This window comes from Cynocephalus volans, chromosome X (genome assembly GCF_027409185.1).
Source record: "Cynocephalus volans isolate mCynVol1 chromosome X, mCynVol1.pri, whole genome shotgun sequence".
Lineage (NCBI taxonomy): Eukaryota > Metazoa > Chordata > Mammalia > Dermoptera > Cynocephalidae > Cynocephalus > Cynocephalus volans.
This window is the reverse complement of record NC_084478.1, coordinates 56,021,202-56,093,290: the sequence shown is the minus strand read 5'-3', so window position 1 is coordinate 56,093,290 and position 72,089 is coordinate 56,021,202. Positions and strand designations below refer to the sequence as shown.

The following is a 72,089-nucleotide window of genomic DNA, read 5'->3' as shown; positions in this document are numbered from 1 at the left end:
TTCTTGTAACCACTGCGATAATCAGGATAGAGAACAGTTCCATCATCTCCAAAGCTCCTTTGTGCTACCCCTTTTGAAGTCAAACCCTCCCCGACCCTTAATATCTGGCCACCGCTGATCCATTCTCCATGGCTCTACTGCTGTCTTTTCCAGCATGTCACGTAAGTAAAATCATGCAGCATAGGAGCTATTGAAGACTGGCTTCTTCCTCTCAACATCATGCCTTTGAGATTTATCCAAGTTGTGTGTATCAGTAGTTGGTTTCTTTTTAAGGCTGAGTAGTTTTCCACTGTATGGATATACAATGTATACATTGTATGGATATGCCATTTGTTTAACTATTCATCCACTGAAGGATATCTGGGTTGTTTCCAGTTTGGGAAGATTACTAATAGAGCTGCTATGCACGTTTGTGGACAGATCTTTGTTTGAACATACATTTTCATTTCCCTTGGATAAACAACCTAGGTGTGAGATTTCTGGGTCATGTGAAAATTGCATGTTTAACTTCATGAAAAATTGGCCAACTGTTTTTCAGAGTGGCGGTGCCATTTTACATTCCCACTAGCAACATATGAGAGTTCCAGTAGCTTCACATCCCTGTCAGCACTTGATATGGTCAGTGTTTATTTTGGCTATTCTGACAGGTGTGCGGTGTATATCTTATCATTGCTTCAATTTGTAGTTCCCTAATGCCTAATGATGCTGAACATCTTTTTCTGTTTATTTACTATCTGTCATCCTCCTGGGTGAGGTGTCCAAGTCTTTTGACTATTTTAAATAGGGCTGTTAGTTTTCTTACTGAGTTTTGAGCATTTTTATATATACAAGTCTTTTGTTGGATATCTGATTTGAAAATATCTTCTCCAGTCTATCGGTTGCTTTCTTGTTCTCTTAATGGTATCTTTCACAGAAAAAACGTTTTTAATTTTGATGAAGTCCAGTTTATCATTTTTTCTTTTATGCATCACAACTTTTGGTCTCATATCTAAGAACTATTTGACTAATCCTAGGTCATGAAAATTTTCTCCTATGTTTTCTAGTTTTACATTTTACATTTAGACCTGTGATCCATTTTCAGTTAATTTCTGTGTAAGGTGTGAGATTTAGGTTGAGGTTCATTTTTTTGCATATGGATATCTAATTGTTCCAACACCATTTGTTGAATAGACTACCTTTTTCCCATTGAATTGCCTTTGCACCTTTGTCAAAAATCAATTGGCAATATTTTGGTAGGTTTATGTTTTAACTCTCTCTTCTATTCCATTGATCTATGTGTCTATCGCTCCACCCATATCACCCCATCTTGATCACAGTGGCTTCACAGAAAGTCTTAAAATCAGGCAGTGTGATTCCTCCAACCTCATTTTTTTTTTTTCTTTGAAATTGTTTTGGCTATTCTAGTTTCTTTGCTTTTGCACATACATTTAAGAATCAGCTTGTCTATACCTACCAGAAATCCTGCTGGGGTTTTTATTTTATTTTATTTTATTTATTTTACCTATATGCTCATTTATTTTGTGTGTGTGATAATTTTTTTATTATTAGCATATTCATCATTACAAATCATAATCTTTCCCCATGCCCACCACCCGACCTATATCACTCCCAACTCCACTCCCTCCCTCCCCATCTCTAGTATTCTTAGGTTAGTTCTCTCCTTCTGAAAGTTCAACATATTATTGTGGTCTTTCTTTCTTTCTTTCATCTTTCTTTCTATCTATCTTTCTTTCCTTCTTTCTTAGCACCCAGTTATAAGTGAGAACAGGACATATTTCTCTTTCTGTGTCTGACTTATTTCACTTAAGATAATTTTCTCCAGGCTCATCCACGTTGCTGCAAATGATAGAATTGCATTCTTTTTATGGCTGAATAGTATTCCATTGTGAATACATACCACATTTTCCTTATCCAATCTTCTGCCAATGGACATTTAGGTTGGTTCCATATTTTGGCTATTGTAAATAAAGCTGTGATAAACATGGGAGTGCAGTTATCCCTTTGACCTGATGGTTTCCATTCTTTTGGATATATACCCAGTAGTGGGATTGCTGGATCATATGGTAGTTCAATCTATAGTTGTTTGAGAAACTTCCATACTGTTTTCTATAATGGCTATTCTAATTTATAGTCCCACCAACAGTGTAAAGAGTTTCCCTTTCCCCACATCTTTGCCAGCATTTGCTATTCTCAGTCTTTTGCCAAAAAAATAAAATACCTAGGAATCAATTTAATCAAGGAGGTGAAAGATCGCTACAATGAGAATTATGAAACACTATTGAAAGAAATTAAAGAGGACACAAAAAGGTGGACATACCATGTTCTTGGATTAGAAGAATTAACATTGTAAAAACATCCATTCTACCAAAGCAATATACAAGTCCAATGCAATTCCCATCAAAATACCAATGACATTCTTCACAGAAATAGAAAAAGCAATCCTAACACTCATATGGAACAACAAAAGACCCCAAAAAGCCAAAGCAATCCTGAGCAAAAATAGGAGTTCCAGTCAAGATGGTGGAATAGACAGTTCCCAGTGTCACTCTCTCCCACAAATCAACCAATTACAACTATAAAAACATAACAACAGCCAAGCTGGGGCTGCTGGAGCTCAGGGGAAGAGGAGGAGAGACCTATGGAGTTCATGAAGGCAGGAGAAGCCAGGATGAGAGAAAGAAAAAATCTGCTCAGAGCATTTCAGGCCATGGCCACTTTAAGGCTGGAGCTGCTGAGCACATGGAGCAGGAGCCAGCATTAGTCACAGCTGTGCCCTTTGGATGGAGTTGCTTGGAGGTGGCAGGGGAAAAGAGGGCCTTGGTGACCCCCAGGAGAGCAAGACCACTAAAAGGGTTCCCGTGGATCCATGCAGGAGTGAGGAGCCAGAACAGCTGAAAAAGGGGAGCCATTCAGAGGCCAGTGAGTCATTGCAAGGGACCAGCACAGGGCCCATCCCATGGGAAGTATTTAGAGCACAGGTGGTGGGGGAGACAAGCCCACTGGGAGAACACTGGGACACAGCAATGACAGCTGATCTGCCCCCTAATCAGCACAGGACCACTCAGAAGACACTGGTTGGGAATGTAGAATTGCATGGGGTGCAGTTTGATGAAAAAACTCAGGCCCAGACCAGAGTTTCTACACAACCCAGGTGCACCAGGTCTCTGGAGAGCTGGAAGTACCTATAAGGTCAACCATTAAACCCTGAACTTCACAAAAAGCCTTCCCTAGGGAAACAGCAGCAAAGCAGCAGTTTAGCTCAACCACACAGCTCAAGTACTGGTTCCCACAGGAAGTTCTCCCATTTTAGAAGTAAGCAAAGGGCAAAAAAATAGTTCTGGCCCAGGCACACCACCAGCACCTTGGGGCTTGCCCAGGGACCTGGGGTATGGAGCCAGAGACCAGACCCCCTGCCCAGAACCAGGCACACTGCCAGCACTTCAGGGCCCCACCTGGAGCCTGGGGCATGGATCTTGGGACTGGACCCCCTGCCCACAACCAGGCACACCACCAGCACCAAGGAGCATGCCAAAACATCACCTCCATGTGGGTGGCCCACCACAGCCACCACAGTAACCATGGTTGCTGTGAAAGCAGCTAGATGTCACAACTACCACACAGATGGTCCACCAGCCTCTGGAGTGCATTGACACAAGGAGAGTCACCAGCAGAGACCAGAAAGAAGAAGAGGATGTCTTTCTCCACAAAGCCCATTCCAGAGTGACAGAAGAAGAAGCTGCTCTATGCTAATATTGGGGGACCTGAACACACCTCTCAGCATTGGACAGACCATCTAGGCAACAAATCAACAGAGTAACCATTACTCTTTTAGAGGGAGAGAAGAAATCCAGGGTTATCAGTGGTGGGAGGGAGGAGGGAGAGGGGGATAGGGAAAGATTGGACAAGGGGCATAAAGAATAAGTACAATTTGTAACAATACACATACTAGTAATATTGATTTGATAACATATGTCAACATTGAATCCCCAAAATATGTATAATCAATTATGATTCAATTTTTAAAAATCTTGAGCAAAAATAAATAAAGCTGGAGGCATAACACTTCCTTACTTCAAATTATATTACAAAGCTATTATAACCAAAACAGCATGGTACTGGCATAAAAACATACACTGGGATTAATGGAACAGAACAGAAAACCCAGGAAACAACCCACATACTTACAGCCAACTGATCTTTGACAAAGGCAACAGGAACATCCATTGGGGAAAAGACTGCCTCTTCAATAAATGGTGCTGGGAAAATTGGACATCCATATGCAGAAGAATGAAGCTGGACCTGTACCTCCTACTACATACCAAAATCAACTCAAAATAGATTAAAGACTTAAATATAAGATCCGAAACCATAAAATTACTAAAAGAAAACATAGGAGAAACACTCCAGGATGTAGGACTGGGCAAGGACTTTATGAATAAGACCCAAAAGCACAAGCAACAAAAGAAGAAATAAACAAATGGGATTATACCAAACTGAAAAACTTCTGCACAGTGAAGGAAATAATCAACAGAGCTGAAAGACTGCCTATGGAATGGGAGAAACTATTTGCAAACTGTACATCCAACAAGGGATTAATATCCAGCATATATAAGGAACTCAAACAACTACACAGTAAAAAACAATCCAATGAAAAAATGGGCAAAGGAGATGAATAGACTTTTTTCAAAGACATACAAATGGCCAACAAGTACATGAAAAAATGTTGAACATCACTAATCATCAGAGAAATGCAAATCAAAACCACATTGAGATATCATCTCACCCCAGTTAAACTGGCCATTATTAAAAAACGTGCTGGGGCTTTTATTGGAATTGTGTTAAATATATAGATTGATTTGGGGGAGAATCAGCATCCTTGCTGTGTTGAGTCTTCTAGTCCATGAACCTGGTATGTCTCTTCCCCACCTTATTTTGTTTGTTTGTTTGATCTAATAGTTTTCTTCCCCCTCTGAGAAAAGGCTCATCTCAAAATGACTGGCTTCAAAATGAAGAGAGCACAGTCTGGTACAGATTCTTTCTTAGACATGTCTTATTTCCTTCAAGTCCATTAGAGAAGACTTGATGTTCACTGGCAATTTTACTCTTTGGGGCACAACAGGAAGAGGGTTTTATCAGATCCATTTGTGCATTTGCTAGAGAATCACAGTTTGGTGTTGGTGCATACATGGGTGTCAGCATATATACATATGTACACACATATGGGTGTCCATGGGTACACACATGTATACACACCTGGGTCTCCTCATGTACACAGCACACATACATGGGAGTCTGCATGTACAGGCACATATGGCCCCACTGAGGCAGCCTCCACCCTCTTCCTTGCTTTAAGCAGCCATGTGATGCCCAGCTGAGATGAAGGGAGGTCATTTGCTTCACAGGCAGAAAGCTGGAAGAAACAGACTTTCAAAGAATCAGCACAAATGCACATATAGAGAGCTTTTTAGCAGTTGCTTGTTGAGTAAAAGAAAGGAATCAGGGAAAGGAGCCAGGAAACAAGAAAGTGGAGGAGAAAATAGAGACAGAAAGCGAGCCTGACCTTTTAAGAATAGCTGGATCCAATAGTCTTTTCAAGGCTTTCTCAGGTTCCTACGAAGAAAAAGAGAAAGAAATGGAAAACACTTTTAGTCCTCCAGCTGGGGAAATGAGCCATGTTGACATCAATTGTGTCAGGAAGGGAAGGAAACACCACAGATGGTGCCTATGTTACCACCTTTAAATGTCTCAGAAATCCCAGGAGTTGGTATCGTTATCCCCATTTCACAGAAACAGGCTTGGAGAGGTTAAGGAACTTGCCCAAAGTCTCACAGTAAAGGCCAGAGCCTGGATTCAAACCCTGAACTGTCACTTTCCAAGTTCCTTACTCCGTAGTTGGGTACATTTACTGTGAAGCACTCAGATTGTACAATGGCCAAATTGGTTACTTAGGGCTGTTCGATTATCCATCTGAAATGCCACAGCCCTGTTGAGTCACAGAATTAAGGAGCAACAGAGATATTCAAGCCTATGCCTCCCCTTTCACAGCTGACAAAACTGAGGTGCACAGAGATGGCCACACACCAAGTCAGTGGCTAGGTAGAAATAGCAGCTGGTTCTCCCACCTCCTGCTTCCAGCACATCACCTGTCTTCTTAGGGTGACTGAGGTTTTCTAACTCAGGATGTGATGAGCCATCCCTCTGGAATTCTCACTAATCCTTCCATATGGTGGCCAGGACATCTTGATGGGGAAGTTAGTGGCCCAGCCCAGGACCCAGGTTTCTCAGTGCATTCTTCCACACTGAACCTTCTGAGGAATTATTAGAATATGCAGAAGCTAAGGAGCCAGAGGGGGTCACCCTCTCTGGGTGCAAATCCTAACTTCCTAAATCAGACCTTGTGCCTTAGTTTTCCTAGCTGTTAAATGGGGATATGTATTAGTTAAGGTTCTCCAGAGAAACAACCAATAGAATAATATAAGATTTTGACAGTGTACTAGGGTCCTTCCTCAAAGGATCCCTGCCCCCTCTTTATTCAAGGGGTTCTGGGTCTGTAGACTGGCTCAAGTCTGGGAATTGATTGAGGGGCCGTGACTCTCTGTTTTTAAGATTTGGATTAGACTTTTGTTCTCTTGACCTAGAACTTTTCTGCTTATACCGATCAAGTAAGAATTTAGTAGGCTCCCTACCTGTTTCACTTCTAGGAGCACCATGATCATCTAGCCAATGCCATAAGTCTGCAGGAGTCAGACTATTCTGATTGCTGCTTTGACTCTGCTGTCCATTATGATAACAATGCCACCTTGTCCTTGGCAGTTGAGTGTCTACCACTTGTCTTCTTCTACCCTGGAATCCAATTACACCCATTACATTTAGTGTAATTCAGGGGCTGCAGTTCCCGCTGTGAGGTCTGGCTTACAGAGAACGGTGATCACAGCAGAGCTCTTCAAGGATGCCAGAGCTCCCCTCACTAATTTATTTCTTATGGTGTTGGTAAAAGAGTTGTATTCTGTACCCTCCCAGGGTAGGTGAGTAGTCTTAAATGACAATCCCCTCTAATATTCCAATCTCCCTAAGCCTTTGAATCCCTTCCTCTACATTATACCAAGGCAGGTCACCTTGCTCACTGTGGGCCACCTTTTGGTCCATGTTTTAGCCAGTCCAAGAGCAGGAGAAGACCAATGTTCCAGCTCAGTCAGGCAGGTGAAGTCCTGTCTTACACAACGTTTTTCTTCTATTCGGGCCTTCAATTGAATGGATGAGGCCCACCCGCATTAGAGAGGGCACTCTGCTTTACTTAGTCCACCGATTCAGATGTTAATCTCATCCAGAAACACCCTCCCAGATACATCCATAACAGTGTTTGACCAAATGTCTGGGCACCTTGTGGCCCAGTCAAGTTGACATAAAATTAACCATCACAGGATACTAGTAGTACTGCCAAAGAATTGTCTTGGGGGCATAAATGAGGTACATAAAGCATCTGGAATAATAGCTAGCATATACTAGGTGCATAATAAACATGGGGGAAGATGACATTGTGGTGCTGACAGTGACAGTGATGAGGATGGTAAAGGATGTCAGGCCAGGACCCTCAGACTTCAAAGGGGCAACTTGGAAAGGGGCTGGGAAAGGTTGCCATTCTATGGGTGATACCAAAAGTTCATTACAGAAGCTAGAGACCACCTTGGTGGGGAAGACAGATGGATGAAACAACCAGTCCTCCTCATGGTGGCCAGAAAGCATTATGATCCATCTTCAAGGCCTTCAGGAAGATTGCGCTGGGGCTTCCTCACCCCTAAGGACCATCCAGGTGCAGTAGGTACAAATATATCCAAACCCCAGGATGGGCGCAACTGCACATTAGAGCAATTCCACAGAGCAGCTCATCAAAAACATCCATGAGAAAGGCTTGATCGCTGACGTGGAGGCGCATCTTGTGCATGTCCCCAACATACACACATATCCGACGGGTGCCCACAGCTGTCGCCTTAGCACTGGGCTCATTTTCTGGGGCAGCCATCAGAGGAACGAGCTCAGACGTCAGAGGCAAAGCTGCTCAGCCCCCTCACCTCCCACAAAGCAGGCACCTTCTCGTTTGTTCTGCCAGAAGCTCTTAATGCAAAACAGCTTAGAGGACTAAGCCCTAACCCCCTGCCCTCCTTTTCATTCCTCCCTTTTGACGCCTGCAAAAATGATCCTGGAGGGATACCTATAAGTAAATATTTTCGCCTGAGAGAATTTCTCCAGTAGAAACTGTCAGCAACCACAGTGGCTGCGAGAGGCCTGCAGATGCTTTCTCTTGCACACAAGCCCCATCTGGTGCTGTGCATGTGACGTGTAAGTGTGCACACGCGCCTGCACGCGCACACGCGCACGCAGAAGATGGGCCCTGCTCCCGTCGCTCACCCCCATCGGGCCTGCAGAGCTCACTATAAATCACCTCAGCCGAAAGAGAGGCTGGGAATATGCTGAATCATCTAATTGGCCAAGAAAGACAGTGATGGAACGATTACCTTCCCCCCAGACGCAGCAGAAGCCGCCAGCTGTCTGAGGACGCTGAACTGGCTTCCGTTTTCATGTTAATCGGGATCTTCCAGCCCCAGCCAAGGACAGGGCTGAGACCTAGAGGCCTGCCTGCAATCTTGGTGGTGCGAGGGCCCCCAGCCCTCCTTGGGCAAGGCGTTCTTGCTGCTCAACCCCTGTGCCCTGTGAGGTGGTGACTCAGTGGACCCCTTTCTAAAACGAAACCTTGCCCCCACAGGGCACATCGAGAGGCTCCGATGAAAGCCACTCTCCTTATAAACCAGTGAGTAAGTGGAATTACAGCATCGCTGCATTGTTATATATTTGTCCCAGTTTTGCTCCACAGCAGCCTTTGTCCTACCTGAAAGTCACATTTCTAAGCTTTAGACTGGAGCTGAAGAGCCATTTAGAGGCTTGTGCTCTGTACCTGGCGGCTTCTCTCCTGGGCCCTTGGTTTTTGCTTTTCTTGGCAGGTGTGTTCCCCGAGAGTGGGCTAGCAAACCTAGGCAGGAAAGCTGGCCAAGAATCCTATGGAAGAAGGCTGCCTTTCTGTGCCTACAGCCCTTGCCCCTCCCCGACTAATAGAATGGGAAGAAGCTGCCAAGAGCCCCTTCCCACCTTTCTTCACCCGCCTGCCCACTACAGGAAAAGTGCCACAACCTTCAGAAAGTCTGTTTACCTGGGGATGGGGGGATTTCAAGTCATCTGGGGACAAGCTGGGGTTTGTGGATGGAGAGGAAGGTCTTGGCAGGCTTCCTGGAAGCTGTATAAACCCAAGTCACAGAAGAAAAGCCCCTGGCCCCATGCCTGGCCCATGGTCATGCTAATGAAGACATGTAGAAAGGACAGATGGGTGGGCCAGAGGGAAATGAAGAACTGGCACACCAGCAACACCTCCGAGAAGCTTCTCCAATCTGGTCAGGAAAAGCCTTTGTTGACCAGCAGCCTCAGAGTTTTGGTCCCATGCCATGCCTCCACCCCTAGCAGGGGAGCTCTGCTGCAGAAGGATGATATCCCACTGTGGAAAAACTTGCCCTTCATCCTACCCCTCATTTTGTAGGAAAACAGAAAACAACCTGAGCAGAGGTGTCTGGCCTCATAACAATGGAATTAATGCTAAGCTGAAGGTAACAGCTTTCTGCTTTGCTTCAAGCCATCATCTATCCTGTCATTAATCCTCTGGAGTGCTTAAGTGGAGATGAGGAATTGGCTCCTCTGGCCTCACTAAAACCGCCACAAAACTAGGAAGGTGGGCCTCACCTTTTGCCTGTGGAGTCAAGATTTGCCTGGACTCTGGGCCCAGGGACCACTGAAGGCCTGTGTCTGCTGTAAGGTCTGTGGCCTCTGTAGGACTGTGTCCACCTTGAATCCGGGTCGCCTGAGCCTTTGTTATGAGCCCTGTGACTGCTTGGAGCTTATGTCTGCTGTGAGCCTCCATCAGCCGTGGGCTCTGGACCTAGCATGGTGATGCACAGACACCTGCAGGGAGGGAGGTGGAAGGGAGCACTAGGAGGGTGGTATTGCTTTCCTAAAAGCAGAAGTGAGTTTAAAAACCTTTGGGAAGAGTATGAAAACTGTACCATTATAAAATACTTCAGCAAGAAGAGAGGACACATTTTATCCTTTGGAAAATCGGTTCTTTAAGGACCTTTTAAAGGAACTGGGTTGACTAGGTGTTACAGGCTGAATGGCGTCCTCCAAAAATTTATATGTTGAAGCCCTAACCCCCAGTACCTCAGAATGTGGCTGTATTTAGAGATAGGGTCTGTAAAGAGATGATTAACTGAAAATGAGGTCATGGGGTCACCCTAATCCAATATGACCAGTGTCCTTAAAAGGAGAAGAGATTAGGACACAGACATACACAGAGGGAAAAAGATGTGAAGACAGAGAGAAGATGGCCATCTATAAGTCAAGGTGAAAGACCTCAGCAGGACCCAACCCTGCTGACACCTTGATCTTGGACTTCCAGCCTCCAGAACTGTGAGAAAATACATGTCTGCTGTTTAAGCCCCCCAGTCTATGGCCTTTCATTACAGCAGCCCTAGCAGACTGACACACTAGACTATAGTAGATAAGAGTTGGCTTGGTTTGTTTATTGCTTTGTTTCTCCAGCATCTGTTATATAGCTTTGAATGAGAAAAAGTGGACTATAGTTGCATAGCAAAGTATTCCAAAACCTAGCAGGTTAGAAACCCCAGCAATTATTAATTTTGCTCACAACTCTGTAATTAGAGTGGAGCTCAGTGGGGACATCTAGTCTCTCCTCCATGCAGCTTCAGCTGGGCCGTATTGACTGGAGAATAAAAGATTGCCTTACTTATCAATTGCTGCCTAACAAATTGCCCCAACACTAAGTGGCTTAAAATAACAAACATTTACTATCTCACACAGTTTCTCTGAGTCAGAAATCTGTGTGCAGTTTATCTGGGTGCCTCTTTTCAGCTGGGTGCCTCTGGCTCAAGGTGCCTCATGGGGTTGCAGTCGAGCTGTCAGCTGGAGTTGTGTTCCCCTCTGAAGGCCCAACTGATGGAAGAATCTACCTCAGAGCTCACTCACACGGTTGATGGCAGGTCTCAGTTTCTCACCCCATGGGCCTCTCTACAGGGCCGCCTCATAACATGACAGCTGACTTCCCCAGGCAAGCAATGCAAGACAGAGAGAATGTGTGACAGTGTCCAAATTAGAAGCCACAGTCTTCTTTTCCCTCTTTATTGAGATATGACTGATGCCACAGCCCTTTTAAAACCTAACATTGAAAGCATCGTTCTATCACTTCTGCTGTACTCTATTTGTTAGAAGCTAGGTATTCAGTCTCATTTCCATTCAGGGGGAGGGGGTTACACAAGAACATGAATGCCATCACTGAGGGCCACTTAGATGCTGCTTACTACAAGAATTGACTTTCAAGATGTCTCTCTTATATGACTGGCAAGTTGGTACTGGCTGTTGGCTGTAAGCTCAGCTGGGGCTGTGGGTTGGGAGCCTTGGTTCCTCTTCATGGGTTGCTTGGTCTTCTTTACAGTGTGGTAGCTGGATTCCAAGAGCAAGTGTCCCAAGAGAGACATTTATGTAATGCACAAATGTGCATTATATTTTTAATGACCCAGCCTCACAATTCACATAGCATCATTTCCACCACACTCTACTAGTTGAGGCAGTAACAAAGGCCACCCTTTGTTCAAGGGTAAGTGTCATACACTCAACTTATTGATGCAAGAGTGTCAAGATTCTAGAAGAATATGTGAGACAGGAGATATTGTTGGAAAATACTTCCTGCCACAGTGGATCTTGGTGTCAATCAGAGAAGAGGCTGAGTCTATAACCAATGAAACCGGACCCATGCTGGATGTCTAGAAAGAGAAGAGAAGTAAGTTTTCATAATTTAGGTCATGAGGCTCCTGAGACCCCTATCCCTGACTTTGTCTCTCTGGTGTAGGTTATCCTTTATCACTGAACATCCTCTTCAGAATTCATCAGTGTTGCTATTGTTTGGACTCTACAAAGCTGGACACTCCTGCTCTATCAGTTGGGATGCTTGCTTGCAAGCCAATGCCCTAGTCTGAGGGGGACAATATTGAAGGTAAAAAGGTATTTTAAACTTAAACTGGAGGAGTAAATTTCTAATGGTAGAATGTCAGGTACCAGGCCTGGGGAACAATTTGTGGATGAGGACTTCAAAGCCACACCATTAATTTGCAAGGCCCACCCTGCTCATTTTTAATATGTGGATTCTCCAGTGTTCTCAGTTCTTGGGGTCTATTCTGCTAGGGTCTTGCTGCCCAGAAATCAGAAAAGTTATAGGTCCAGTAGACAGAATTCTTTCCTCCCCATAGAAGAGCCAGGTATCTCAGAGGGGATTTCCAGAGGTTGAAGAGTTGGTTACTACCGTGAGAGAGACTGCCACAGTCCCAGACAACTTCACATCAGTGAGAGGAGTAGCAGGTTTCTCATTCATTCACTCAACAAATATTCTTTAAATACTGCATGGCACTGAGCAAATTTCATGAGTTTGATGGACACTCCCTTTACCCTTCTTAACAACACTAAGATTTTCCTCTAAGGATCTTTCCCTTCCCCCTCTCTACCTCCATTATGTAGCAACCATGCAATTTAGGTGGGTATGAATCTATCCGTACCTCCATGGCCAAAGGTAATCAGCAATTCCATTTCATTCATCACAGTGACAGGGGATGATCCAATCAGAGATGCTCAGGACTTTTGAGGGAAGGAACATGCTCTCTTTCTTTTCCTGGATGTGACTGAAGAAGCAAGAAGACTCAATTTCTGTTAGCACGCATCTACAACCACAAGGGAAGTCAACCTGAGCATGGAATAGGTGCAGAAGTACAGAGAAATGGAGCCAGAGTTTTGATAAAACTATGCCTGAAGCCCACTGGATTTTTAAATTATGTGAGCCAATAAATATCCCTATTGTAAAAGTCAGTTTGACTTGGGTCTTTCTATAGTTTGCAAGTTCTTTAATTGATGTGAATTCAGCAAAGTTGCAGGATACAAGATCAACACACAAAAATCAGTTGTATTTCTGTAAACATGCAGTGAACAATCTAAAAGCGAAATTAAGTTAAGAGAATGAGAAGACAATCCACAGGCTGGGAGAAAAAAATTTGTGAAAGACGTATCTGATAAAGGACTGTTATCCAAAATATACAAAGAACTCTTAAAATTCAACAATAAGAAAATGAACAACCTGATTTAAAAATGGGCAAAAGATCTGGACAGATACCTCACCAAAGAAAATATACAGATGGCAAATAATCATACTAAAAGATGCTCAACATCGTATGTCATTAGGGAATTGCAAATTAAAACAATTACAAGATACAATTACACACCTATTAGACTGGCTAAAATCCAAAACACTAACACCAAATGCTGGCAAAGATGTGGAGCAATAGGAATTATCATTCACTGCTGGTGGGAATGTAAAATGGTACAGCAACTTTGGAAGACAGTCTGACACTTTCTTACAAGATTAAATTTACCTTACCATATGACCCAGCAATTGCACTCCTTGATATTTACCCTAATTAGTTGAAAACTTATGTCTACATAGAAACCTGCACATGGATATTTACAGCAGCTTTATTTGTCATTTCCAAAACTTAGATGCAACCAGGATGTCCTTCAGTAGGTGAATGGATAAACTGTGGTACATCTAGACAATGGAATATTATTCAGCACTAAAAAGAAATGAGCAATCAAGCCTTGAAAAGACATGGAGGAAACTTAAATGTACATTACTAAGTGAAAAAAGCCACTTCAAAAAAGCTACATACTATATGATTCCAACTACATGACTTTCTGGAAAAGATGAAACTATGGAGACAGTAGAAAGATCAGTGGTTGCCAAGGGCTAGAGGGGAGGGAGGGATGAATAAGCAGAGCACAGAGGATTTTTAGGGCAGTAAAACTATTCTGTATGATCATAGAATGGTGGATTCATGTCATTATACATTTGTCCAAACCTGTAGAATGTACAACACCAAGAGTGAACCCTAATGTAAGCTATTGGTTGTGGGTGATAATAAGGTGTTAATGTAGGTTCATTGATTGTAAAAATGTAGCAATCTGGTGCCAGATGCTGATGTTGGGGGAGGCTGTGACTGTGTAGGGGCAGTGGGTAAATGGGAACTCTCTGTACTTTCTGCTCAACTTTGCTGTGAAGCTAAAACTGCTCTAAAAAAACCCTCTATTTTTTACAAAATGAAATTAAGAAAACAATTCTATTTACAATAACTTCAAAAATAATAAAATACTTAGGAATAGGTTTAACCAAGGAAGTGCTAGGCTTGTATATTGATAACTACAAAATATGGCTGAAATAAAGTAAAAAAGATCCAAATAAATGGGAAGACATCTGTCTTAGTCTGTTTGTGCTGCTATAACACTGTAGACTGGGTAATTTATAAAGAACAGGAATTTGTTTCTCACAGTTCTGGAGGCTGGGAAGTCTAAGATTAAGGTGCTGGCAGATATGGTGTCTGGTGAGGGCTGCATCCTCCAGAGGGGAAGAACACTGTGTCCTAACATGGCAGAATAATGAAAGAGAATGAACCCAGTCCCACGAGTCCTACCTAATAGGGGTAGGGCTTTTTTTTTTTTTATAGGGGCTCTACCTAATCCATTTATGAGGGAGGAGCCCCCATGACCTAATCGCTTCCCAGAGATCCTACCTTCTGATATCATCACCTTGGTGATTAGGTTGCAACATGAATTTTTGAGAGGCCACTACATTGAAACTGTAGCAAGATCATATGTTCATGAACTGGAAGACTTAACATTATTAAGATGGCAATACTCCCCAAAGTGATCTACATACTCGATACAATCTTTATCAAAATCCCAATGGACTTTTCCTCAGAAATAGAAAAGCTGATCCTAAAATTCATATGGAATTGAAAGAGACCCTTAATAGTCAAAACAATCTTGAAAAAGAACAAAGTTGGAGGGCTCACACTTCCTGATTTCAAAACTTACTACAAAGAAACAGTAATCAAAACTGTGGTACTGGCATAAGAATAGACATATAGATAAATAGAATAGAATTGGGAGTCCAGAAATAAACCTATGCATCTATGTTCAATTGAGTTTTGACAAGGGAGCCAAGACCAATCAATGGGGAAAGAGTAGTCTCTTCAACAAATGGTGCTGGGACAACTGGATATCCTCATGCAAAAGAAAGAAGATGGACTCCTACCTCACACCATATTCATAAATTAACTCGAAATGAATCAAAGACCTAAATGTAAGAGCTAAAACTATAAAACTCTTAGAAGAAAATAGATGAGTAAATCTTCATGACCTAAGATTTGGTGATGGATTCTTAGCACACCAATAGCATAGGCAACAAAAGAAAAATATATATGAATTGGACTTCACCAAAATTAAAAGGTTTTGTGCATCAATGGCTGCTGTCAATAAAGTAAAAAGACAGAATGAAAGAAAATATTTGTAAATCATATATCTGATAAGGGTCTAGTATCCACAACATATAAAGAACTCTTACAACGCAACAACAAAAAGACAACCCAATTTTTAAAAAAGTGAGCAAAGGACTTGGATAGATATTTCTTGGGATAGATATACAAATGGCCAACAAGCATACGAAAAGATGCTCAATCTAATTAGTCATTAGGGAAATGCAAATTAAAACCACAATGAGATATCACTTCATATCTACTGTGATGGCTATACTTCTTTTAAAGAAAGGAAAATAAAAAGTGTTGGTGGCGATGTGGAGAAATTCAAACTCATGTGCATTGCTGGTGGGAATGTAAAATGATGCAGCTGCTGTGGAAAACAGTTTGGTAATTCCTCAGAAGGTTGAATATAGAATTACTATATGACTCAGCATTTCCACTTCTAGGTATATGCCCAAAAGAATTGAAAACAGCTATTCAAACAAATATTTGTATGCAAATGTTCATTGTAGCACTATTCACAATAGGTGAAAGGTGGAAACAAACCAAATGCCTATCAGTGGATGAATGCATAAAGTGTGATATATTCATAATCGATTATCATTCAGCCATAGAAAGGAATGAAGTACTGATACATGCTACAACATGGATAAACCTTGAAACCTTGAATGGATAAACAATATGTGAAAGAAATCAGACACAAAAGGACAAATATTGTCTAATTCCATTTATATGAAATATCCAGAATAGTAGAACCAGAAAGCAGATTAGTGGTTGCCAGGGACTTAGGGAGGGGGGAATAGGGACTGACTGCTTAATGGGTATGGGGTTTCCTTTTGGGGTGATGAAAATGTTTATGGATTAGCCAGAGGTGATGGTCACACAACATTGTGAATCTACTACATTCTGCTGAATTGTACCCTTTAAAGTGGATAATTTCATGTTATGTAAATTTTATCTCAATAAAATACACTGTGAATGAATGAATGTGCACATATGTGAATGGTTGCCTCTGAAAAGAGCTGCTGTGAAAATGAGCATTTCCTGGGTCATCCATACCAACATTTCAAGGCACAGTCTTTGCTTTTCTTTACTAACTCCTTATCCTGGCTCATTGCCCTTTAAATTTCCCTGGAAGGCAAGAGTTTGGACAGCCAGTATTCAACAGGTCTAGAGCACCAACTCCCACAATGCCTGAAGGCATTATCATCATTATTGAAAAATATTTTACAAACTCAGTCTTTGAAAAAAGGTTTTATTAAGAGCCTCATTATTATGTCCCTTGCCCTAATCCCACATCAGATTATTAACAAAGGCTTTGTGGACTGAGGCTCTGGGCAATTGGCCATCTTCTCAGCAGGACTGTGCTGATTGTTACTCTGCTAATCCACGAACCTGCGAAACCTCACTAAGTCAAAAGGAAAGATTTCTGGGGAGAGGCACTTAAAGAGAGACTTGGGCTACTAGGAGCTACCTTCCATTGCACATCTCTCTGCAGGGCTTTTCTCAGAATGTGCTGGGTGAGGTCACCAATATTTAAAACTAAACTGTGCACCTCAAAATAAGTGAACAACAGCACTGAGATCATGGCCAGACCTCTGTCCATGCTCCTCATTTTGTTCACTTGAAATATGTGGGGCTTGCTTGTCCTGTAATAAGGGGGCTCAATGTTGAATCCAGACAGTGGGTAAAAAAAATAAGAAAACGAAAAGCAGGCAAAAGAAACTGGATATCTCCATGCAAAAGAATAAAGTAAGACCTCTATCTCACACCATATACAAAAATTAACTCGAAATGATAAAAATTACATGAGACCAAAGATACCCTCATAGCAGCATGGCTACTAAGATCCCCATTGTGCATGAGGCACCAAACATCCCAGGCCCACGCAGCTGCCTGAGGCCTGCCAGAGGGAGCTGGGCAAAAACTTTTTCCTCCCCACTGAGGAGGACTCTCCAGCTCGGTCTCCTGCCCAGTCTCCTACGAATTCCCCATGCATTTTCACACTACCCAGCCTTTGCTCTTGGTCTTCTCTCTGCTAGAATTCCATCCCTAAATTCAAGGCCAAGTTAAAATTTTTACCTCTTCTTCCACAAATCTGATTAGAATTTGCTCATCAGAAATTCTTGCTCCTTCCCCAGGTCTTATATGGCATTTTCCTTTTATCTCTGCCATTGCTATATAGCTATCATTTGTCCTCCATTTTCTGGGCTAGCCCTAAATCGAAAAATGTCACATTGTATCCATAAACCATGTAAATATCCTAGAAATTTCATTATTTCAACATCAAAACTATATCTCTCAGATTATTTCTCATAATTGGAAAGTGACCCCATAGTCCTGTATTGAGGCCACATGTCCCCAGTTTTGATTTGTAAAGTGTGATCACTTTGATTAGGTCACTTATTTCATTCTGCTTTGATCATAATTATGTACTTCTTTGTCTTCTCTCATAGACTGTGAACTACTTAGAGATAGAGACCATATCAATTAGGATTAATTTTGGCTAGGAACAACAGACACTCAAAACTATAGTGGCTTAAATGTGATAGAGGTTTCTTTCTCATGTGTAAAAGTTCAGAGGCAGGCAGTTCAGCATGGAAATGGCTGTTGTTCTAAGAAGACCTCAGGGACCCAGGCTCCTTCCAGCCTACCATTCCACATTTCCCTAAGTTTGATGAAAGTGAAGCCCTGTCCTCATGGTTCATGATGGTGGCTAGAGCTCCAGTCATCACATCTACATTCCAGGCAGCAGGAGATGAAAAACAAAAGAGACAATGGCCAAATATCAGCTGTCTCTGAAGAAAGTTTCCTGGAAACAGCCATATGACACTTATACTTACATCCCAATAGCCTGAACTTGATCACATGGCCACACCTACCTGCAAAGTCAGCTGGGAAATATAGTTTTTCTTCTAGGTGGCCATGTGCCCAGCTTAATGTTGGGGTTTGATTACTACGTTAGAAGGGGAGGCAATATACTGGGGAACAGTCTCTGCCGTAGATGGTCTTATGTATCTCAATATTCTAAACAACCCCAGTAGAGTTAAGGAATGAGAGGTAGGATGGCATAGCAGGTGAGAGCACAGACTCTGGAAGCATCTGCCTGGATCTGCCAGCTCTGCCACTTAACTAGCTGTTCAACCTTGGGCAAGTCACTTAGCCTTTCTGTGCCTCAGTTTCCCTGTCTCTAAAATGGGGATAATAACAGCATTGCCTCAAAAGTTTGTTGTGAAGATTAAAGGAGCTTATTAATGTAAAGCCCTTATAACAGTGACTGGTACATAGTATGTGTTATGTAAGTAGTAGCTGCTGTCATTATTGTGGTTGATGTTAGATGAACAAATGGTCAAAATGAGATGTTACCTGTTAAGGAGTGGCTGGGTCTGAGGTCTCTGATGTCACAGTCCCTTTATCTAAGCCTAGGAAATGTAGCAGGCACAAAGTCCCCAAATATGGCTGACAATAATTCCCATCAAGGGATAGAGACTTATTTCCCTTTTCCTTGAATCTAGACCAGCCTCGTGAGTTGTTGTGATGAATAGAATGCCATGGAAGTGACTCTGCCAATTCCAGGCCTTAGCCTTAAGAGTCCTGACAGCTTCTGCCTTTGTTTTCCTGGCAGCCAACCTACTCTACTGGAAAGTGGAACCACGTGGAGAGACAAAGACCCAGAGGGACAGGAGACTACGAAGGGAGAGAAAGTGAGACCCAGCCAGCCCTTAGTCATTTCAGTCCCTGCAAGTGGGGTTCCAGACATGTGAGGGAGGCCATGTTGGATATTCTGGCCAGCTGAGCTCTCAGATGACTGCAGCTGCGTGAGTGACCCCAGCCAATACCATGAGCAGCAGAAGAACTGCCCAGTCAACCCACTGAATTACACGCAACAACTTGGCATGTCAAGTTTTGAGGTAGGTTGTGGAGCAGCAACATACCAGGGTTCAATGCCTGGCCTTATTCTGCTCTCAGGGCCCACACCTCCCTGTGTCTATTTTTTGTCTCCAGTTCTTCAGGACTAGGGCAGGGCCTGTGGGTTCTAGGCCAGCCCTTCCCCTTGACTCTTAGGAAAACATAGCCTCCACCCCTTATTTCTTCTCTCAAATAAGAATGAGGCACTGATATTTGCTACCTGGTGACCTTTCTGAACTCTTCTGAGGCTGGGTGAGATGAAGTCCAAGTGTGAGGAGCCTGGCTCTGAAAATCCATCCTCAGAATATGCTTTGAATTCCACTTGGCTTGGCACCACTCCCTGGCCCATTTTTTCATTAATATATTAAAATAAAACCCATCCAGGCTTATCACTTCAATTGGAAACTTGACCAGCACTAAAGCTGACCAGAGTCATCATCTCCCATATGTGCAAAGCGCATTAGAATATCTGAAGTATCTTTCACCTACATCCTCTCACTTGATTTCTACAATGAGAAAAACTTTCCCTAACCAAACCAATATCATAAATATGATCACAGTGAAATGAAGAAGGGTTTTTAAAACTATGCAAATAGGATCACTAATTACAAATGAGTCTTAGGTGGTCAACAAGATAGGCCCCTCAGCTAATGACAACATCTGAACATAAAACTCAAAACAAACAAAAGCTCTTCATGAAGATTGCCATTTATTAAACTGACCATACCCTAACTTCATCAAAACAAGTGAGGTTCACAGTATTGAATATCAGAGTTTTTACTGCTCATACATTTGCAGAATTTTCAGAGCATCCAAGGTTTTTGACTACCCATTTTCACTGGTGTGAGGAACTTGGTACTTGTGGCCATTTTAAAACATGGCCCCCAAGTTCTCTGATACTCCCTCCATTAAGAATTGGGGTCTATGTCCCCTCCCCTTGAATCTGAGTGGGTTCATGACTGCTTCAACCCATAGAATGTGGCATGAGTGACACTGTGAGAATTGCGAGGCTGGCTCAGAAAGGGCCATGGAGTTTCTGCCTAGTTCTCTTGAGGCAGTTGTTGTGGGGGAAGCCAGTCACCACATAAGAAGTCCAACCATCCTGAGACTGCTTGGCTGGGGATGCCACATGCACACACTCTGGGTGACAACTCATCCCCATCAAGGCACCAGACAGGTTGAGTGAAGCCATCTTGGACCCTCCAGACCAGGCCCGCCTGCCACTGGGTGGTCTCAGTAAATGCCATGAGGAGCAAAAGAACCACCCAGCTGAGCCCTGACCAAATTCCTGACCCACAGATCCTTGTGCACAATAAAATGGGTGTGGTTTATGTCCCTAAGTTTGGGGTGGTTTTAGTTATGCATCAATAGTGACTGGAAGAATACCACAAATAAGGCTGTCTGTGATGAAACTGGAGACTTGCTGAGCAGGCCTCAGTCTACCAGAAGCCACAAGCCAACTTTATTTAAAGCCCCGATATGGGCTCTCCACGTCCTTCCCAGCCCCTCCTACATGGGCAAGGGCAGGCAGCCCAGTTAAGCAGGAACATGGCACTCAGAGACAGAAAGACTTGAGTTTAAATCCTTGCTCTGCCCTGTACTGGCTAGTGTAACCTTGGTTAAGTTGCTTAATCTCTCTGGAACTCGGTTGCCAAAATGAGGACACTACCACATCCTTCCTAGTGTTGGTGCCAGAAATCAATGAGCCAACCCTGCAAAGCGCCAAACATGCAGTAGGTGCTGCATAAGGTTAAGTCCATGTATTGCTGGAGTCACCTGTCCTGGATTTTTAATGAACTTCAAATATTCACGAGTCTCCATTTTAGCTCAGAAAACATACTATTTGGCTTCCTCCAGGGTGTCCCCCATTCAAGTGGTAGAATTTGATGGAAAGGCCACAGCAGCCATTGAATGAGATCGGATTGTTTGATTCATTCCTCACAGCCGCACGACCCCCTAATCTCCACGCTGGAGGACGGCCTTTGCTGAACTCTGATGAACATTGTCATTTCATCATGGTGGCAAGTCCTGGGCCACGTGTGGCTCAGTCCTGGTCTAGTAAACACAAGTCTTGCCAAACCTGAAACTCCAGTCATGGGTGAGTGGGGAGCTCTGGGCTGGGGTTTGGTTTCCCTCATCCGACAGCTATAATCACATAGGTTGTTAAAGGAGTGGTTTTTTTTTCTTTTGAGGCAACTTCGGAATTGGCTGAACCAGCAGAATAATTTACTGTAATGTAGTTTCCTGCCCCTAATCTCTCATCCCTTTCCCCACCCCCACCCCCAGGAAAAAAACCAACACGGCAAAGGCTACAAAGGACCTTGTTGCTTAGCAACAGGAGTGAAGCTAATCAACACAACTCTGAATATTAATATTTTTCCAAAACACGACTTATCCTGAAATTGTACAGCAAATGCAAGGCCTTCCTTTCAATATAAACAGTCATTTTAAAAAACATCTATAATTAATTTCGTGATGTGTGCTCATTTCCTTCGCTGGCGGATTAGCCTTGTTAAATAATAACAGTAATACCAAGAACACGAACACCGTGCGGCCTTTGTCCAGCATGTTCATTCGGCATTCTGTAAATCTGTCTGCCTCAGGAAGTCATGGTGAGGTGGATGCAGCCAGTGTTTAAGTTCATTCTCGAGCCGGAGATACAGACATGAAGAAGTTAAGTGCAGTAGAGCCCAAATGAACGACCAGGCTTTCTGAAGCCAAACCCAGGGACCTTTTCCCCAAATCACATAGTTTTCCTCTTGTCTTTTGATCTGCATGTAACTTAGGATGGAATCACTCTGAACCTCGGTTTCCTCATCTAGGAATCGGGTCGGTGAGGGGTTGGATGGGATCAGGCCTAATGTCCCTCCAGTTCTAAGATTTCTAGCCCAGTCCAGGAGATGCACAGGATGAATGAACAGACCCTCTGCTGTTTAGAGTGTCCATGGGCCATATCCTTAAAGGTGAGCATGGAGGGAAAGGTAAGGAAGGGAAAGAGCAAAAAGATGTGGCTGATGGAGCTCGCTTAAAAGGCGAAAAAGGTCTCCTAAGAAACAAGAGCTAGAACTGAGGGGAGGAAGAGCAGAAGAAACCCTGGGAGGGGACAGGAAGCAGAGGGCTCCTCTGCCAGCTGTCAGTGTTGGTCACGGACATGGGAGAGGTGATGATCCTATCACAGAGGTGGCACCTCAGAGCTATAACCAGGATTCCTGGTGTGCCCGAGGAGCTGGTGGGGTTGATTCGCTGCCTTCTGGGCCAGGGAACCCCTATTCACTCAGCAATTAAACGGAGGTGTCTCAGGAGCAGCCTTCCTTTTTGAATTTAGTTGGGTTTGGTTCCTGCAGGCCCGAGGGGGTGTTACCCAGCAGATTTAGCCAGCACTCTGAGTGAGCTGTGAGTGAAGGATTTCCACCTGAAACTGCTTTGACTCAAAAGGGACTCTATTGTCTCACATAATCATGAAGTTCAAGGAGGGATGCTGAATCGAGCCATGTCTTTTAGGCATCTTTTTCCTCCCTCAGCTCCACATCCTTCCGCGTGAACTTCGTTGTCAGACAGGCCTCCCTGGGGGAAGCCTTCCGTAACTGTAAGATTTCCTTCATCCTGACAGCTTGTGAGCTTTCAGTCCTGGAAAAGCCAACAAAACTCCAAGTGTGTGTTGGGGGTTGGGAGTGGGTTGCCTTGAGTCACAGGTCATAAACCCTGCCACATATGGGTGCCAGATAGAATACAGGATACCTAATCATGTTCAAATTTCAGATAAACAACGAATAATTTTTAGTATAAATATGCTCCAAATATTGCATGGGACAGAGTTGTACCAACCAAAGTATTTGTTATTTATCTGGAACTTGAATGTAACTAGGCATCCTGTATTTTTATTTGCTAAACCTGGCAGCCCTCTTTGCACAAGGCCTGGGGAGGGATGTGGGGCGAGGGGCAGGTTATCCCAGCCCGACCCTCAGGCATATCCCTGATGTGAAGAGAATTGCAGTTGCTTAAGGCTTATAGGTTCCAGAGAGGGCAGTGGAGGCCAGGCCTCCTTGGCAGAGCTGAGTGGCTTGGCTCAGGGAGACCATGGGACCCTCACCAGCTCCTTAGACCCTGGCTGGAAACTGCTTTGCTGAGCACAGATAAACATGCCGGGGGGCACCTGTCTTCCACTGGGTGGAAAGTGAGCAAGTTCCAACACTGAGGACTGGGTGGTTTTTTGAATGCGGGTGACTCAACAGTCAGCTGGGGCAGCACCTGTCCCATCCACGCACCCCACTGCAGCCAGGCAGATCACCTCACAGTCCCTGAACGTGCCTGGGGCATTTCCTCCTCAGCACTGCTGCTTTTGCCTGCAATGCCTTCCGTTTTTCTCTTTTTGTGCAACTCTTACCTGTCCTTCAAGGCCCAGCTCAAATCACCCTTCCTTCAAGAAGTCTTCTTTGATTTCTCCCAAACCCAATCAATGTACACCACTCATTCAGCATTTATGTGCTGCTTTGCATTATGAGTACCTTTGCATGTCTACAGATCTCACCCCCAATTAAACCGTGAGCTCCTTTGAGGAGGGTCCATGTTTATATTTACAATAAATCTTCACGATACCTGGTACAATGTAGACAATCAATATTTGTTGGTTGATTTATTGATCAACTGATGGAAAGTCAGTCATGCTTGCAGATAAACCATTGGAGTTTACTGCCCTCGATGCAAAAAAAAGCAAATACATTTCTTTTTGGTGGTGTACAACAATGGTTCTCAATGAATATATCCCCATCAGCTGAGTGGCTACCCACAAAATTTATTAACAATAAAATACATAAATCTTAAATCATTTGCTTAAATAAATTAGAGTACATTCAAAGTTATCCCTATCATAACATCGCTTGCACTCAGTTGCTTTCCAATGTACATTCTTGAGTGGAAAAGAAAGTAGTAGAATTACAGTCATCAAGCCAGGAGTTGGGCATAACCCTGGGCTCACTTTCTGGAGTGGGTTGTGTATGTCAATATCCTCTGTCTGCGTCTTTCACTAGAAACAAGGACGATGTTCTCTGAATCGTGGATTTCCTGCTCTCCTTAGCGTCCCTCCCCACCCACTGCCTTCTTCCCAGTAATGGTCACTAAGTCCCCTTCGGCTTTTCGTGGGAGGATAAGAAGAAACTGAGAAGGAAAATAAATCCATAATAACTCCCGTAGGGGAACACTAACACTATTTCAACTTGCAAATTGTTCAAGAAGCAGCTGAGCCTCCAGTGAAGGCAGATGAACATCACAGTTGGTTGGGGAGGGAGGTGCTCAGGAGCCTCCCCTATGGCAGTATGGCAGATGCCTGCTGTAGGGACACTGTCCTCATCCCGTCCGGATCCCTGGGGGCTTTCCACTGCACTGCAAGCCAGCCAAACCTGCAGATGCCAGAACCTTCATCTCTTTGCCTGAGGACTTTCTCTTGGGGCCCACTCTGCCCTGCAGGGTGGGCTGAAAGCAACAGTGACAGAGAACTAACAGCCTCACCCCTGGCACAGCTGGAAGGATCAACATCCCAGCTCCCTCAGCCTGCAGGTGAGGTAACTGGGAGCATGCTCTACCCCGTCTCCCCGAGGTCCCCCATGGAATTAAGCTCCAGTTGCCCACAGAGGTAACTTGCTTGGTAACATACCTTCTGTTTTCTGCCTTCTTTTCCCCCCAACCCTTCCCTCATTTTCTGCACCTTCCAAAGAAACTCTTTTGCACTCAAATCCTTGACTTAGAATCTGCTTCTGGGGGAAGGAACCTAAACCAGACACCTGCCATGAGGTCTAGGAATTGGTATTTTACTGTAAATTACCCCAGACAATTGGCTATTCATTCCAGAATCCGACTACTGTGATGTTGATGGATCCAAGAGAAAACCCCACCTTTTGCTGTCCCTTAGGAAGAGAGAGCCAGACTTTTGGAACAAAGAGAGGTGAGTTCAGGTGTCTGCACCACCAGTGGCTAGCTGCTGTATAACCTTGGGCAAACCACTTCGCGGAGCCTCTTTTTCCTTACCTGAAAACTGTGGGCCCAAATCATGTCGATCTCTCAGCATCGTCTGGGAGATGGGACGATGTGGGTGGAAGCGCCTTGCAACTGGCAGGGGCTGTCACCAGACTAGTTCTCTTTCCAAGGAGCTGAGAACAACGCTGTTCTATGGTTAAAACCAACCATCATGAAATGCTGGTGGCGAAAAGGCTTCGTCCAGTGTCGGAAAAGAGACAAACCCCCAGCCCCCCATTTTCCTCCTATGCTATGCATTTTGGCTTTTCTTCACCTCATTTTACCCCACCATCCACCCATTACCCTACATCACCCCTGGTCTTTTAATTACTAAGCACATGCAAACGATCAGCACTCTGGGCCTGTTAGCATGATGAATGAGCAATTAAAACTACATAAGCAATTACACCAGCTCCAGATTTCCTACGTTCGACCCTGGCAGTGTGTTCTGTGGTGGGTCGGTCAGCTCTTCAGCCGGAGGAATGGGGCCCTTCTGCAGGAGAGACCAGTCCTCTCTTGACCTTCACCCTCAGGTAGTCACCGAGCCCCCAGAACCACACATGCTCTGGGTGAAGCGACAGAGAAAAACCTCTCCACGGTCACTCGGTCCTGTCAGACACACTGTCCTGACCCTTTAGGAAAAACACCATTTCTATTAATTCCAGCCCATTGGCTGAACTGTCTAGCAGAAATAAACTATAAGAAAGCAAGGCGGGGCCGAGCCTGTGGCGCACTTGGTAGAGTGCTGCGCTGGCAGCGCGGCCACGCTCCCGCCGCGGGTTCGGATCCTATATAGGACTGACCGGTGCACTCACTGGCTGAGTGCCGGTCACGAAAAAACGACAAAAAAAAAAAAAAGAAAGCAAGGCGAACAGTCTGTCACAACACAGTTTTATAAGGAAGTCTTTTCATAAGAGATATAATAAAGGATAATAAATATCTAAGTCCAAGAAATGCTTTCATTCAGGGTACATATCTGTATATAATGTAAGGAAGGGACAAGCTCTATTTTTAAGATCTCTGATCTCAAGATTGCTGGGGCAGGCGAAAATAGGCAAGGCCATTGGCGGGGAGGGTTACTGGGAGTCCGCTGCTCATTGTTAAATAAGGGAAATCAATATGGGAAAGCGACAGGGTCAGGTGGGGAAGGAGATGCTGGGACAGAGGAAAGGAGCCTTTTTGATTTGCAAGTCTTCAAACATGTTCACCTTGCAGCTGAGTCATCCTTCGTTGGGTCATGCTGAAGGAAAAGGTAGTTTAAAAATAAAATGCAAACCTAGGCCAAACACCCTTCACCGCAGACTGACTCCATGCAGTTTTGCTCTTATTCTCTGCAGAGACCTTCCCCCTCAACAAGCTTGCCTTTGACCTTGAAGTTAAACACCCCACCTGGAAACTGCGGCCTGCCCACACTGGCAGAAGCTGAGTGCTCCTAGCAGAGATTGGCAGAAGGACTCTGCAGGGTGCCGGCAAATCCTAGATTTTCTTCCAGCCTGGGGTCCTCAGGGCAAATGGAGTTGTACCCAGCCGGGAAATGAAGACAGTGAGACAGTTGTTACCATCAAGGCAGAGTTGCATATCAGTTCAATTCAGAGGGGAATACAGGCAAAGCAAGGACAGATCAGATCATTTCTTCCTCTGTGTATGAGCTTAGCTGAGGGCAGGCATGTCTTAGTTTGGGTTCTCCCAGAAGAAGACCCTGAGACAGTTCAAGTGCAAGTAGTTTATTTGGGAGGGAAGTAAAACAGGGAAGGGACCACTGCCAATACAAGGTTATTAATATCACATCACTGTAAGCTGGGGCTTGGTCCCACTGGGAGAACTCTGGGACCCAGTGGAGCTCCTCAGAGTTCTCCCAACTGCAGGGCGAGGTACCTCATCAGTTTGTTGATTGGAGGGAGGCTGTGGGGAGGAGGATCTTTAACTCACCTAATTGCCCAAATCTGGGGGCAGAAGTGCCCTCTTGACCAGAACAAAGCCCCCAGGCAAAGAGTTGCAGGCATTCACAGTAAAAGCCCTTCAGAAGCTCTGTGCTATACAATAGGTAGCCACTAGCACTGTGGCTATTTAAGTTAAAACTAATTAAAATTAAATAAAATTTAAAATTCAGTTCCTCAGGTAGACTGGTCACACCTCAAGTGCTTAATACCCACGTGTGGCTGGTGGCTACCATATTGGACAACACAGATATGGAGCATTTTCATCATCGCAGAAAGTTCTGTTGGACAGCACAGCTTTCAGAGTACAGTATACAGATGAGTGCTGAAGGGGGTGTGGATGGGCGGGGTACCAACAGTGTCTGCTTGAGGCAGATAGGAAAGGGCTCAATAGTACCCTGAGAGGTAACAGAGCTCAGTCTTCTGCCAGGAAATGGAGCCTAAACCCTCCCATCCAGAAAGCTTTCTTTCCCCGGTTCTTCTGTCTCTGTGTCCTCATGGTTGATAGACTCTAGATGCGATTGGGCAATATTTCCTCTGACAGATCTGTGTCCCTTACTGAAATGAGGAACAACCAATCATTCTTTGCTTTATATACACATTGAAGTGGTTAACCACACCCTCCCCCTACCTCCCTCCATGTTATAAAGTATAATTCCTTTTAGTGGTTCTCACAGGATTTGTGTTTTCTATCTTTTTTTGATCTTGTCTCTGCACCTTTTTAGGCCTCTTTCAAAAAGCTGCAGCAAAGGCTTCTACATTTAGATAGGATTGTGTAGTGATTAAATGCATGGGCTCTGGAGCCAGACTGCCAGGGTTCAAATCCCAGCTCCACCACTTACCATTGTGTGACCCGGGGCAAGTTATCTAAACCCACTGTACGTTGGTTAGTTCATCTGTAAATGGGGATGATACTGATAGTACTTACCTCATATGGTAAATACCCAATAAGCATTTGCTGTCATTTCAAATTTATGTCCCACCATTCTTCAGAATAAATCATCCATCTGAGTCTCCTCTTGTTCCCTGCACACGTTGTTCAGTCCTATCTTTCTTTCGCTCATATGAGTGCTCCCTACCCCAGGCACTAAGACTATGGAGACATATTAACAAAGTGCAGTATGTGAAACTTGATCCCCACTCTCACAAAAATCATTAAAAAAACAAGCAAACAAAAAAACCCAGAAAAACCTCCAAGAGACTTTTGGAGATAATTGGGAAAATTTGAATATGGATTAGATATCAAATGATGTATTAGTTATTTAATTGCCAGCTACTGTTAAGTAACAAGTTATCCAAATACTTAGTGGCTGACAACAACAAAAACATTTAGTATATCACCCGGGTTTCTACAGATCAGGAACCCAGGAGCAGCTTGACTGGGTGGTTCTAGCTCAGCATCTCTCATAAGATGTTAGCTGGGCTGCAGCCATCTGAAAGCTTGACTGGGGCTGGAGTATCTGCTTCCAGATGGCTCACTCACATGGCTGGCAAGTTGGTTCTGACTGTTGGCAGGAGGCCCCAGTTCCTTGCCCTGTGGGCCTCTCCATAGGCTACTTGAGTACTCTCACAATATGGCAGCTGGCTTCCCCGAGAGGGAAAGATCCAAGCGGGCAAGGGAGAAGGCACAATGTCTTTTATGACCGAGCCTGAGAAACCACACTCCATCACTTCTTCAATAACCTATTGGCTACCCAGCTCATCTCTATTCACTGTGGGAGAGGAATACACAAGAGTGTGAACATCAAGAGGTGAGGACCACTGGGGGACATCCTGGAGACTGGCTACCACATTTATGAAATAATGTGAATTTTTATTTTTTATTTTTATTGAATCAAATTTGATTATACATATTTTGGGGGTTCAACGTTGAGATATGTTGATCAAATCAATATTACTAGCATATATATTGTTACAAATCATAATTATTCTTTATGCCCATTGTCCAATCTCACCCCATCCCACTCTTCCTCATCCCTGCCCCCTCTAATTACCCCAGAATTCTTCTCTTCCTCTGAAACAATAATGGTTACTCTGTTGATTCGTTGCCTAGATGATCTGTCCAATGCTGAGAGGTGTGATCAGATCCCCCAGTATTATTATAGAACAGATTTTTCTTCTGTCGCTCTGGAATGGGCTTTGTGGGGAGAGACATCCTCTTCTTTTCTTTGTCTCTGCTGGTGATTCTTCTTGTGTGAATGCAGTCCAGTGGCTGGTGGACCATCTGCATGGTGGTTGTGGCGTCTAGCCACTTTCACAGCAGCCATAGTTATTGTGGTGGCTGTGGTTGGCCACCCACATGGAAGTGATGTTTTTGGCATGCTCCTTGGCACTGGTGGTGTGCCTGATTGTGGGATTGGGGGTCCAGTCCCCCGCTCCATACCTTGGGTCCCTGGGTGGGCCCTGAGGCACTGGCACAGTGTGCCTGGTTGTGGGAAGGGGGGTCCAGTCCCCGGATCCATGCTTTGGGTCCCCAGGCAGGCCCTGAGGTGGTGGCACAGTGTGCCTGGTTGAGGGGAGGGTGGTTTGGTCCCCAGATCCATACCTCAGATCCCCTGGCGGCCCCTGAGGTGCTGGCAGTGTGCCTGGTTGTGGGAGGGGGCTCCAGTCCCTGGTTCCATGCCTCACATCCCTGGGTGGACCTGAGGCGCTGGCAGTGTGTGTGAGCCGGAACTAATTTTTTTGTCTTTTGCTTACTTCTAAAATGGGGGAATTTCCTGTGGGGACCAGTACTTGAGCTCTGTAGTTTAGCTAAATTGCTGCTTTGCTGCTGATTCCCTGGGGAAGGCTTTTTGTGTGGCACAGGTTATAATGGTTGACTTTATAGGTACTTCTGGCTCTCCAGAGACTCAGTGCACCTGAGTTGTGTAGAAACTCTGATCTGGGCCTGAGTCTTTTCATCAAACTGCACCACATGCAATTCTATATTCCTGACCAGTCTCCTCTGAGTGGTCCCATGCTGATTGGGGTGCAGATCAGCTGTCCTTGCTGTGCCCCAGTGTTCCCCTGGTGGGCCCATCTCTCCCACTGCCCGTGCTCCATATACTTCCTGTGGGACAGGCCATACACCAGTCCCTTGCAATGACTCACTGGCCTCTGAGTGTCTCCATTTTTTCAGTTGTTGTGGCTCTTCTCTCCTATGTGGGTCCATGGGAACCCTATTAGTAGTCCTGCTGGCCTGGGGGCCACCAAGGCCCTCTTCTCTCCTGCTGCCTCCAAGCAATTCCATCCGAAGGGCACAGCTGTAGCTTTTGCTGGCTCCTGCTCCGTGTGCTCAGCAGTTCCAGCCTTAAAGTGGCCATGGCACAAAATGGTCAGAGCGGTTCTTTCTTTCTCTCATTGTGGCTTCTCCCACCTTCATGCACTCCATGGGTCTCTCCTCCTTTCCCCCTGAGCTCTAGCAGCCCCAGCTTGGCTGTTGTTGCTTTTTTATATAGTTGTAAATTGGTTGACTTGTGGGAGAGAGTGATGCTGGGAACCGTCTATTCTGCCATCTTGACTGGAACTCTCGAAATAATGTGAATTTTCTTAAGGTGATAATGGTATTGTGGTTTCGTAGGAGAATGTTGCTGTTCTTAGCAGATACATGCAGAAGTATTTAGGAGTGAACTGTGTGATAGCTGCAACTTTCAAGTGATTTGGCGAAAACACAAAGTATTTATGTGTTAGTTTAATCCATGTGAAATTTCTGATATTCAATCATTTTTGACAAGCAAAAAAGGCAAATTCATGTGGTTCAACCTAATATAAAGAGACAGAGCAAATGTGGTGAAATGTTAGTAGTTGTTGGACATGGGGTCTTCGTCTGTTTTGTGCTGCTGTAACAGAATACCACAGACTGAGTCATTTGTAAACAATAGAAATTTGTTTCTCAACGTTCTAGAGGCTGGGACGTCCAACATAAAGGCACTGGCTGGTTTGGTGTCTGGTAAGGGCTTGGTCTCTGCTTCCAGGATGCCACCCTGAATGCTGCGTACTCTAGAAGGGTGGAATGCTGTTCCTCACATGGCAAAAAGAGCAGAAGAGCAAACAGAGGGCAGGAGGGGGCCTGAACTAGCCCTTTTATAAGGGTGCAAATCCCACCCATGAGGGTGGAGCCCTCATGGCCTAATCACCTCTTAAAAGTCCCACCACTTAGTACTGTTACAATGGCAATTAAATTTCAACATGAATTTTGAAGGGAACATTCAAACCACAGCAGATAGGGAGGGTGATCAGATATTTCCTTGCACTATTCTTTCAATTTTCCTCTATGTTTTAAAATGTTATTATTTTTTAAAAAGTTCTCCCACACCCCAAAGTAGAATAAACTACTGCTTCCTCTCCCCAGTTAAATTCTAATAGTAATTATGCTTCCTTTTTAAACCCAATGATCATGGCGAGCCCCCATTGGCCTTCTTGTGGGAAGAAGCCCCCCCATTTCCTACACTCCCCCAATTGTTTCTAGACTTTCCCATTGTGCTGCCTCACCTGTGCTCTGGAACCAGTTCCTGTACTCTTCTGCTCTGCCCTTTCTGTCTGGTCACCTGTGCAGCTCTCTCTGTTTGCTGCTGACCCTTGGAGGTCTCTGCTCAACCAGACATGGCCATATTCTGCTGATGACTGCTGCTGTCTGCCGCCTCCATCTCCCAAATGAGAGCATTGGCCCAGATCGATAAATACTCCCTGAATGAATAAAAAGTTACCACCCTCCTTAATGCCCCATGGCACAACTGAGACTAGGCTATAAATTTTACAAAAACTTGACTAGTTCAGGATAGAGCCTCTCAGCAAACTAGAAATAGAAGGGAGCTTTCTCAATTTCATAAAGGACATCTACAAAAAACCTACAGCTAATATCATACTTAATCATGGAAGACTGATTGCTTTCCCCCTAAGATCAGGAATAAAACAAGGATGCCCACTCTTATCACTTCTATTTAGCATTGTTCTGGAGGTCCTAGCCAGTGCAATAAAGCAAGGAAAAAAAAAAAGAAAGAAACCCAAAAAGCATAAACATTGGAAAGGAAGAAGTGAAACTGTTTTTATCCTCAGTTGATAATAATTGCATCTGTAGAAAATTCAAGGAAATCTACAAACTCTAGAACTGACACATAAATTTAGCAAGGTCATGTGATACAGGGTAAATATACAAAAACCACTGCATTTCTATATACTAGCAACAAATAATTGGGAAAAAATACATTATTTTACAATAGCAAGTAAAAAAAATCAAATACATAGCAATAAATCATCTTACATCATCACTACACACCCTGTACTCAAGCCCCATCCTGTGCACTACCCCGATGTCCTGTCAATCTCTGCCTTTGTCCATGTCCTGCCCCCACATCTCCACACCCCTCCACCCCCCCACTCCTCCCACACCCCCACCCCTGGCCATGGCCTCCCTGCATCTCTCTGCCAGGATAAATCAGCCCCACCCTCTGAGTTTGAGGGTCTACCCTCTCTGACAGAGATGCGTTCCTGCCCTTTCCACTTTGGCTTCTCAGGGCACCTCTTTGGACTCTTTCTAGATTATAACTCCAGAGTGTTAACCAGGGTGGAAAGCATGTGGGCACAGAGACAACAAGCCTTTACTTCAAATCCCCTTTCTGTTACCTCATACCTGTGGACTTAGGAAAATCACAACCGCTCAGTTCTCTCGTTAAAAAGGGGAATAATACTGCTTATCTCCACAAGATTATCACTATCATTATTATTATTTTGTGGCCAAGTGCTTTATTGAAATAGGAAAAATAGGCAACAGAAATTAGGCTTAGTGCTGGCAGCTTTAGGTCCCCTGCTCCCACACCTCTCAGCCCCAAGGCCTGGGGGACCCCTGCCCTCACGGGGCTCTCCCACTTGTCTGGACCAGGGGAGGCCTCCACTTTGAAAAACCACATGCAGCAGGAGCTTCCAATGTGCATTCTGCTACCAGCTTCATAATTAGCAGCAGAACGCCCACAACCACAGCAACAGCAACAAAGGACTGGATTTGACACTTCGGGAAAGGATGAGTAAGAGTACATCAGATCCACGGTGCCACGTGTTAATAATGGTACCACGACAAGATATGACACTGGTGTGCCCGGCCATGCCACTCCAAGGGCAGGCAACACACCCACGGGAGGCCGATGGAAAGAATTAACTGAGCACGCACCTTCACATTCTCTGTGAGGACAGGCAAATTAAGGTACCAAAAGGGAAGAGAAAACATTTGTAAGAGAACAAAGAAAGCCCACCTCCTTGCCTCAGGAGGCACCAGGGTGGACATGACAGGCAGCAAGGGCTGGCTGTGGTCCGGGCTAGCCAGTGAGCTCAATGGGTAGCTCGTGGCCACAGACAGCCTACACTGGAGGGCCAGCAGCAAGATGAGCTTCTCTTGGCTCTCAGTGCTGGGGACAAACACCTGCCACTGGACTTCCCTGCCCTGGCTGGCGCTGCCCTGGCCACCTGGCACCTCCCCAAAGTGGTCCAGGGTGACACTGCCCATGAAGTCATGGCCCTGCAAGTCGTCAAAGATGAGGGTGAGGGCCTTCATGTAGGTCTGATAACTCATGAGCATTCGGTCCAGGTCCTGAATGCAGCGGCCATCGTCCAGCCAGCACCTGTCTCTCTGTGGTGGCTCTTTGGCAAACTCGGGCTGTGGGTGGTGGATGTAGTCCTCATGCAGGAGAAAGATCTTGGCCCTGGTGAGCGGGAGCATCTTGGGACACAGTGAGCCCCTGCAGCGCCAGGTGAGGGCGTGCCCACCTAGAAGGCCTGCACGTACAGCAAGATGCTCAGGGCTGGGGCCTTCTCCGGGTCAGCCACCTCTGGGCCACGGTGAAGGTCAGGTCCCCACTTTCCTCCTTGATGGGGTAGGTGAACTTGATGCAGCTCAAGTGGATCAGCTTGTAGTCCTCCATCTTCCCTGTGGTCTTGTTCCCAAGATCAGAGTAAAGTCCTTGTCAACAGGCTCAGGCTCAGGCATGCATTCCAGCGACAAGTGTCCCAAGAGTGCCAGGCAGAAGCTGCATCATCTTTTATGACCTACTTTGGAAGTCACACTATCATTTCTGCTGTAGTTACAGACCCACTCAGATAAAGGGAAGGAAGATAGGCCTCACCTGTCATTGAGAGGAATGTCAATATCCCATTATAAGAAGAGCACATGGGATGGGAGATCTGGCTGTGACCATTTTGGAAAACACAATCTATCACAGTGTCCTATGGCTCCCAGCCCCTGAAAGTATGTAGGTAGCAGGGAGAAACAAAGCTTGAAATAGATGGAGCCAGAAGCTGGTCTGTGGAAAATCTTCCAATCATCAGATGTGGAAAATGACAAGTGACAAATCCCATTCTCATTGATGCCTAGTCAAAATGGAAATTTGCTTCTGTCAGGAATATACTCAATAATGCAGTGTATGCAATTAATAATGCACCATATATTTTTATTTCTTTTCTGATGGGAATTGCACAAAATAGGATTTCTCAGAATTCTTGTGTTTGTAGGGCACAACACTGTGACAGTCCTACAAACACAGGTTGCATCTGTTTGAAAAGCAGTAAGTTTTATGCATCCCAGTGTTTCAGATCGCATCCTAGCGTATCTGACACATCTTGTCCTGATGGAGTCCAGTGGACCCAGAAAAAAATGGCACCTGGAATTGCTACTGGTGCAGCAAAACAGCTTGAAGAAACAAGAGCTCCGGTGGCAAAACTACACAGGTTCATCCACACATCAGTGCATGTAGTATAGGAGTCATTTTATTTTTATTATTCCATCATGTAGCACAACATGTGCCCCTTCATTTCATGTTAATTATATATATATATATTTAGAATTACTGATCATACCAAAATTCAGATAAGACAGAAAGGTAGAAGTATCTTAGTAGTAGCTAAAAACATAAACTAGAAGCAGGAGATCTACAGACACTTCAAAATATCACTCTCTTATTACATCACAATGGAAACTAATTACCAATGACAACTAGTGAACCTGAAAGAAGCTTTACAACACTATTAATAACTTTATAAAAAGGAGATCAAGCACACTGGAAGAGAGACTGAATGACATTTCTATTGTCTCTATAGAAAACAATGTTAAAAAAATTATCATATGAAAAGGCGATCAAAGAGGCGCCGCCCAAAAACATAGGAAAAAGGAAATACAAAAGTGTTTCAGTCGGTTAATTAGTAAAAATACTATATATTTTTTTGGATTTTGTGAAGTTTGAAGTCTTTGTGAGCTTTTATAATTGTTATTTCTAATTTAAATGTTCACTTTTATAGTAGGTTTTATATTTGCAATTTTGTGTTCTTTTTCTTAAAGTGAGTCACCCAAAATGTCTAGTTTTCAGACCTCACTATCAGCCATAACTGGCTCCTGTTGGCTATTATTACTAACAGGTCCTGATAATAACAGAGACCATGTGTATAGCAGTTTATAGGCATGAGAAGACAAATAAGAAATGCCAGTCAACTCAAACTAGCATCCTTCTCTTTTTTTTTTTTCAGGATGAAAGCACAGAACGGTATTGTAGGCTCCCTTAACAAAGTACTGCAGACTGGGTTGCTTAAACAACAGAAATGCATCGTCTCACAGTTCTAGAGCCTGAACATCTGAGATCAATGTGTCACAGGGTTGGTTTCTTCTGAGGCCTCTCTCCTTGGCTTGCAGATGGCTGCCTTCTCCCTGTGTCTCCACATGGTCTTTCCTTCGTGTGTGTCTGTATCCTAATCTTCTCTTATAAGGACACCAGTCATAGTGAATTAGGGCCTAGTGTAAAGATCTCATTTTAACTTAATTACCTCTTTAAAGGCCCTATCTCCAAATACAGTTGCCATGTAACGTTTTGGTCAAAGACAGACCATACAACAGTGGTCCCATGAGATTATAATGGAGCTGAAAAATTCCTATCGCCTGGTGGGGAAGCCTTTGTAATGTTGTACCACAATGCATGACTCACGTGTTTGTGTGATGTTGGTGCAGACAAACCTACCATTTTAAAATATTTTATACTGTATCTTTACTGTACCCTTTCTATGTTTAAATACGTTTAGACACACAAATACTACCACTGTGTTACAATTGCCTACTGTATTCGGTACAGTAACATGCTGCATGAATTTGTAGCCTAGGAGCCATGGGCTATGGCATACAGCCTACGTGTGTAGTAGGCTACACCACCTAGGTTTGTGTAAGTACACTCTGTGATGTTCACACAATGACAAAATCACCTAACAACGCATTTCTCAGAATGTATCCTTGTCGTTAAGCAACGCATGACTGTATAGTTGCATTCTGAAGTTCCAGGGATTAGGACTTCAACATAAGAATTGCAGTGGGGGACAGAATTCAGCCCATAATGAGGCCCACACCATAGACTCTCAGAAGGCAGAAGACAGCTCCAGCTTGGCCTGACCGAGCTGCTCAGTTAGCACTTCCAAGCCTCATTCAGCTCTGAGTCATCAGGCGGTGTCATCAAAGGTCCGGAGCCTCCTTCAGATCAGCCAGTAATGCTAAGTAGTCCTGGCAAGGGGAGCCCAAACTGTGGCAGGAGAATTACAGCCATCAGCAGGAGAGGGAAATGCCCTCAGCTCCTCAGCACAGGCAGCAGGAGCCCTTTCGGCTCTATTTTAAGAAACTTTAAAGCACTGCACATGGGGCTCCCTCCCCAGAGAGGACACCCTGGCCTTGCACTGGGGAGGCGTTTCCTGGCTTAAGGTACCACGTCTAGTGCCACCTTAGTGGCAGCCCCTCAGGCTCAGCACTGTACTTCAGCTGCATGATCTCAGCACCCGCCAGCCCCACTCTGATTAAAGCATTGCCAGCATTTCCACCGTATGGTTTTGCAAATGTTTAATATCCATGGAGGTGGCCTCTATCCATGCCGAGCTGCCTGTCTGGGTGGTCCAAGTTATCTCCACTAGGACCAATTAGTTTGCTACCTTGGGGGCCCTAGTATGATTTGGATCGTTACTGGTCACCATTAGTGACTGTGACTGCAGGAGAGGGAGACAGGAAGCAGCTCCTGGCCCTGGATGAAGTTTGAGTGGGACCTTGGTTCCCTATGAAAAGCCAACATGCACCAGCAATGCTGTGACTCAGCTGCCATTTTGATGAGTAGGTGCTATGTGCCCATCTCCATGCTAGGAACTTGACACATGACTTCCCAGCACTGTCAAGAAGTGAATATTATTATCCCCATTTTACACATAGAGCAAGTGGAGCTCAGGGATGTTAAGTGACTTATCTAATGTCACACAGCTTATTGTGGTACAGCCAGGATTCAAACTCCAGACTTTATGATGACAAAGCCCTTCAAGTGTTTTCTCTGTTAGTTCATGCAGCCTCTCACTGGTCCATTCCCACACAATCCCATCTGGAAAAAAGTTGAGAAGCTGTTGAGCCCAACTTCCTTATTTTGCAGAAGGACATTATGGTGCATACTGGAATGGCCACCCCCAAACTATGCACAACCCCCTTTTCCCTTGTCTTCTACCATAGAAGCTGGAAAATTAAAATGTTCCTCTTCTCAGACTCCCTTGCAGCTGTGTCCCAGTTCTGGCCAACAAGCTACAAACAAAACTCACAAATTGGGGCTATCAGGGAAAAGAGAACATTTCTCTTTTAAAATGTTCTTTGTCTTTTGCACTCCCCTTTCTTCCTGCCTGGAACACAGTTGCAATCCCCAGAAAGGCAGCAGCCATCTTATAGCCATGAGGATAAAAGCCCCATGTTAAGGATGGAAGATCAAGAAAACAGAAGGAGGCTGAGTCCTTAATGACACGGTTGATCCCTCACATGAACCCGGATTTCTTGTTGCAAAAGACAAAACCTTTATTGCTAGCACCACTGTTAGTTGGGTTTTCTGTTACCCACAGGCAGCTTCAATCTTAACTGATACAAGCACCCAGGTATCATCCCTGGGTCTGTGCTTTTCCTGCAAGGCTTAGAATCCCAGAGACTAAAGAAGCCTTGAAAGAGCATCCCAGATGTCAAAACGTCATCCCAGGGTCCTCTCTTCTGACCCCATCCCCTCACCATGCATTTCACGGAGCATTTAAAGTGTGAGCAGAGACCTTTAACAGTCCCTGCATTTACCCCACATGAGTCCCTCTTGGTGAAGTGGTTGAGTCCCCTTAGCTTAGTCTTCAGGGAGACTTCTCTCCCCTTAGCTAGCGTGTCCTGAAGTGGAAGCCATACTTTAACAGGAGCGTCCATCAACAGGACGATGTCTGGGAGAAAGAGGCCAGAATGGGGAAGGACCCAACATCCGAGGACTGGTTGGTGGAATATGGAACACTTAGCCTGGAGAAGAAAGGATTCAGGGGGAACAGGAAGGTCACCTTCAAACATCCAAAGGGCTGCTTTGAGAGGAGGGATGGGAAGAGTAGATGCTTTCTGCTCTGAGAGGTACAGGATGAGAATCAATGGTCAGATGGGCCAGGGAAGCTGATTTGGTTTCAATCACAGAAAGATCTTTATTAACAATTGGAGCTGCTTCCAAGGTCTGGCCTATGAGATGTCTGAGAGAGGCAATGGCCATTAGTCCAGGAACTTTTAGAGGTAATTTAGGCATCCAACTGGGGGGCGACAGAAGAATCTCTAAAGTCATTCCCAATGAGGAAATTCTATAGTTCTGTGAATCAAACTGCATGTGAGAAACACCACATGGCATGGAGGGGAAAGAAGGCAGGATCTGGAGGCAAAAAAACTACACTTAAAAACTGACTCCTCGGGCCGGCCCGTGGCTCACTTGGGAGAGCGTGGTGCTGACAACACCAAGTCAACGGTTAAGATCCCCTGACTCCTCCCTTCAACGGCAAAGTCACTGTAGCAGAAACAACTAGTTCTACCCCAATATATGGTCTCCCTCTTTTCATAGCAATAGAGCCCCAAATATTTTACCTGGGCATGTGATCAACTGGAATAAAGACTACAGTTCCCAGCCTTCCTTGCAGTTAGGTGTGGTCATGTGACTAAGTTCTGGAGTGAAAGCAGAAGTGGTGAGTGCAACTTTCAGGAAATGTCCTTATAGGGAAGGAGAAAGCTCCCCCCCCCCATTTTTATTCTTCACCCATTCTTTCATTATGCCACCTGGAATGCAAATGTGATGGCTGGAGCGCTGGCTGCCATCTTGGATCATAAAGGTAAAGACCACATCCTAGAGATAGCAGAGCAATGAATGGATCCCTGGTCTCCTATGACTTTGTGGAGCAGAAGTGCCTACCCCCAGATTCTGATGGGAAAGAAAAATAAACTTTTATTTCATTTAAGCCACAGCTATTTTGAGTCTTTGTACATAATCCTTACTGAAACATGCACCTACTCTCGGGCTAAATCTTTTGGGCTGTCTGAGCCTAAGTGGGTAACCTCATCTGTACAGTGGGAATTATAATGCCCACTCCACAGACCTCACAATGTGCTTGGGCGGGGAAATGAGATGATGCTTGTGAAAGCACTATGAAAACTGCTCAGCACTACAGAAATGTTAGACATTTGTTGCTGGGTAGGGGTTGGGGGGTGGGAAAGAAAGGTTGTGAAAAGAATCATAAATATTTTTCCCCTTCCTCAGTGTTTCCTAATGATTCTGTGTTTCCTGTCTCCATAGGTCTTGGTCTCCCTGGTCTGTTCCTTGGTTGTAGGGTAAGCATGCTTCATTAGAGGATTTTTAAGTCTCTGGGAGCCTTCATAGCCAATGATTGTCTGTCCTTTTTAATACTATAGTGGCCAGATCTTTGCAGCAAGGTGGTTGAAGATTTTTTATTTTACAATCAACAGAGGCTGGTTTTTTCCCCAAACTGTTTACTTGTGGGCAAAACTCTTCCCTTGGGGCCAGTGGCAGGACCCAGCATGAGCCCACATGGTAGAGATGGATGGCAGCCCACTTCTGCTTCACCATGGACAGAGGAAAGACATGGGCATGTTCTTGCTAAGCCTTCAGGGAAAGGCGTCAGGGAGACACAGCAGGTAACAACATCAAAACTGCTGAGCTGAAGCCACACACTGGCTGGAGCTGGGGGACAACACACCAGTGTCTGCAGATTGGGAAACAACCTTGATGGAGACGGCACACCCCCCTCCCCTCAGCACCTTGGTAACAGTTGCTTGTTGCAAAGGCCTCTTGTAGCTGGTCCTCACTGAACCAAGGCTTGACATCAGGCTGGTTCAAAGCCCCAGCAGATTGAGCCAGTTCATCTGGGGTTTGGGCCCATCTTCTGGTTTTCAGAAAATGGGTACATTCTTGAATCATTAGGGTTCTTTGAATCCAAAGAAAGGTGACCTGTCACTAACAGAGATACTGAGTACTGAAGTGGCCCCTCAGGCAAGTGTCATGGGCTTAGTTGGACCTCTCTCTAATCCCTGTGTGCTTAGTACAGTCCTGGATGCACAGAAAGACCTCTGTCAGCTGTTGACTTGAATTCGACATCCAGGGAATCTGGAAATGGGTGGAAATCTGAGCAGAATGGAGTAGGAAAGTTAGCAACTTGAGATTAAGCCAAGGGAGGCTGCTCCAACCCCCACCTCTTGATTCACCCTTCCCTGTCCTTAATTCATTTGTCAGAGGATTTGGAGTAAGTGGAGCTGATTATAGTCTAGGAAATGAAGCTCTCTAAATTCAGAGCAGAGAGGCTCAGGCACAGGATCCAGAGGCTTTTCCCTGAACAGGTGATGAGGTCAGGCCTTAGGAAAGAAGGTGGCTGGAGCCTGAGTGAGCGGCAGAAGCCAAGAGTGCTTGCCAGTGTCCAGGGAGGATGTCACATGCTGGCCAGCCGATCAGGAGCTGACAGAAGAGGGTGGGTAGGGAATGGGAGCAGAGACCTCTGCAGATGTCTCTTGAAGACTAAAGCCTGGGCTGACAGGCCACAGTCTGAGCTTGTATCAGGAAGAGTGAGATGGGTCTGCTCCCTGTGGAGTGGGCTTGCCCGGCTTTGTGGTGAAATGCTGGCCAGGGCTGCCCAGTCAGTCCAAGTCAGCAAGGTTTTCAGAAGCCCTGATGCTCTGGCCTTGACCCGGTTCAGGTCTGAGGACTGAAGTCTGTCACCCCGAGGACTGCTGGGCAGCAGCTAGGAGGACCAGCGGCTCTGGACACACCTCTGGAAAGGCCACACAGAGTGAAGCAGATGCTGATGGGGCCTACTCCTATCCTCTCGGCACTGATCATGCCCTGTGCTGCGAGCACCTGCAACTCCGCTCCTCCTAAGGGCATTCTCTCACTGCTGAGTGTGGCAGGAGGAAAGTTTCCCAGGAGCAGCCCCCAGCCAAGGGCAAACAGGAGTTGGTGGAGAGTTGCCCCAGGCCCTCGCCCATGGGTGGGCATAGTTGTGAGATGTGTGCTCTCCACTGTGTCCCAGAAGTCTCCAGTGAGATTAACCCCTAGTTGCCCACTGTGGGAACCTGTTCCATAATACTCCCTATTGGTTTCCGTCTACAGTCCCTGTCTCACTTCCCCATCCACTAGTGGCATTTCCTCGGATCGCCTCCCAAATGCACAACCTGCACTCGAGTCCTTGTCTCGGGGTCTGCTTCTGGGGGTAGCCAAATTAAGACACAGGATTGATTAGTAGGTGGGTGTGGCTGAAACTCTCCGATGGGCCCAGACTGTGATTACAATGGGGCACAAGTCAGCAGCCAGGCCTGCCCAGCCCGGGAAGGCTGAGGAACGGAGAAGATGTCCCAGCCTCACTAAAGAACTGCATCCTCGGTCCAGCTCCAAGGAAACCCATGAAGGAGCTCTGCTATAGACTGAATGCTTGCACCCCCTTGCCCCCCAAGTTTGTATGTTGAGATCTTAACCCTAATGGTATTAGGAAGTGGGGCCTTTGGGAGGTGATTAGGTCATGAGGGTGGAGCCCTTGTGAATGGGATTAGTGCTCTTATAAGAGAGGCCCTAGAGAGCTCCCGCACCCCTTCCACCATGTGATGATGCAGTGAGAAGACGGCTGTCTATGCACCAGCAAGCCAGCCCTTACAAGACACCAAATCTGCTGGTACCTTGATCTTAGACTTCCCAGTCTCCAGAATTGTGAGAAATAAATTTCTATTGTTTATAAGCCACCTAGTTTATGGTAGTTTGTTATAGCAGCCTGAAAGGACTAAGATAAGCCCCCACCCCCAATAGACTCTGAGCTTCCTGAGTGCAGGGCCCAGTCTTCCCTATCCAGCCACCACCCCAGCCTGGCACAAGGAAGGTGCTTAATAAATTGAATTGAATTGACTTGAGGCTGATCCCAAGAACCCTCCCACTTCCCCATCAGACCATTTTCTCTCACGATCACCCTTCCCCTATCATAGCTCTCTATTTATTTGTATATCCATCCATTCACAAATTTGTGCAAACATGTTGGGCAGCTACTATATGACAGGCACTAAGCTAGGGCCCTCCCCCTCTTCATGGCAGGTCCAGCTCTCCTCTCTATTTTTTCATCTTTTGAGGATGCCCGCCCATTCTTGATCAACTAGTAGTTGACAATTATTTGCATTTTAAAAGACACTATTAGAAGGAAAGAAAGAAAGAAAAGACCACAGTAATACGTTGAACATTCAGAAGGAAACAACGAATCTATGGTTATGAGAGGTGGAAGAAGGGGTGAGAGAGGGGGATAGGGAAGAGATTGGGTAAGAGGCATAAAGAATAATCAAGATTTGTAATAATGAATATGCTAATAATATTGATTTGATCATCATATGTACACAGGTACACTGTACATCATATGTACAGTCAATGCTGTACCTCCAAAATATGTATAATCAATTAAAAAATAAATAAAAGATGCTTGAAGGTAGACAATTTCTCCAAAGAAATGACTTTCTAATGATGAGTGGACAAAGGCAGCCAATATTTTGAAGAAGGGGGAAGAAGCCCTAAAATCATGCTTCTTAAATGGAGTAATCTACTCTGCCCGATGTTCATGGGTAGTGGGTCCTACATGCAGAGCCCCATCCCCAGCACCAATACACATATGCATTGGTCAAGGTTTTCCATGCTTAAGCCCACAAGCATGTGCACAGAAGCACTTATAAAAAATCACATATGCGAAGACACACACCTGAGCATAAATGCTCCCAGGAGCCTGCAGTGTGCACGTGTGAGGGCGATCTCTTCTCCTCCCCGCGCTGCCCAGAGCTGAGTCTGGGTCCCACTGTAAATGCAGATGCTGTGTGATTGACAGGCCAGCCAGTAGCTTACATTCAGTTGGAATCTAAGATACCATTACCATGGCGACCATAGTCCCTTACAGCTCTGTTATCTTCCATGCTCTGGGGAGGTGAGTGTTATACCTGGGAGACTTTCCTTCTGGAAACCACTCCTTCCTCCAAGAGTGGCTTTTAATTTTTCCCCTGGGGTCTTGCTTCTTTGGAGCAAGTTGACTTTACACCTCCCTCTGTTCTCCCTCTGTTAATGGTGAGGGAGGTTTTAAAGAGAGTTGTTATGCTTTAATCAAGCTCTTGGTCTCCTAGAACCTTCCAGCTACTCTCCTGGGGTGCCTGATGCCATGCCTAAGCAAAAAGAGTAAGAAATCCACCCCTCTCTCCACAGATAACCCTGAGGCTGGAGTTATAATCACAGAATCTTTGAACTAGAAGGGGGCAGCACTCTCTGGGGTGCATCGCTTAGATGCCCCCTGCTTTGGACTGAAAATTTATGTCCCTGGAAGTTTATTTTATTTATTTTCTTTTAAAAAAAGATGACCGGTAAGGGGATCTTAACCCTTGACTTGGTGTTGTCAGCACCACGCTCAGCCAGTGAGCTAACCGGCCATCCCTATATGGGATCCGAACCCGGGGCCTTGGTGTTCTCAACACTGCACTCTCCCGAGTGAGCCACGGGCCAGCCCGTCCCTGGAAATTTATATGTTAACATTTTAACCCTCAAGGAGATGGTATTACATACTCTGGTTTCTCTTCAGATCGCATAAATCTTTCGCCTTTTACAAGGAGATGGTATTAGGGAAGTGATTAGATATTGAGAGATGATTAGGTCATGAGGGTGGAGCCCTCATGAATGGGATTAGTGGTCTTATAAAAGAGACCCCACAAAGCTGCCCTTGCCCCTTCCACTTTGCAAAATTATAGCAAGGAGACTGCCGTCAGTGAAGTAGGAAGCAGGCCCTCACCAAACATCAAATCTGCTGGTGCCTTGATCTTGGACTTCCCAGTCTCCACAACTGTGAGAAATAAATTTCTATTGTTTGTAAGCCACCTAGTTTATGGTGTTTTGTTATAGCAGCCTGAATGGACTAAGACCCTCCTCCCCTTCAAGACCTAGAGACTTGTTCCTTTAGCTGCCGAAGTGTCAGCTGCTGACAGCTCTCAGCTGAGTCTCCAAGAATTGCCCTCAGCCGAAGAAAGGTGCCTTACCCAAGGTCACACCTCTTCCCTGAAGGCAGAAGGCATTTAATGACTGGTCTTCTGGGGGTACCAAGACCCAGCCCCCCATCTCAGCTGGGAACATCTCTGAAGGATCATCCCTGTTCAAAAGTACCCAGGGGATTGTGGAAGACCTCTTGCAGCTGCATCACAGCTCACCTCCTCCTCTGCTCAACCTGCTTCCCCTGCTCTCTTATACATGTTGACCCTAAAGACACACCCCCAGAAACTGCCTGCACAGAAATCTCCATCTTAGAGCCTATTTCCAGGCAATCCCACCTAAAACATATGGTCTGGAGCTCATCTAACATAGATCTTCCCTTGACAGAGGAGGAATCTGAGGACCATGGGGGGCTGGGGACTCTTGAGGTCACTCAGGGAGTTAATGTGAGATTTAGTTCTCAGATCTAGACTCTTGGCATTGGAGCAGACCTTAAAGGTCGCCTGATCTAAGCAAAAAGAAATGTAACTAAGAGGATACTGGGTAGTTCTCATAGCATTGATGGCAGAGGTGATGGAGTTAAAGAACCAGAACTGGACCCCACCAGCCACTTCCACACTGCCCTGCTACTCTGGGAACTCAGTCTCACTGCAGTTACCACCACCAGTGAGAAGATTCCATGTGGCCCCTACTTCTAGGTATCAGGAGTCCCTGATTCAAAGTTACCATGAGTGCCTGGATTGAGTACCCATGTCCTAGCCCAGGGAAGACTGGGGAAGGGGGAACCTGGAAGAACTGGTTGAATCAGCCAGACTGTAGATCAGTGGCTCTCAACTCTGCCTGTATATTCAATGCACCTGAGAGCTATGAGAGATTCCTGATGCCCAGCCCACACCCCAGACCAATTAAATCAGAATTTCTGGAGGTGGGACCCAGGCATAGTATTTTCTTTAAACCTCTCTGGGTGGTTCCAATCAAAGGTCGAGAACCTCTGCTGCAGGGGAAACCAATAATGAAAGGACTGGAGAACCTCTCCCCTTAGCTCCTTGTGGTATCAGGTAGGGTTTGATCAGGGAAGCAGAACCACTTTGAGTGATTCAGAATAAGGGATTTATTGTGGAAGCTGGTTAAGGCAGTTGGGTAATACGGCTGGGCTGCATCTGGTGGTGGGCCTGAAGGCATCAGGGCGAGCAGTTGGGATGAGAAGATGGACATCGTAGTAGTTACCTATTGCTGTGTAACAAATTACCCCCCAATTTTGCAACTTGAAACAATGAATATGTATTTGTTCACACAGTGCCTGAGGGTCAGGAATCCGGGGGCAGCCTAGCTGGATGGTTCTGGCTCAGGGTCTCTCATAGGCATTGCAGTCAAGGTGCCAGCTGGGGTCTGTGGTCATCTGAAGGCTTGACTGGGGCTGGAGGATCTGCTTCCAAAACGGCTCCCTCACATGACTGTTGACAGGAGGACTCAGTTCCTTGCTGGCTATCGGTCAAAGGCCTCAGTTTCTCACTACATGGACCTTTCCATAGGGCTGCTCCTGACCTAGCAGCTGGTTTTTCCCAGGTGAAGTGGTCTCAGAGAGAAGAGAAAGAGAGAGAGAGAGATTAAGACAGAAGCCACAGTATCTTTTGTAATCTAATTTGGAAGTGACATCCCATCACTTCTGCCATACTCATATTGGTCACACAGACTAACTCAGTACAGTGTAGAAGGGCCTACACAAGGGTGTGAACTCCAGGAGGTGGGGATCATTGTGGGGTGTCTTGGAGGCCACCTACCACAAACATGTACGGGTGAGTGCAAATACAAACTGGAACCCTCATGATGGCTGGAATCCACATTTCACCACCTCCAACCTCCAAGGTATGGGTAACCTGCAGGAAAAGCTGGCATCCTTAGCCACGACTGCACCTCCCAAGATCCAGAGTCGTTGAAGGAGAAGACCCAACACAAGCTGGAGCAGCTACAGTCCTGGCTGCTCCCCGGGGCCAAAAAGGAGAGGCAGGGGATGAGAATGACATGTGCGAGCTGCCACAGTGCCTGACTCACACTGAGCTGCAGAGTGTGCAAGTGGCCACTGCCTCACCTCTGCTTTCTAAATCACACGCAAATGTCTCCTACAGCCAGCCCTACCATGGAAACATACAGAGAAGGGAATTCTGGGAAATGTCATTACAGCTTAATTAGGTGACCATGGTGCAAATACACCATGGGGCTGGAGTGTGCATTAGGGGGATGGGTGCAGCCAATGAAAGAGGTAGTCATAACGAGCTTTCTATTCCTTCTTCTGGGGCTGCAGCCAGGAGGAGCAGTATTAGCCGAGGATGAGCCAGGGTCTGACAGTGAGAAACTCAAGAGACCTCAGTCTTCTCAGAACCTCAGGGAAAGCCCTTCCAATTCCCTCACCAGGCCCATGACAAACCCACTCTGGATTAAGCCTCATTCTGTAGGGGGAAGGAGGGAGAGAAGGACAGGCAATGGGTGATCTGAAAGCTGATTTCTTGGAGTGGTCAATAATTTCTCCCCACCTCACATTGATATCTCTAGACAGCCAGATGAAAATCATGCTGTAATGGTCTGGTTGCATCTAATAACACGGCCACTTATACTGTTAGTTTCACGTCTCTTGACTCTGTCTCGCACTAATGGTCCCCAAGCTGTGGCAAAATGGTATAAAAGATAGCACATAGGACCTGCTTGGTCTGTCATTTCAGGAACCCCAAAATATTTCCCCTGCTAGCATACTCATGCCCGAAATTCCATCACAGCATTAACCCTCAAGCCAAAGCTTACATTTGCTTTAACATGCAACTATCTCTGAAAGGGGTCATGTTTTAGGCTGTTATCAGTCATTCATATTTAGTGCAAATGAAATCTGGAGTGGTGTAGTGATGTAGGGAAGAAGTGAGGGAGCATTAGGCACTTGACAGGGGCAGATGAACAAGAATGGAGAGCTCTGAAAAGGGTGTGTGAAAGAAATAATCCTACGTGTCCCCTGTTTCATTTTCTTCTTTCTGGGGTCACAGAAAGACTCCATTTCCCAGCCTCTCTTGAAGTTAGACTGAGGTCGTGTGATTGGGTTCTGGCCAATGTGATGTAAGTGGAAATAATGCAAACCCCTCCTGCCAGGCCTTGGCATTAAAAACATCTTGTGCAATCTTCCCACTGTATTGTCACTTTCAGCAACAACCATAGAGGCCATATATTGAGATGGTAAGATAGAAGTATTTAGGATTCCAGAGTCACTACATGGTGCAGAGCTGCCCTGGGAAGTGGCCCAGCTCACACTGGACTTCACACGAGTGACATGTAAGACTCTGTTTGCTTGAGCCACTGAGATTTGGGGGCTATTTTGTTTCTGCAGCATAGTCTATCCTACCCTAACTAATACAGAAATTGGTATCAGAAATGGGTTTTACTGAAATAAAAACCTAAACTATGGGATCAGGCAGCAGGCAGTGAGGAAACTGATATCAGATGTTGGTAAGATAGTGATCCATGTTATGCAGTTATAAAATATTTGGTCATACTTTCACTTGCAAATAGTAAGAGATGAAAGTGAAAACACTTTTGAGTAGCAAAATGACTCAAAGTAAAGATCAGATTACAAATGTGACCTTCCCCCCAATTCCCAGAAGCCTTAAGGTGGCTTCCATTAAATGCAGAGAGCGAGGTATAGGGGCGAGAAAGCAAAGAAATATAGCAGATACGAAAACTATACCTTGAAAAGAATTTAGGATGTGGTCATTGACACGTGGAGTGACTAGAAGCAAATACGTCAGTGGCCCATTACATTTTTAAAGGAATTATATTGCCAAAGAAACCTTGAGCCTGGAAAAAAATCTTTCTTGAGTCAGCTATGGAGCTAAAACCATCCTTGGGTTCTCTCTAGGAGCAGGAAGCAGGCTGAGAAAATTCTGTGACCCCTCAAGAAGGTATTTCCTCAGTGCCCATTTAGATATAGCCAAGGAAGACCCTAGAAAAAAAGAATCAAGTAGAGGGCAGATCCATGAGTCAGGGAGAAAATGGACAAAGGAACTCCTTCAGGAGAAAACGTGGGACCTAATAAAAGAATCTTCTCTACCTCCAGGGTATGAGGCCTTCACAATAGGATCTGAGAATTACTACAGACTAGTGATCGCTCTGTCTCTCCCATCCTTCCTCTTTCCAAACACTAGCATTTACTATGTTTATCCTACCCTCATTCCACTGGATTGGGGCTGGGGGTATAGGGTGCTGATAATTTGTCTTGTTTGGCTCATAGGTTGCGGGACTAAGAAAAGCCACATCTGACCCTGAAGTTGAGACTACTCTGCATCACTCCTTGTTTCAGGGGTCTATGAGGGTAACAAAGCACTCCAAAACTTAGTGACTTAAGCAACAATGATTTATTATTTCTCGCAATTCCCTGGGTCAGGAATTCAGACAGGGCTCAGCTGCGGGCTCTTCTGCTCCACCTGGCATTGGCTGCTGTCATTCACACAGCTGCATTCAGCTGGTGACTAGGCCAAGAAAGCTTCACTTGGGTGTCTGGTTCCTTGGTGCTTCCACATGGCCTCTCTCTCTCCACGTGGTATCTCGTTCTTCAGTAGTCTTATCTAAACTTCTTTACAGCATGTCACTGGCTTCCCACAGGCATGAAAGCAGAAGCTGCCAGCAATTCTTAAGGGCCAGGCCCAGAACTGACACAGTATCATTTCTGCCACATGCTATTGAGCAAAGCGAGTCAGAAGGCCAGCCTGGATTCAAGGGGAGGGGAAATAGACTCCATGTCTGGCTGGGCAGAGTGGCACGCATGCACAAAGATAGGAGAAATTGTCAAAGGCTGTATATGGAGACTATCACACCCATAGATCCTGACCTTTCAGCTGGATGTGGTGGCTGGGTAGGACTTTGTGTTAAATTTCTTGGGAAGGGGGTAGCATGTTATTTTGGGAGGAAGAAGAGTGAAAAAAATGAACCTAATATTTGTTAACCAGAGGACTGATGGAAGTAGCTTATTAGTACCCACCCCCTGTGGCATATTTTATTTTCCTAAATGTCTCAGCAACATCTTCATCTTACATACTTTTCATATCATATGACCTTGCCACTCCCCATCAGCGTATAGAGTTTATGTCACCAGTCCTTGAAGCCGGGTGGACCTTTGTGACTGCCTCAACCAACAGAATACGGCAGAAGTGATGCTATGATTTCCAAGGTCAGGTCATAAAAGGAGGTACAGCTTCCACCTGGCTCTCTTTTGGGACACATGCTTAGGGAGCCTTGAGTCAACATGTTAAAAAGTCTGGCTTCCCTGACAACTCCATGCTGGAGAGAACCACGGCATGGCCACATGGAGGTAAATGCTTGAAGAGCTCCAGTTGTTCCATCTTCCAGCTATTTGGGTCTTCCCAGGCCAGGAGGCAGACACGTGAGTGAGCAAGCCTTGGATGACTTCAAGCCTCAGCCTTTGAGGTGACCAGTTGACACCAAGTAGAGCAGAGGTGAACTGATCCCATTGAGCCCTGCCCAATTTAAGCCACTAAGTATTGGGATGGTTTATACCTCAGCTATAGATAACTAATATGCAGTAGATCCTCATTATTCACAGATTTCATATTTGCAAATTCAACTACTCCCTAAAATTTCTCTGTAACCTCAAACTCAATACTCATGATGCTTTTTTTTTTTTTTTTTTTTTTTTGTCGTTTTTTCGTGACCGGCACTCAGCCAGTGAGTGCACCGGTCAGTCCTATATGGGATCCGAACCCGCGGCGGGAGCGTCGCCGCGCTGCCAGCGCAGCACTCTACCAAGTGCGCCACGGGCTCGGCCCCTCATGATGCTTTTTGACCATTTGTGGACACATGTAGAGTAGAAATAAATTTGAGTCACCTAACATGCACATTCCCAGCTGAGGTCGAACAAGGTGACACTCTGCCTTCTTGTTTCAGCTCTTGTATTTTTTTCACATTTGGTCTTGAGTTCTCTTTCTGGAGAGTGGCTATAAACTCTAGGTCCAACAGGGTTCCAGGGGAGGTGGTTGTGGCTGTTTACAGTGTGCCTTTCACAGGATATTTCTTTATCCTGGCAAATGGCCTAATGCCTAAGTGTCTGACCAGTGACCAGGTATCCTTCTCACAGGAAACTTATTTATACTGGTAGATGCTCTGTGGCTCTTGTCTGATTTGTGTCCAGTCTATTTCTACCAAGGTAGCCACTCTCTAGGAGAGCCCTGATTGGGAGGAGAGTTAGGTTTGGGTATGTTAGGCAGGTGACATAGAGAAGGGAACTCAACAAAGCACATGAGATCATTGAAACTGTATTACTTACAAGTCCCAGAGAGAAGAGGGCAGCACACATCACAGGGCCAATGGGAAAGGGGAGCCATCTGGGATATGCACACTCAGCCCATGGGCGGGCAGCAAGTGAGAGAGAGAAAGACCTGTGGGCCAAAGACTATTGGGGTCCAGGGTGTTACCTAGGTGGATTTCCCTCAGAAAATTGTAATTGGTGGGTTTAGGGTGAGCAGGAACAATTTCCAGGAGGTCATGCTATGCCTGAGAGGTGGTCACTGTGGCACACGTGCACAATCCATGTGGGTGTGGGGTCAGTGGGGCCAGTCAAGTAGGCTGCATCTAGCTGTCTCACAGGGAGGCAGTCACCAGGAGGTGGTTGTTTTAGGCAGATATCTGGATCAACCCCATCAAGGAACTGGGAGGAGGTGGAGAACTGGCAGAGACAATGTTAGTGAAAAGAGGCTCACGAAAGAGGTGCTGGGACCTCTCTAGGGTCCGGGTCAGCTGTGTCTACACTTAGGGCCTGTGGTCAGGCCATGTTAGCCCACAGTTCCAGAGACAGGCAAAAGGCCAGACACCCATACGTGGGGGAGATGGTCAATCTGGCCAACACGTGCTTGTTCATCTGCATTCCACCTGAGCCTGGCCCTCGCAGAACTTCCTGTGTTTCTGTAGAAAGAACATAGGCTTTGGTGTCAGACAGCCCTGTTTAAGTCCAGCTTCATCTCTCACCTGCTGTGTTACCTTAAGCAAATCACTTAGCCTCTCTCGGTCTCAGACTGCCAACTGGAAATGGGAGAACCTGCTCAGAGGGTTCTGGAAGAATTAAATGAGCTCACGAGCATCCGGCACAGAGCAGGTGGTCTCCTTGCCATTCCCCTCCTACTACCATGCATACCCAGAAAGGGTCTCATACTGTTTAAAGTATTTTGTGCCATAGTGGTTGTGGGAGGCTGAGTAGTGCTCCCCTCCCTCCTGTGCCTGCAAAAACAAAAACAAAAACAAAAACCAACAATCTCCTTGTCCTAATTCCTGGAACTTGTGATACCTGTGGCAAAAAAAAAAGGACTTTGCAGATGTGACTAAATTAAGGATCTTGAGCTGGGTGGATTATCCTGGATTACTCAAGTGGGCCCTAAATGCTATCACAAGTGTCCTTATAAGAGCGAAGCAGAGGGAGATTATAGAGAGGAGGAAGGCAATGTGACCACAGAGGCAGGGATTGGAGTGATGCAGCCACAAGCCAAGGGAGCCCGCCAATAGCTGGAAGAGGCAAGAAATGGATTCTCCCCTAGAGCCTGCAGAGGGAGCTTGGCCTTGATTTTATCTCAGTGGTGCTGATTTGGGATTTCTGGCTTCCAGAACTGTGAGCCACCAAGTTTGTGATAATTTGTTACGGCAGCCCCTGGAAGCACACAGTGGCTATCTGAGACGGTGACCCCCAAAGAGAGAGTTAAAAAAGGAAAGGCCTGGGTTCCAAGCCCACACTCTAAAAAGAGTCCTTGGTCCCTTGGGTGGGGGCCGCAGAAACCCAATTTCCCTCTAGCCAGGGTTGCCCTGGGTGATCTTGTGAATGCCCACTCACACTAGCTCCTCGGCCTTGCCTCCTTGCAGGGAAACGAAGGAAATTAGCATCGTTTCCTTCTCCACTTCTGGCACAAACTCTACCTTGCCCAGGAAGGCAGGGATGGCCTGTATCAATGTCTGAGGCCCTGGAGTCAACCACCTGCAAACATTCTCCCAGACCTGGTCTCTGGTTGTGTCAGGGTATCCAGTGGAGGACAGAGCCTGCATAAGTCAAACATGTGGCATCCCCTGCAGACTGTAGCTTCCCCTGGCTGGGATTAACAGCCCTAGCCCACTTCTCAGGCATGCTGTGAGAGTTAATGATTGGGAAGTGCACTAACCGCCATGGAAATGCTCAGCTGCATGCAATGACCCACTGACGGTTTGGGTCTGGAAAAAGCAGTCACGTTGGAGACTAGTGACATGGCTACATATTCAACGTGGGTGGTAGAATGCACTGTAGTGGCTTCACAGACCACAAGTTTTCAATTTGCAGCACAACAAGACCTTCTAATGGGGCACCTCCCTGCTCTCCCTGCATGTGATCTGGTTCCCCTTCGGTGGGTCCCTGTGGCTGCCAGGTGTCACCTCCACAGTGCCATGCCCCCAGCCTTCTCAGAAGCCCAGGGTGTTTAAGACTGCCTGTTAGCAGAGGCCTGGGCCGTGAAGACACCCAGAGTTGAACAGTGTTGACTACTAGGCAAATGAGACATTGATGCGAAAGGGAGGGGAGCCCCAGTCCCTCCCAGAATCACACCAGCTGACAAAGACATCCATCTCATCTAAGCACCTGTTAGTGATAAAAAAGACATTATTTGTTCTCCCTCCATAACAGAGACCACCAACTCACCACAAAACCCATTTCCCTTTCCTTTTGGACACACAGCTAGATGACATTTCCCAGGCTCTCTTGCAGCTAGGTGCAGCCGTGAGACTGTGTTCTGGCCAGTAGAAGGTAGGCAGGTGTGATGAGTGGCTTGGCCCCTCCCCCCAAAAAACCCATGTAGTTCTCTCTCTTACTCTTTCTTCCCTTACCGGCCAGCTGGCTGTCAATCTTTAGGGAAACTGTGAAAACAGGTGACAAATTGTCCAGGTTTGCCAGGAACTGTCCCAGTTTTAACACTGAAAATCTGTACTCTGGGGAACCCCTCAGTCTAAGATAAACTGGGATGATTGGTCACCCTACTTGAAAGGCACCTGTGAATGATGGTAGAGTTTCCCTCAGCCTGGGTCCCTGAATGGTTGCATGGAGCACTCCCAGTTCCACCCCACCACCATCCCTGCCACCTCCCACCCCTGCCAATCAGCAATACCTGTTTTGGACGTTACCTGAGTGAAAAATAAACTGAGATTTGTTACTTTATATGTTATTGCAGCTAGTGTAAACTTAACTGATACACCATCTAATATTGCTGGAGAAACAAAAATATCCTACCTTCCCTCAGCTACTATTTTAAGAAGATAGCTATAAATAGGGAGACTATATATTGTCTATGATAGTCCTGGTTTACACCTGTTATCTGGGCATAATTATTAATAGCGCCCCCTTTTACTCTCAAAAGTGTCCCTGTTTGCACAATATGGAATATAGTTGTAGATCATTTGTAGTGCAAATGCATGCCTAAAATGTAAAAAAAATTGTTAATTGAATTCTATTGAATTCAATTATGTAAGAAAGAACTTTTCTGTAATGAAAGTAATCACCTGAGAACTAATACTCTAAATTCAACTATCAGGATGTTGGCTTTTCTTTGTGTTAGACATACTGTGTGCCTTACTAGATTTCTTATAGACTTTATGTTTAGAGGATCGTTGTTCATCTAGTACTTTAGGTCTTTTCAGCCAAACAATCTATCAAAAGTTATATCTGTTGAGTGGCCCATCCAGATACTATTATTAGGAACATTATTATGCAATAAAAAAAATGAGCTAACAAACCACAAAAAGACATGGAGGAACTTTAAATGTGTATTTCTTTTTTTTATTTTTTATTTTTTATTTTTTTTATTTTTATTTTTATTTTTTTAAAAAGATGACCGGTAAGGGGATCTTAACCCTTGACTCGGTGTTGTCAGCACCACGCTCAGCCAGTGAGCGAACCGGCCATCCGTATATGGGATCCGAACCCGGGGCCTTGGTGTTCTCAGCACCGCACTCTCCCGAGTGAGCCACGGGCCGGCCCCATAAATGTGTATTTCTAAGTGAAGGAAGCCGATCTGAAAAGGCTACATACTATATGATCCCAACTATATGACATTCTGGAAAAGGCAAAACTATAGAGACAGTATAAAGATCAGTGGTCGCCAGGGCTTCAGAGGGTGGGGAGGGGGAGAGACGAACAGGTGGAGCACAAAAGATTTTTAGGGCAGTGAAACTATTCTATATGATACTGTAATGAGTTGGGCAAAACCCATAGAATATACAACACAAAGAGTAGATCCTAATATAAACCGGGGATTGTGGTAAATAATATTGTACCAATAATAATTGGTTCATTAACTGTAACAAATATACCACGCTAATGCAAGATGTTAAAAATAGGGAAACTGAGGCAGGGGAAGGGGGGAACATAGGAACTCTCTGTACTGTCTGTGCAATTTTTCTGTAAACCTAAAACTTCTCTAAAAATAGTGTAAAAAAAATAATTAAAAGGTGTCTGTTGAGCTCCCACAGAAGACACACAGCACATGGCTGCACCCCCGGAGGGCAGATGTGAGAATGCCAGCAGGTACCACACTGCGACAGGGGACAGGCTGCCTCCCAGTGTGGGTGGGATTGTCGGATGGTCAGATGGTTGGATGGTCATGGAAAGTCTGAAGGCACCAGGGCAGGCAGTCAAGGGGAATGTCCCTGATGCAGTGGGAACTGGTGAGGTGGCTTCAGGGTTGAGGTCTAAGAACAAAGCCCCCCTCGGGACAGCGTGTGGGAAGGGCGGAGGGAGGAAGGCCCAGGCCGAGGCACGCCGGGGCCGCTGGGCCTCCCGCACGCTCCGTCACCTCCTCCGGGAGTCGGCCACACTCAAACAGTCCAGACAGGAGGCTGTGGGGCCCCAGCTGGACACTGCTTTCCTCGCAGTTAAGTGAGAACAAATTCAGAGCGATACTGGCAATATTCAGAGCTTTGGGATGCCCATGTTTTATTCATACCCATTAGCATGGGGTCTGCAGGCCCCTGGAGTCTGAAGGAAATTAGAAAATCACAGAATGTCAGGCTAGCAGAGGCCCGGGGAGTGATCTAATCCAGGCCTTCTTTTTGCAGAAGAGGAAGTTGAGGCCCACAGAGGGGGGCAACCCGAGGCTGCAGACCGAGCGGGCGCCCTGGCGAGGCCTGCGGTTCCCACTTGCGGGCGTGCGCCTGCCTGCCCGCCCTCCCTCCCTCTCTCTTTTCCTTCCCTCCTTCCCTCCCTCCTTTCCTTCCTTTCTCAGTTTTTACTTCCTTCCTTCCCTCTTTCCTCCCATCCTTCCCCCCTTCCTGTCTTTCCTGCCTGCGAGCCTGCCTTCCTTTCCTTCTTTCAATATGTCTGGGTGCCTACTTTGTGCTATTTTCTGAGGAAGGCCAGGATCTACTGCTGGCTATCCTCTAGCTCTCTGGAGGTTGGGAACAATCTGAAGCCATGAACCCTGACCAGTCCTTGGGAAATTAGAGGCTTATGATAGGGCCTCAAAGCCCAGAGGGCAGGTGGACCAAAAAAAAAAAAAAAAAAAAATCGCACTGTGGACTCATAAGAATTTCAGTCAAGAAGGGAAATGGAGTCCACAGCAATAATGCTGTCTTTCTTCCAAGGCTCTCTGCCTCCAGATGCGTCAACACCCCTCCCCCTCCCCAGCTAGCCTCCCCTCCAGCTGTGAGGCTCCAGGAGGTAGCTCTCCTTGGCTCCATAATCGCAGACTCGTGGTACGATTGGAGCTTCCCAGATACTGAGCGTGGCAGCTGACTTTGGGGGAGTAGTCTGATGAGGATGTGGGAGGTGTGGTGGACTCTGGCTTCCCAGGGATGCTGGGGAAGTGGGGTGAGGGGCCAAGCACCTGTGGGACACCAGGTGGAGATGACGCACAGACAGCTGAGCAAACAGGTTGGCAGCGCAGGAGGGAGGTTGGGCCTGGAGACACACATCTGGAGTCTTCCAGCAGCAGACAAGCTTGCCCAAGATAGCAAGGTCCAGAGAAGGTGCTCGGGAGCCCACAGTCAAGCTGTGGGGGGAGGAAGAGGGCTCAGTGAAGGAGCCCTGGGGTATTGAGGAGGCGACCCTAGTTGGCTTACTCAGACTCCACACTAAATCCCATCTAGCCAGCCTGCCTCTACTACAGGGTCTGGAAAGCTAAAACCTTGCCTTCCCACACTTCCTTGCAACCAGACGCGGCCGTGTGACACAGCTCTGATGGGTGAGATATTAGTAGAAGCCGGCTGGTAGTGGCGCCTCTCTTGCCCTCCCCTCCTGCTTCCAGTCTTGATTATGGATATGACAGCTGCACCTGCAGAAGCCGTCATGGGATTATGAGCAAAAAGCCAGGAGAATTGCTCTGACATCTTTGAGCTGCTGAAATGACTCCAACACTAGCAACCAACTCCCCTCAGAATTCTTATTACATAGAGGGGGGGAAAAAAACCAACTTCTAACATGTTTAAGCCGTGCTTACTTGGGTTTTCCATTATTCAAGCAGAAGGTAGTCAATAGTATCGAATGCTATAGAGATATGTCAGTGAGGACCCTTTATGTAACGGAAAAGACAACTCATATTAGTGTAAGCCTCGAAGAGATTGATTGGCCCACATAACCAGAAAGTGCACGATCAGTATAGGCTTCAGGGCTAGTTTGATCCAGCAGTTTAATGCTATCACGAGGATCTGGGTTATTTTCATCTTTCCCTGCCCACCCCTGAACCAATCACTTGTGGTAAAAGAGATAGGATCATGCAGACTGGCTTTGCCCAATCAGACCCACCACTGGGGGGTCAATGCCTCCCAAATCACATAGTTGCTGGACAATGAGGGCAAGGGGGTCTGCAAAGGACAATCTGGATGCTGTGATAAAGGGTGAATGGCCACTAGGTGAGCAGGCAGTGAGCCTTCGCTACACAATCTATTCTGGGAAGGGGAGGAGTGCATAGGGACTATTGTGCAAGGTCATTGGCAACCTTCTACTGGGAAGGAGGCAGTGCCGGCTGCAGTGGGCTGGGCAGTAAGTAAGCAGGAGGAGGTGTGGACTACTTTTTCAAGAAATTTGACACTGTGAAGAAAAGAGAAATGATACTATCTGGTGTGAGGAGGCGGGGTTAAAGGAATGTTTTCTTAAAATGGGGAGACATATATAGTTGTAGAATGGGAGGTATATTTGTCCGTTTCTGTTGCTTATTACAGAATACCTGAAACTGGGTAATGTATAAAGAAGAGATTTATTTCTTACAGTTTTGGAGGCTGGGAAGTCCATGGTCCAAGGGGCACATCTGATGAGAGCCTTGTTCTTGATGATGACTCTCTACAGTGACACAGGGTATCACATGGCCAGAATGGCCTGAGCAAGAGAGCTAACCTCACTTGCTCTCCTTTTAAAGCCCTCACGAGGGCACAGTCCTCAAAATCTAATGCCTTCTTAAAGGCCCCACCTTTCAAATACCATAATTGGATTTCCCACCCTCTCAGCACTGTTACAATGGGGGTCAAGCTTCAATGAGTTTTGGGGGGACATTCAATCCGCAGTGGGAGGACAGAGCTGCTAGAACAGAAGAGTTTGGGGACGGATAGAAAAATGAAGATTCGCTGAGTGCCTATTGAGAAATTGTGAGGGAGGAAAGGATGCAGACAAAGTGGAGGTGCTGTAGAACACTGGGGCATGGTCCGCAGAGACAGCCTAGACCCTATCAAAATACTCCACAGCTGTCTTCCTGTTCCATAGCTGTGTAACATATTAATGCAATTTAGCAGGTTAAAACAACACACATTTCTCCAGGTCAGCACACATTTCTCAGCTTCTCTAGGTCAAAACCCAGGCCCAGCAGAACTGGGTTTTCTGCTCAGGGTCTCATAAGGCTGCAGTCAAAGTGTCTGCCCACTGTCTTCCTTTCAGGAGCAGAGTGTTCTCCCAGGCTCACTAGTTGTTGGCAGAATTCAGTTTCCTATGGTCGTAGGACTGAGGTCCTCATTTTCTTACTAGCTATTGGCCAGAGATTTCTCTCAGCTCCCAGAAGCCACCCTCAGGTCCTGGCCATGTGGCCCCCTCCATAGGCAGTCCACAATATAGCTGTTTGCTTACTTCCTTGAGGACAGCTAGAGAGCCTCACTGATGCTTTACCCTCTTAGACTTCACTTAAGGGCTCACCTGACCAGGCCAGGCCTACCCAGGATAATCTCCCTTACAACTAATTCAAAGTCAACTGATTAGGGAACTTAATTACATTTGCAAAATTCCTTCTGCCATATAACATAATCACTGGAGTGATATCCCATTATGTTTCCAAATCCCACTCACACTCAAGAAGAGGGGATTATTCAGAGTATGTACACCAGGAGATGGGAATCCTGGGGACCCTCTTAGAATTCTGCCTACCACAACAACTAATTTCTCAAGGTATTCAAGAGAACTTATAAACAACTGAAATTGTTTTCTTTGCTTCCCTACTTGACTTGCTAGAGGATAGACAACCCAGAATGACCTCTTTGCCAGCTGCCACCAAATCATTCCACCCCCGCAAAAAAAAGTGCAAACAAAACTTACCCAATCATCTACAATTTTTTTCTCTCCCTCTCTTTTATTTATTTATTTATTGGCAGCTGGCCAGTACAGGGATCCAAACCCTTGACATTAGTATTATAACACTGCACTCTAGCCAACTGAGTTAACTGGCCAGACCTTCTCCCTGTCTTTCACAGATCCTATTTTTTCCTGGGTTCCTTAACAGCAGTCTGTTGACTCCTTCATATGAGTAAATCAGTGTGGACATAGTGAACTAGACCTTTTTGAGATATTCTTTGATGGTTTATTTTTGGGGATCCCACTGAGATATTGTCCACCTTAGTCCTACAATCAGAGCCAACAGAAACATGTTATCTGAAAGAGCACCTTGTGAGTACCTGGAACCATTGAGGTCCCAGCTCTCCTTTCCTCAGCTCCATTGGCCAGAAACTATAGCTCTTTCCACATATCATTTCCACTGAACTCTTACAACCACTATGAAAGGTAGATATTTGTACCACCCCTTCCAAAGAAGAGGAGGCTGAGATTCAGAAAAGCAAAGTGACTATCCTAACTCACCTCACTAGCAAAAGGCTGAGCCCATGCTTTCTCCTACAGTCTGTCCCCCTGTGGAGGCCACACCCCTGTGCCCTCAGTCCAAGGGGGACTTGCCCTTGTACTTACCCTCATTATGGGTCTACCAAAAGGTAGCATGAGCTGAGGTCACCAAAAAACCCTCAGCTTTGACACTATCTTTATCCCTCTACAAAACCACACACTCTAGGCTGTCTACAAACCCCTGTGCTGAACAGAGGTTACCAAACAGCCTGCCCTAAGCCGTCAGTCAGCTGGAGGCCAGGCAAGGTTAGCTCCTCCTAAAGGCCCATGTGGGCGAAATTATGTGGGCAGTGAAGCCCCTGGCATGAGTAAGGTGGGGTGGCAGCAGTAGCCACCAGTGCAGGTGTGAGCTGAGCAATGCCTTCTTCCTTCCCAGGGGGCTCTGGAGACAGAAGCTGCCCCTCCCACAACCTAGGGTTTGCTCACCTACTTGCTGAACCCTCAGTGCTGGCCCAGTTATCTATTAATACTCCCTGATTTGCATCCCTGTGGGTCACCTGCCCATCCTTCATAAATAGGGCTGCCAGATTGAGCAAATAAAAACACAGAGTGCCAGTTAAATTTGAATTTCAGAGAAACAACAAATAATTTTTTTAGTATAAGTATACCCCAAATATTATGTGGGACATACTTATACTGAAAATATTATTTGTTGTTTCTCTGAAATTCCAATTTAACTATGCATCCTGTATTTTATCTGGCAACTCTATACAGAAGTTTTAGCCAGCAAGCAGAAAAGTTAAGGAAGAAAAATGAGCTTGGACCAAAGATCCATCTGTAAAGCACTTTCAAAGAGTCTGTACACAGAGAGCACACCCACCCTCTTCCACCGCAAATACTTGTACACACACCTATTGTCTCTGTCGCTCTGTCACACACACACACATGCACACACACACATACGTGCACGGTTTTAGTTATCTATTACTGCTCAGTCTGTGCTTACTGTGTGACTTGTGCATTGAAGTAGCATGTCTCCTCTGCAGGTGCCCCTCCACTAGCCACACCTGGGTTCCATCATCTGTGAAGTGAGGGGATGGGGTGAGATGATGTGCAAGTCCCCTGAGTCTTCATGCACATGCACGCACACGCTCACACACACAAAAAGTGTTGCTGCTCTGCCCCTTGGGTAAGCGTGAACCTCAAAAAAGGTTCACTTGACAAAACCATCCCCACCCTAGGCCCGATCCCAACCCCAGTCCTGCATCTGGCCCTCACAGTACCCACTGTGCACCTGCTGATCTACCTGCCATCAGGGTGGGCCCCGGGAGTGTGACTAATGGGGGAAACCTTGGGGAAGAGTGTGTGTGTGTGTCAGACTGGGCTCACTGGTGATTTACAAACAGTTTTAGAATAAAGTACCTAGATTGCCCTTCAAGGCACTTTCTATTTCTCCAGGCAAGGGTCCTGGGACTCCACCCCTGCTAGTAACTAAACAGTAGCCTTTGAGCTACTGCAGAATTTATTTGCAAGGGTGCTATGGAATGGATTGTGTTCCTCCCCCAAAGGTCTTATGTTGAAGCCTTAACCCCCAATATGACTGTATTTGGAGACAGGGCCTATAAGGAGGTAATTAGGGTTAAATGAGGTCATAAGGGTGGGCCCTGATTCGAAGGAATTAGTGTCCTTATAAGAAGAGACACTGGAGAGCTCACTCTAGCTCTCTCTCCCCACCACATGAAGACACAGAGAGAAGGTGGCCATCCGCAAGCCAGGAAGAGAGCCCTCACCAGAACCTTACCATGCTGGCACCTTGATCTTGGACTTCCAGCCTCCAGAACTGTGAGAAAATAAATTTCTGTTGTTTAAGCCGCCCAATCTGTGGTATTTGTTATGGCTGCCTGAGCAAACTAAGACAGAAGGTATCTGGGCCCCCTGGATGACCAAAGAGAATGCCCTCTCATGCCTTCAAAGGTTTCCTGGTGACAGAGAACAGTCTGAGACCCCAGGGCACAGGGAAAAGCAGAGTCTCCTGCTGAGATCTGGGCCCAGCAGGTTGGGCGGAACACGAGGCTGCAACCATTTCCAGGCACTGGGGTGTGAGGGCCAAGTTAGAAGGTGACAGAGCAAGAGAGAGGGCTCAAAGAGGGTGACCATCTTCTTAGTCTGGTGAGGGCAGCTCCAGAGCCCCAAAAAACTGCGACAAGGGGCAAGGTTTTAAGTCCTGTCCTGGTGCATTGGGTACAAGGCTTCTTGCCTGTCCTGGGACATGTATCCTGTAGCCATCTTAGGCTCTGGCAGGAAGCAAGGGGTATTAGTCAGGGTTCTCCAGAGAAATAGAACCAATACAATGTGTTTACATGGAGAAAGAGATTTATTATAAGGAATTGGCTCATGTGATTATGCAGGCTGGCAAGTCCAAAATCTGCAGGATGGGCTAGCAGGGTGGAGACCCAGGAAGAGGCAATGCTGCAGTTCCAGTCTGCAGGCCATCTGTTGAAGAACAACAAAAGGCCGATGTTGCAGATGAAGTCCAAAGGCCAGCCGCTGGAAAATTCTCTCTTGCTTGGGAAAAGCCAGTCTTTTTGTTCTATTCAGGCCTTCAACTGATTGGACGAGCCCACCCATCAGGGAGGGCAATCTGCTTTACTCAAAGTCCACTGATTCAAATATTAATCTCATTCAAAAGCACCCTCACAGAAACACCCAGAATAACGTTTGGCCACATATCTGGGCCCCTCCTGGCCCGGCCAAGTTGACACATACAATGAACCATCACATAGGCCTTGCCCCTGTAGCTTCTGGATCACGGGCTTCTCCCTCATTTCCCTCAAGAACCCGGCTTTCCTGGCCCAGAGCACTTGGGGAGCCTCCCTTTCCTTACTGCTTCTCCTTGGTGCTTGGCCCCTGCACTGGCTTCGTTTAAAACCTCCCTCCAGATGCTGAGAGAATGTCTTCAACCACCTTAAGTTTTGGGAAAGAAACTCTTAGCTGTGATCCTCATAGGCCATAACATAGTAAAAGGAAGGAAGGGGAAGGGAAAAAACTCTTTGAAGGAAATGCGCATACACACATATGTACATATACATACACATACATACATATACACACATGCACATGTCTGAATACATATACACATGCATGCATACATGCATAAATGCATAAACATACATACACGTATACACACGCATGCACACAAACATACACACATACATGCACATGTACACATATACCCATACATACACATGCAGAGATGTACACCCACATACATGCATATGCACACGTGCACAGACATATACATACACACACATATACATGGACATGCACACATGCATATGCACATACACAGATATACACACACACACCCATACATGTACAAACATACGCATACAGGAACACTTACACATACACCATCCAAAATCCCCCAAATATTATCTAGTTGCACCAGTAAATGCTACCCACCTAAATGCTATTGCCACCCATTAGCAAATACTATTGTGGGGAGTGTTGAGAGCACTTTCTAGTGAATCTCTGGAGAAGCAAGTTTACTTATGAGGGTGCAGGTGGACCTGCTTTGCACCCGTCTGGCTGTCTGACCCTGGGCAAATAATCCTCTAAGCTCTAGTTTCTTCAGCTGTAAAACAGCAACTGCAGTCCCCACCCCCGAAGGTCACTGTACAGGGAAAATCACTCATTCACCAGATACTTACTGGGCGTCCGATCCTCACCAGGCACTGCGCTGGGACCCAGCGGTGAATGGGGTGGACGTGGCTTGCTGTCACCAGGTGACGCCAAGGACAGTCGGTTTGTGCACAGTGGGGGGCCATGTGCCGCAAAGCCACGCAGGAGCGGCAAGCTGCAGGTACGTAGGTACGTACTGAGGTTTTGAGCTATCAGGGAAGGTGTCCAAGACGACACAGCTGAGGAGATGTTGGGAAAGCCCTTCATGTGTGGTGCGGACCTCAGCAAGGCGACAGCCCGAGGCGGAGGAGTGCAGGGGCGGGAGCTGCGGGCTGGAGCGAGCATCAGGGCGAACAGATGGGTTGGCGCTGGGAAAGGCAGGCTTGGACACGCGGGGGTGGCGGGACCGGACAGGCCTTAGATGGTAGGCAACGCCTTTTGACTTCTGTTGGCAAAGGACTCTGTGCGATAGGAACACAACCAGGCTGTAGACGGGCTACTTTGAGGGTAGTCAGAATAGGGAGAGAACTTCTCCAAGGGAGCGGCAAGGCGGCTGAGTCAGTGCACAGGTGCTGGGTCTCAGGGCTCGGCCGCTGCCTCGGACACCGCCACGGGAGCCGGGGCCAGCCCCTCAGGTGGGAGGGAGGGCTTCCCACCAGCCCCCTTCCGTAAGTACAGCAGCACGGCCTGCTCACTCCTTCCCCCCACGCCCTCCAGGCTGTCCTGAGGCACGGGGACCACGACAGGCCTCACCGCCTTGGCTGGGGCTCCATCTGCCCATCTGGTATCCCTGTTCACGGAGTTGTCTCTTCTCACTGTGATGAAAGTGCTGAGTTCCACTGACTCATCAAGATGTGAGTACAAGCAGTTCTGACTTAGGCAGCGTGGTGGGCCACCCTGGTTCATGGATTCCCCACCCTGGACCTCCCCTGGCGGATGACAATCCAAAAGGACATGGGAATTATCTTCTTTTTAAGAAGAATCACTCGCTCACTTTAGCAACAGGGCAGCAAACGCCCCCAGTAGGAGCCCCTTCACCTCCAAACCCTGCGAGTTCACCCAGAGTCGTTTCTTCCATCTCAGTGGCAGCCTGGGATGCAAAGAAGTTTATTAGAGCTGAAAGGGACCTTAGATATGAACCTCAGACATAAAAGCACAGCCCCCATTTTTCAGATGAGAAGGTTGAAGTCCAGAAAGGAAGTGACTTGCCAAGGTCACATAGCAGGAGGCAGTGGCTGGCCTCCCCCAGGCATAGCCTTCAGGCTTCCTGCTGCTACTGCCAGCTGGGGGCTTCTTGGCCCTGTGGGCAGAAGGCCTTGGGAGTCCCAGCTGGGAGCAGCGAAAGAGAAGATAATGGCAACCCAGGTCCAGGACCACCCCAGGCTCCAGGTTTGCTCTACCCTTGGGCACCCTGGGGTCACAGGCAACTCCTTGAAGGCCTGCCTCCCTCAAGGACACTGCCAAGGATCGGAAAGTGCCTCACCCCACCCTTTAAGCACTGCCTTCCTGGGGCAGGGGACTGGCAGAGGCCCCACAGCCACGGAGGTGGGTGAAAGGGGGTGTGGAGCTAGTGCCCAAATTCTCCAAAGGGGAATAGTGTGGGGGCAGAGGGGGTGGTTCCAGACCCAGGGGGGAATAAGGTGCCATCAGCTACCAGCTTTGCTGGGACTGCACTTCAGATCCCTCCCCTGTAAAGTGGGGTTAATGATAGAACTTACCTCAGAGGGTTATTCTGAAGATCTGATGAGACAGCTACGGAGGGAGTCGAGCAGAGAAGAATGGATCGATTCATTGTGGTGCTGTCCCACGGTGCAATCCAGTCAGGGAGCATGCAGGAAGCAGAGACCCACATGCCGACAGAGAGGGCTCTCACAGTCCAACACGCTGTGGGGCTAAGAGCAGCAGCAGCAGGAGAAATACAGTTAGATAACAGGGAGATGTGAATTTTTTTAACATGCACAGCACCACATTTTACATAGTGACATGCAGTGATGTAATACAGATATCAAGACATGTATAGAAATAAGGAACAGCAGATTCCATTTGGTGGCTACCTCTGAAATAGAGAAGGGGGATGCTATCAGGAAGGACGGTCACCAGGGGCCTTCATCTACATTGGAAGTGCTTGGTTTCACCCGTGGAGGGAATGTCAGCAAGTCCATGGAACGCCCCCAGCAGAGTTTGAGGGTCGGCCTGGAGCACTCTGCACTCCTTTCCTGCCCTTCTTCCCCGATTGCCTCCTGCTCACCTTTCAGACCTCCTGGGATCCCTTTCCTGGCCCGCCCCCCCCTCAAAGCCTGGGACAGGACCCCTGGCTGTCACCACACCTGTCATAGGGGCTGTAGTTGCTGCTTTAGTGTCTTTCTCCCCTGGTACATGGCTTGGAGCTCTTGATGGCAGGGGTGGTTGAAAGAAAGTGAGCCAAAACACTGGGTACTGATCAAGCTTTATTAAAGGAAAAGAATCTACCAGGCTGTACTCAAAATGGAGAGCAGCAGCCGACACTGGGGTAGGAGGGCTTATATAGGCTGTAAGGAAGGCTGACATGATCAGGGAGGGGTTTGGTGCTGGTGTGGAAGATAAGGCTGGTGGTTGCAATCAGGTGGAAGGTTGCACCCATGCGGAAGTAGAGGAGTTTCTATTTCTCAGAAACCACGAGGTTTCTCTAAGGGAAAGGCTGGCAGCCATTTTGTGCTCAGTGTGTTTAAAATGGCGCTGGTCACATCCACGATGGCACTGGTCACATCCAAGATCCATCAGTCCTGCCTTTTAAGTATAGGGAGAAGGGAAAAGGGGTGAAGGTCTCATTCTTCTGAAGCTACTTCCAGCTAGAGATGGGCGAACATATGAAAAAAAAATAAAACAATTAGGTGGCAGAGTATTGGTTTCATGTGGGGAGGCTGGATTCTTCTGGGGAAGGGTCGACAGTTCTCAGGGCTGATATCCTCCTCCCAGGAACAATTTGGCGACCTTTTGGTTGGTGAAAGCCTGCATCTGCTCCTGTAAGAAATTAGGAAGACACCAAAAGAGGCAAGGATCAAAGGGAAGGATCAGTCTTTGAGGTGTTTGGAAAGTGGGGCAAAAGGGGTTAATTTAAAAGGTACATTGCCACAATGAAATTGATAAGAAGTATCCTACTGATAGGAAGTAAAAGAGTGCCAGGAGAAATCTCTCTATATTGTTACGATCCTTTGGGGCAGCTGCTGCCAATCCTGTAGGAAGTACTAGAACAAGTAGTATAAGAAAAGTTAGGGACATGGGGTGGCATACACTTATCATGTCCCACGATGGCAAACCTACTATAGCAGGTCGGGACTAGTCTTGGAGTAGCTCTTGTGTGAGCAATGCAAAGTGGGCCGGCCTGTAAAAGTGAGATGATTGCCGGGGGAAAGATTATTTTTCTTCTGGAATTGGGGAAAGAGCAGAGATTTTGGTGGAGGTTTTGGAGGTTTTTAGTTTTGTAAGTCCTAAAATGGATGAAGTGTAAGGAGGTGTTGGGTTGGGGTCCGAACCAGGGGGCCCCTCTGGGTTGTTGTTAACTGGCATTTGGGGTAAAGTTTAATAGGGAATTTGCCTGTTCTCGGAGGAGATCCCTAATGAGTGAGAGAGTAAGGGATGTGCTGGCCTAAAGGTGATAGGCTGGAAGGGAGAGATGTGAGGGTGAAGGGTCTGCCATACATGAGTGAAGGGGCTGAGGCCAGTGGGCTTGCGGGGGGCAGCTTGTAGGCAAGTGAGCGCTAAAGGGAGGCGAAGTTCCACGGACAGTTTTGTGAGGTGTGTGTTTATGAGGTGACTGGCCTTTTCTACCTTGCCCAACGAATGGGGCCAGTGTAGGTTAGGCCACCTGATAGGGTGTAGGGAAATGTGTAGAAAGGGATTGAGAAAAAGGTCCAGAGCCTCTGTGCAGTTGTGTTGTAAAGGTTGTGACTGTTTTGGGATGAGAGTAGCTAGATTTAAGCGAGGGCAAGGTTTGAAGGAAAACTGGGAATTCTCAATGAAAGTAAGGTGAATAAGTTGTAAACGAGAGGGGCAGAGAGTCGACATGGCCTTATGGCTGAGAAGGTCTTGAAAATGATGGGGAGAACAAATAGTTGTTTGTTGTCCAAAGGTCAGTTTGGAGCTTTCTTGTGCTAAAAGGGCAGCTGCCACCAAAGCCCGTAAACAGGGGTGTCCAATTGTTTAGAAAGATATGCAACAGGGGAGAAAATATCTCCCAACTCTTGTCCCAGAACCCCAACCACCAATCCCTGGGTTTTACTGATGTATAGGACAAATGGATGGGATAAGTTTGGGAGAGAAAGAGCTGGGGCTGTAAGGGGAATGGCTTTCAACTGCTGAAAGGGAGAATGAATGGGCTTTGTGGGATCTAAGGGAACGGCAGGATCCCCTTTGGCTGCCTCATAAAGTGGCTTTGCTAACACGCCAAAGTTAGGAATCCACATGTGGAGATATCCTGCAAGCCCCAGCAAAGAGAGAATGTCGCTCTTTGTGGTGGGAGTTGGTAGTTCAGAAATTAAACTTTTGTGATGCACCATCATTTCTCTGGTGTTAGGGGTGAGGTGGACTCCCAAACAGGTGACTGAAGGAGAAGAAATATGGGCCTTGCTGGGGGACACTCAATATCCCCTGGAGCCCAGGAAATTAAGGAGGCAACAGCATGGGCCTGTGAATCCTCATAGGAGGGACTACAAAGGAGGAGGCCATCCACATAGTGTATTAAAGTGCTAGAGGTTGGAGGAAGTTCAGATAAGTCTTGAGCTAAGGCCTGGCAGAAGAAGTGGGGGCTATCCCGAACCCCCTGAGGTAGTGCTGTCCAGGTGAGTTGCTGGGAATGACACACATCAGGATCAGTCCAAGTGAAGGCAAACAGGCTTTGACAGGAAGGGTATAAAGGGACAGAAAAAAGGCATCTTTGAAGTCAAGTACGGAGAAGAAATGGGTTGTTGTTGGGATTGTGGATAGAAGAGTACAGGGGTTAGAAATGATTGGGGTTATGGGTAAAATGGCCACATTAAGGCCCTGAGGTCTTCAGCTAAATGGTATGAGCTATTAGGCTTTATAACTGGAAGGACAGGTGTATTAAAAGGTGAGTGGGTAGACCATGAGAGATGAGAAGAAAGGAGTTTGTGTATGACGGGTTTTAAGCCTATTAGGTGTTTGTTAGTGATGGGTATTGTGGGACATTAGGGAACAAAGAGGGGTTCCGCAACTTAGCAAGGATAGGGGAATGGCACATAGTAATGGAGGGAGAAGTGTCCCATACTACGGGATTGACCTTGTCCGAGGGGAGGGGAAGGTGGAAACCTCAGGGGCCAGGTCTGGGGTGGCCTGTAACAGGAGTATTGTAGCTGGAGTTAAAGTGTTTAGGGTAAGGGAAGTTTTGGATTTGGAAAGGATGTCCTGTACTAGTAAAGGGGCTGGGCATTGAGACATTATTAAAAATTTGTGCGTGAATTGGGTGTGATGTAGGGTGCAGGAAAGGGGTTGAGTGATCCATGGGTGGTATTCTGATCCTGTGACCCCTACTATTGTGATAGAGGACGGGGTTGTTGGTCCTGCATATTCAGGAAGGGTAGAGTAAGTGGCCCCTGTATCGATGGCAAAAGAGATCAGCTTACCTGCTATGAGGAGAGTTACCCTGGGCTCACACATCATGATCTCCGTGGGGAACTCAGGCCCTGGGCATCATCAGTCCTCCTCCCGGGCAAAGCCGAGAAGCTCTGGTAGGGATGGCCATGGGGCTAAAGGTTGTGGGTTAGGGACTGGGCCACTCCCTCTCTGGTGAGTGGAACAGTCAACCCCCTAGTGACCTGGCTGTTTGCAATGAGGACAGAGCCCGGAAGGAGGCCTGGGGTTAGGACAGGCCCATACCCAGTGACCTGACTGACCACATCTGAAGCAGTTCCCAGGTGGCTTGCCCCTAGAGACAGCCAGCTTTGGAGTATGTGAGCCTCAGATGGCATTAGCCAGGAGCTGGTGTTTGGCCTGATCTCTTTTGTATTGATCCTTCTCCTCCTCCTCCTTATTGTTAAAAACCTTGAAAGCTGCATTGAGTAAGTCTCGTTTGGTCATATTTGGACTATCCTCAAGTTTTTTTAGTTTTTTCGAACATCAGGGGCTGACTGGGTAATGAAATGAGAGTGTAAGAGGTTCATACCTGCAGGGAAGTTTGGGTCTATACGTGCGTATTTATGTAAAGCCTCAGAGAGGTGGGTTTGGAACTCACTGGGATTTTTGGTGGATCTCTGTGATTGCTCTAAGCTTGTCATAATTGACTGATTTGTGAGTAGCCTTTTGGAGGCTGTTAAGTAGGTGTGTGATCATATTATCCCGGAGATCCTGGTCCCCGTGGCTGGCCTGGTAGTCCCAATTTGGTTCCATGTGAGGGATGGCAATGGCTCCCACAGGCCACCTATCATTTTGATCATGTACCTCATCTGCCTGTTGTTGGGCTGTTATCCAGACCTGCTCCCTGTCCTTGGGGGACAAAGTAGTAGTGAGAATCATAACAATATCATGCCAGGTGAGATCATAAGACTGGGTGAGATATCTGAATTCCTTAAGATATGTGTCTGGGTCAGACTGGAAAGACCCCAGTCATTTTTTGATTTGGGAGAGATCAGAAATTGAAAGGGGGATACGGACCCAGACAATTCCCTCTGTCCCAGCCACTTCAGGGAGGGGGTATAAAGGAGCCGGAGCTAGATGGGGTTGTCACCTGACAAAAGGGAAGAAGAAGAGGGGTTGGGTGGCTGAGGACAAACATCTTGAGACCAGGTATGGGGAAGAGAGGGAAATGGTGAAGAGGCTGGTGGAGGATCTGGAGCGTAAAGAGATGGTCAGGGAGCAGAGTGGTCTGACAGATCAAAAGATTGATCTGCGTCCAGAAGGGGAGGTTGGTCATGAGCTAGGAGAATTTGAGATGTAGGACAGTTTTGACAGAGAGAAGGACACGATCAGAGCTGGAAGAAGGCTTGCACATAAGGAATCTCTCCAGCTTTGCCGCTTCAGTGAGAAAAGTTGTCTAGGTCTCTGAAAGTATCCAAATCAAAAGTGCCATTTTCTGGCCACTGGGATCCATTGTTTAGTTTGTACTTAGGCCAAAGTTGATTGCAGTAGAAAATGAGGCATTTGGGTTTAATATCTCCCTGGAGGCCAAGAGTTGGCCAGGTGACAGCCCAGAGGGCATAGAGATTACAGTAGAAAATGAGACATTTAGGTTTAATGTCTCCCTGGAGGCCAAGAGATTTAAATTGGCCAGGAGACAGCCCAGAGGTGTAGAGTGTGGAGGTTTGGATTGTGAGGATCCCATTTAGAGGGTGAGAAAGGAGATGATCAGTCCCAGTAGGAGAAGGGTAACACCAAGGAGCATCCTTGTTGGTGTACACCTTCTTTTTGAGAGAGAAGCCACCGACCAGCTAGAGGAGCATCCTCCAATAGCTGGGGGGCATGAGAGGGGTTCCCTCAGCCAGGTGCCTGGTCTTCGGGAAGCAGACAGTAGTCATAGAGAGTAGTCAGGAGAACCCATAGAAGTAGGACAGACCCATGGACTCGCCCTGAATTGAGGCCAATGGTTGATGCATTGGTCTGAAATGGCAAAAGGAGAGAGTCCCAGAGGTACCCAGTCCGGCAGGTCTGGGAAGGGCGGCTGGGGGGGCCAATCAACCCAAGAAAGGGGATCGTCCAAAGGTCCTGGCCAGGACCCTTCCCAGGTTTTGGCACCAAAATGTAAGAAAGTGAGCTGAAACGCCAGGTACCAATCAAGCTTTATTAAAGGAAAAGAATCTACCAGGCTGCACTCAAAATGGAAAGCAGCAGCCGACACTGGGGTGGGAGGGCTTATATAGGCTGTAAGGAAGGCTGACATGATCAGGGAGGGGTTTGGTGCTGGTGTGGAAGATAAGGCTGGTGGTTGCAATCAGGTGGAAGGTTGCACCCATGCGGAAGTAGAGGAGTTTCTATTTCTCAGAAACCACGAGGTTCTTGTAAGGGAAGGGCTGGCAGCCATTTTGTGCTCAGTGTGTGTCAAATGGTGCCGGTCACATCCAAGATAGTGCTGGTCATGTCCAAGATCCATCAGTGGTGTCTTCCTCACCCAGTGGTCTAGCCCTAGTTGGCCCTCCATCACTGAGCAAATATTTATTGAGCACCTACTATGTGCCAAACACTGGGCACATAGCAGTGAACAAAACAGACAAAACTCCCTGCCCTCCTGGAGCTGGCATGAATATTTGTTGAATGAAATAAATGTTGAATGAATGAAGGAATTCAGAGCAACTGAAAACCCTGCAGAAAACATCTCTCGTCTCCTGGCTCCCTATCCCCTGCCACACTAGTGGAGCTTAGGAGCCAGGGAAAGTGGAATAGAATCATAAAAGAAAGCATCTCCTCCTAAGAAAACACTGGCAAGGCAGCCAGGGCTGGGGTGGAGGTGGGGGGTCCACGAAGTTGCTCCACATACCACCCAAGGGAGCCTCGTCCAGGAGGCTCCTCTTGATTCATTTTCCTGGGGGGAGATAATCCCTGCTCTCTCTGAGGGAGGCTCATGCCACAGCCTGGCTTCTTCGCAGATGTCAAACGACCTCATCCCTCCTGTGCAGACAGAGCATAATAAAAACAATGAATGTGCGAGCAAAGGGGAGATCCAGCTATCCCCTGCTTAATTCCATTCAGAGAGAGAAGGGTGGGCAGAGGGAGCAGCGTTTGCTCCCCAAGACCCCTCACC

General features: G+C 46.4%; 1 pseudogene; it reads right to left on the bottom strand.

Moving 5' to 3' along the window:
* Nucleotides 1-33,609: 33,609 nt before the first annotated feature.
* On the bottom strand, nt 33,610-63,510 carry LOC134367994 (nischarin-like; annotated as a pseudogene).
* Between the last annotated feature and the right edge of the window lie 8,579 nt (nt 63,511-72,089).